Consider the following 72,089-nt stretch of genomic DNA (forward strand, 5'->3'; position numbering starts at 1 on the left):
TGGAATGTGGAATAAGTAATGTGGTCCGCGAGTGGATAATATGGAAAGACAAGAGTTCGCTATAGAAACTGTATTTGTGACTGTTTGTAAACGACTGTTTTATGTCAAGAATGCTGGAGAAGCATTTTGACCGTCTTGAGGATTAAGGTCATGAAGACTGAACTGATAAAGTTGCAACTGCTGACGGAGAGTCAATGGAGGACGTCTCGCGTAGCAAGGTCGATCGAGGTCTTGACCAGCCTCGGCTCGATTTAAATGGTGAGCTTCCGGTACGGTGGATGAGGGACCAAGGAAGCGGCCTATGAGTGAAGCGCTAGGTCACCTGCGAAGGATCCTAGAGGGTGCTGACCATACGGTGCTCGGGCTCTAGGTCACCGAAGATACCCACACGTGCGTCGTGGAAGATATTGGAATAAGGAGTAAGAGTTGTTTTCTGAAACCGGGCATGGATCTGGTTGATTGACCTTGCTGGTCCTCAACAGATGAGTCCATGGCTCTTTTATATGGATCTGTGGGTTGATCTTGCTGATCTTCCACGGAGACTCCATTCTATTATATGAATATATTGCCGGTTACTATGAGCTAGGAACCATGGAAAAGGCCCCTGAGAGAAAAAGGTGGTGAGCGTTTTGGTTGCCAATGATGCCATAAGTATACCGATGAAAGAATGACTGGAAATAAGGATTCAACCAGAGACTTTGAGGATTGTCATCAGTGACGTAATGGTTTTATTAAAGGATTGTTTTAAAGCTAGTTGATGTTAAGAAAAAGGCAATTTCATATTGGGTGTGTAAGTGGTATGACTAGTTTTATGTTTGCATGAACTTCCGGCTAGGGGGCCTTGGAACTCTTTTCCTTGGTACCCGGGACAAAACCTAACCAAATTCCAAATTGGATCCCATCATTACAGTGGTTGGGCGGTTGGCTAACCCATGGGATCGGATGGGGTTAGGCTAGACTGATGGATCCGTAAATCGAGATTTAATTTCTATTATTACGATAGATGAAGTAAATCCCGGATAGAAATTGTTCTATGGATAGGAATCAACGGCTGTGCCTCTTGATGGGGAAAAAAGCGTTGATCCCAATGATCCAAGTGCAAGTTCTTCCTTGATTTGACCAAGTACCGTTAAAGGTACAGTCAGATCAGTTTGATCAGTAATGATCTTGACTACGTTAGAGTAAAGAGTTATCCTGGTGGAATCGCCCGTGCTTTCCGGGTAAAGGAAGTTTTTCCGGTTTCGGTTTTGGACAAACCGACGGATTAGTCTCTTGTCCGGATATCCGTGGGCGAGGCCCCGAGTGTGGGACCCCTGTCCCGCGCGAGAAGTGCTACTTCCGCTGCTAGTACCCCGAATCCGTTGCTCGGTGGGAACAGGGATCTCACAACCATGCAAGAAAGCCTTCTTTACATCCATTTGATTTAAAGACCAACCCTTCGTAGCCATAGTAATAATAGCTCTCATGGTTACCACTTGCCTTGTACCTACTCACTAAACCATCAGCATTGTGCTTGACTTTATACACCCACTTACATCCAATTGCCTTATTTTCCTTAGGCAAAGGCACCAACTCCATGTTGCATTTGCATCCAATGCTGCCATCTCCTCATCCATGGCATCTTCCCATTTCTTATTTCCAATTGCCTACTCAAAGCAACTGGGATCAACCTCCTGTATTGATTTTACCATGTAATCATAATGATGGGCTATATATCCATCATATCTCAACCTGCCAACAGGGTATCTAACCCTTGTAGACCTGTGTACACCTCAATTACTGCCAGGTGTCCTCAAAATAGCCCTAGTTCTCCTTACACCAGGAGTAACCCCACAGACGGAATGACAAGCTCCTCATCAAGGCTCTGCTACTGAGAGCCACTAGAGTCAGCATCCACATATGAGTGACCTGCTATCAGATCAAGCACAAAAGGTTGATCTACCTTTTCCTTACCTTTCCATGATACATTTGTACCTGCATCATTCCTCAACTTGCCTAGCCATGGGCTAACATTGGATCCACTACTCGAGGACTCCCCAGGTCCACTCAGCACCTATGATTGTTGCTCTACATGCGGTGCAACATCAACACTTCTTACATCTTCATCTTCTGTTTCCTTCACTACTACTGGTGCATATCAGCTGCTCATCTCATCTAAGACATCTATGCTTACTCGCATCTCACGAGTGGTAGGATTATAACATCTATAACCTTTTTTCTCCATATCATAACCAATGAAGATTCATTTCTTTGCCTTTGGATCTAACTTTGTTCTCACTTAATCAAGAACATGTACATATGCAATACACCCAAACACTTTCAAGTGAGACATATGCGGTCTTATGCTGTAAACTTCTGTTCAGGAGTCATACCATGAGCAGCTGTCTGCAGTGGGTGTCCTGTTCATATTGTACACACTATTGCTTCTGCTCAAAAGTAATGTGGCATATTCTTTTCAGCCATCAAGGCGCGTGTCACTTCTACAATGTGCTTGGTTTTCCTTTCTACAACACCATTCAGTTGCGAAGTGTACTTGAACGTAAACTGCCTCTTGATTCCCTTCTTTCTCAATACATCGCTGAACTCATTGGAGAAATATTCTTCCCCACCATCTGATCTTAGGCATTTTATTTGCATGCCTTTTTCCTTCTCGACCAAGGCTTTAAATCTCTGAAAGTGAGCAAACACCTCACTTTTCTCCTTCATGAAATAAACCCACACTTTCCTCCTCCATGAAATAAAACCACACTTTCCTAGTGTGGTCATCAATGAATGTAACATAGTACCTACAACCTGCAATTGTTGCAGTCTTGGTCGGTCCCCATACATCTGAATGTATGACATCCAATGGCCTTGCACACTGACATGCTTTTCATGTGGGAAAAAGCATGTTTAGCCTGCTTACCAAGTTGGCATGCTTCACATACCTAATGCATACCGTCAACCTTAAACTTTGGCAAACCTGTAACAATATTTTGGGCCTACATAGACTTTAGTCACTGTACATTCACATGACTAATGGACTTGTGCCATATGTCAATATCTGCAATGACACCTATTCCATGTGCAAACATGGCTGCCTTTATCTTAGTCATGTTTACATCCAAAGTAAATATCCTGCCATTTTTGTTACCCTTTGCAACCAAGCGACACTTATTTTTGAAGTCTTCCACAAAACATCCTTGAGGATTTAACCTCACTTGAAGATCCTGCTCAGCCATCTATCCAATAGAAACCAAGTTCTTTGTAATATTTGGAACATGAAGTACATCAACCAAGTACTTAATTTTTCCATCCTACATAGACAATGGCACTTTACCAACATGCCGTTTGGCCTGCTTACCAAGTTGGCATGCTTCACATACCTAATGCATACCGTCAACCTTAAACTTTGGCAAACCTATAACAATATTTTGGGCCTGCATAGACTTCAGTCACTGTACATTCACATGACTAATGCACTTGTGCCATATGTCAATATCTACAATGACACCTATTCCATGTGCAAACATGACTGCCTTTGTCATGTTTATATCCAAAGTAAATATCTTGCCATTTTTATTACCCTTTACAACCAAGCAACACTTATTTTTGAAGTCTTCCACAAAACATCCTTGAGGATTTAACCTCACTTGCAGATCCTGCTCAGCCATCTATCCAATAGAAGCCAGGTTCTTTGTAATATTTGGAACATGAAGTACATCAGCCAAGTACTTAATTTTTCCATCCTACATAGACAATGGCACTTTACCAACATGCGCAATGGGATGCACAGTATCATCACCTGTTTCTACATTACCTGGTTTTTCCATTTTTTGCATATCTCTAAACAACTCAGCATGACTGGTCATGTGGTTAGAGGCACTAGAATCCGCATACCATATATCTTGAGATCCTGACACATCCCTTGTTATGGAACTAAGCATGTGCTGCATCACAAACAGCTGCTCACTTCTATCATCACCTCCGTGTTTGTTGCATAGTTGCCTTGCTGCAACTTTCCACTTTTAATGTCATTCTGCTTTTTGTAGCAGTCCTTTGCCATGTGTCCTGGTTTGTAGCAGTCCTTTGCCATGTGTCCTGGTTTGTAGCAGTCCTTTGCCATGTGTCCTGGTTTGCCACAGTAATAGCAGTCTATGCTATTTGCATTTTGATTTCTTTGCCAACCAACTCGGCCTCTTTGGCTTCCCCTGCCTCTAGGCTAGCCTTTTCCACTTGTGTACGATTGTTGTTGTGAATCATTGGACTGTTGTTGTCTAGAATTCTGATTTCCTTGTCGGTCACCACCTTCGCCTAGACCATGGCCTCTACCTGAATTAGAGTAGAAGGCATGTTCTAATGTGCTCTTTCTTTGTGTAGAAGAATCCTCACCTAAAGCCTTTTCTTCTATGATCAACATAGATATCAAGTCTCGAAAGTTGGGAATATTCTCCCTAACTCCAATGGAGGTCTTGAATGGTTTGTACTCCTTTGCCAAGACCATTCAGACAGACACTCACCAAATCATCATCCTCCACACTGATACATTGAAAGACCCAAGGGATTCAACAATGCCCTTGATCTTTAAGGCATATTCATTTATGGACATGCTTTTCTTTTCCACAGTATGCAACTCTTGCTTTAACTGCAACTTCCTTGCCTTTGTGTTAGTCTAGAACATCTGAACCAGATTCTGCCATGCAACTGCTAAAGTGTTTGCATCTTGTATGTGTCCTATCATAGTGTCTATGACACTAATTGAAAGCCAGTACATGACTTTTCTTGCACCCTGATTTCAATCCTTAAATGCCGTTATATGTGCAGGAGTGGCATTCTCCTCAGAAAACTCTAGAAGCTCCTCATTATCTCCTTCTACATAATCCCAAATTCCTTTACCCATTAGGAAATTGGTCATTCTGAACTTCAAGGCATGGAAGTTATTCTTATCGAGCTTCTTACTAACAATATGATTAATTCCGTCAGACATGTTTTCTTGCAGCAATCAAATAACCTGGAAACAAACTTCTATATGCAACCTCTAATATAGCAGTATCTCCTATAACTGCTAGCAACGTACTTCAGCACAGCCTGTGTGTCACCAAATGTGACCAGAGTACATGTACATACACCCGGTATCAAAAATATATGTGTGAACCCTGTTTGCACTTCCAAAATGCACTGCCGCACTTCAATAACCAGATTTTGAGTAGAAATAGTTCTCTAATAGAACTTCCAGAAAATTGTCAAAAATACACTGCAGTGATGAAACAGGGATTGTAACGCGCCCGAAACGTGAATCTGACCAAATAAACTATGTCCAATAGGAAGACAGCTCTGCTCCCGTGAGGACAACTCCTCAATCGGAGATGTGTAGCTCCAGAGCTACTGAGGGGTGTTGTACCTAAACCAAGAAGGGGAAAGAGATGATGGTGCTCTTACCCGTGTAGTATCGCTTCCTTCCTTGCTTGTTCTTGCCTCTTGGTTGCCTCCTTAGCTCTCACACAAACCAGGCTTTGATACCATAAAGAGAATCTGGGGGAAAGGGAGAGCTTCAAACCCTAGCAAGCAAAAACACACACAAGAGAGATATGGATAGCTAAATTTTCTTCTATCTTCTTCTTCTCTACTCAACCAACATAACATAAAGATAAGAGTACACACTATATGGGTTACTACTCAACTACTACAACATACAAGGGTCGGTCCATTGAATGAGCTGGGATATAACTATGCTAGTCTCTAGTAATCCAAAATGGCTGTCATACAGCATGTCATCCCACTGGTCACATATCACCCATAATCTCACCAACCATGCCAGTTGTGTAAATGCAAAAGCTATCACCCAGGTAGGTCATCAATGCCCGCCGTAGCACTAGTTGAGATCGATATCTCAACAACAATTTAGGGTTAGGTTTATGGCTATGGATCCCATCATTCAATGTATACTTATGGTTATGATTATGGTCATGTTTATCATTTATGATCTTAGCTTCTGTTGGTCATGCTTATGGTTCATAGTCATGGTTATAGTTATGTTTATGGTTATGGTTATAGTTTCCAATGTATGGTTATGGTCATGTTTATGGTTTATGGTTTTTGGATGGTGGTTATGGTTACGGATCCCATCGTTCCACTATATGATTATGGTTATGATTATGGTTATGATTATGGCCATGTTTATCATTTATGGCCTTTTGTTGGTCATGGTTATGGTCACAGTATGGTCATGCTTATGGTTATGGTTATGGTTATAGTCCCCAATGTATGTTTATGGTCATGCTTATGGTTTATGGTTTTTTTTGGATGGCGATGGTTATGCTTACAGATACCATCGTTCCAGTGTATGCTTATGGTTATGATTATGGTCAGGTTTATCATTTATGGTCTTTGCTTTGGTTGTTCATGCTTATGGTTCATAGTCATGGCTATGGTCATGGTTATGGTTATGGTTATGGTCACAGTATGGTCATGTTTATGGTTATGGTTATGGTTATGGTTATGGTCACAGTATGGTCATGTTTATGGTTACGGATCCCATCATTCCACTATATGATTGTGGTTATGATTATAGCCATGTTTATCATTTATGGTCTTTGGTTGGTCATGGTTATGGTCACGGTATGGTCATGTTTATGGTTATGGTTATAGTCCCCAATGTATGGTTATGGTCATGTTTATGGTTTATGGTGTTTTTTGGATGGCGATGGTTCTGCTTATTACGGATCCCATCATTCCAATGTATGCTTATGGTTATGATTACGGTCATGTTTAGTATCTATGGTCTTTGGTTGGTCATGCTTATGGTTCATAGTCATGGTTATGGTCACAGTATGGTCATGTTTATGGTTATGGTTATAGTTTCCAATGTATGGTTATGGTCATGTTTATGCTTTATGGTTTTTGGATGGCCATGCATCCTCACCTTCCACTTTTCCCATAGATTCCCTCTGCCTCATCCTCTTCCTCTAAGCCCGTGCTCCCCCCTCCCTCTGCCTCTCCAAAGCATTGTTGTCACCCTCCTGCAGAGCAGCACCCAGCCTAGAGGTGAGACAAATGATGAGCTCTGTCTGCCACGTGATTCATTGATTCTCTGAGCTGGTAGAGATGACCATCATCGCTTCCCTAGTGAGGGCTTCCGCCAAAGTCCCTAGGTGGACCCCCTAGGATCTTGGGGCTGCCTGTGGATTATAGTTTCTTCTGATGCCTTCCAACGGAAGGGACATATATTTTCAAATAGACAGTAGCTCCCATTTGGTAATGTGTTGTGTTTCATCACTCCAAAACTTATACACTAGAGAGAGGCATGATGATCTTCTCCTTTCCTTTTTTTGAGTGTGGCCCCAAAGACGGAGTGGGATTTGGAGTCGGTGGCTATCGCGCCGTAGAGCCCTCACATCTTCCACGACTTTGCATCTTGTTCACCTACCTCTAACCATTGGCTAGGATGGAGCTGGGAGGCCCAGGCCCATAAAAACCAGGACAAGGAGCTTGTGTGGAGGTGTTACTTTTTGTGTTCCTTCATATTTTAGTCCCAATACCCCTCCCCCCTTCTCACACAGTTACCTCCATTGTGATTGATGGAGTTTGGAGTATGCCTACTATCATGCTCAGATAGAGTGGTAACACATGGAGGGTAGGATCCGTGCCCACTTGGATTGCCTTCCCCCCAGTATTGGTTGTGATTATTCCCATCCAAACCCACACCCAAGACTCTTCAAAAGGAGGGAAGTTCTAATAGCTTGACTTCCCATAGAGATTGCTATGTGTATACCCTCAAGAAATATTTAGGTCACGCTTCAAAAGGAGGGAAGTTCTAATAGCTTGACTTCCCATAGAGATTGCTATGTGTATACCCTCAGGAAATATTTAGGTCACACTCCGATTATTCTATCCTATAGGACCCATGGATGTAGGAGAGGCATGTGAGCTCTAGGATTTTAGAGAGCCTTATAAAGTGACCCTAAGATATGCAGCATCAAAATAGAGCATATATGGGTGGGACTGGATTTTATTTTAGGTTCTACTACATGCACCTTGGATAGGGGCCTTGAAGAGATCAAGAGCTTTTTGTAGGAGGTAGCCCAGAGCAAATTGGAGGGTTTTTATGAGAAAGAGAGGAGTCTAAGAAGGAGGGGTCTTACTTCTCTTCACAGCGGCTTCATGAGAGTTCCCTTGATAGCCTTTGGATTGAGAGTCAACATGCTAACGCCCGTATGAAGATCAGATCCATTGAGGAGAGGAGGTGGAGTACACGTACCATGCTAGAGCTTCCTTTTGGACACCTAGGCTCGCAATAGAGTCATGGGGGACTTCTTTGAGATCTCAAGGCTCCACAAGAGGAGGAGAGATGGTATTCATAGGTTGTGTAAGATGGAGCCATTATTTCTAAACCCCCCTCCCCGGTGTGAGAGACATTGCCCCTAATTTTTTTAATCTCTCCCCATCACGGGTGCACCATTATGGGCATCCATAGGTGATGGAAACGCACATGAGAGGATTTGATGGCACACGAGAGAGGTGGTTCCCCTCTCTCTTCGGTCCTTCTTATTGACTCCCTTCATTGCAAATGGGTTGGTGCAGGCATTTTCTAGGGGAAAATTCATGGGGGCGGCAGACGGGGTGGGCTTCTAGTTTCTTTCTTTCTTTGCATGAGACTAGGACCTCATGAAAGGTGGCCTTCGAGCTGCCTTCAATGAGATTATGACTATAGGTGCCATGCTAGAGAGGCTTTCAGAGGGTTTGATACACTTGATTCCTAAGGAGGGTGGCGATTGATTGAAGATCTGATAGTGGAGACCCATCATGCTTCTTGGGACCGCCTTACAAGATCTTGGCCGACGCCATTAGGCAGAGACTTCAGCCTTTCCTCCCCGACTTGATCCATGACACTCAGATAGGTTTTGTTCATGATCAGAGCATTGTGAGATCCCCCTGTTCCCACCGAGCAACATATTCGGGGTACTAGCAGCGGAAGTAGCACTTCTCGCGCGGGACAGGGGTCCCACATTCGGGGCCTACCCCATGGATATCCGGACAAGAGACTAATCCGATGGTTGTTTCAAAACCGAACCCGAAAAAACTTCCTTTACCCGGAAAACACGGGCGATTCCACCAAGAAAAAAAACTTTTTACTCTAACGTAGTCAAGATCATTTTTGATCAAGCTGATCCAATTGCATCTTCAAGATACTTGATCAGATCAAGGAAGAAACTTGCACTTGGATCATTGGGATCAACGCTTTTTTTCCCATTCAAGAGGCACAGCCGTTGATTCCTATCCATAGAACAATTACTGTCCGGGATTTACTTTATCTATCGTAATAACAAAAGTTGAGTCTCGATTTACAGATCCATCAGTCCAGCCTAACCCCATCCAATCCCATGGGTTAGCCAACCACCCAACCACTGTAGTGATGAGATTCAATTTAGAATTTGATTTTTGTCCCGGGTACCAGGGAAAAGAGTTCCCAGGCCCCCTAGCCAGATGTTCATGCAAAAATAAAACTAGTCACACCACTCACACACCCAATATGAAATTGCCTTTTTCATAGATTCAACCAGTTTTAAAACAATCCTTTAATAAAACCATAGTATCACTGATCACCATCTTCCAAGTTATCCGGTTGATTCTTAATTTCCCATCATTCCTTCATCAGAGTATCTATGGCATCATTGGCAACTAGAACGCTCACCACCTGTCCACTCAAGGGCCGTTTCAATAGTTCCTAGCCCATAATACTCGGCAATATAATCACTTATCAAGATGGACTCTCGTTGAAGATCAGCAAGATCAAACAACAAATCCATATAAAGAGCCATGGACTCATCCTTAGAAGACCAGCAAGGTTAATCAACGAGATCCATGCCCGATTTCAGAAAACAACTCTTACTCCTTGTTCCAATATCTTCCTCGACGCATGCATGGGTATCCTGGGTGACCCAGAGCCCGAGCACCGTATGGTCAGCACCCTCTAGGATCCTTCGCAGGTGACCTAGTGCTTCACTCATAGGCCGCTTCCTTGGCCCCTCATCCACCGTACCGGAAGCTCACCATTTTAATCGCACTAAGGCTGGTCAAGACCTCGGCCGACCTTGCTACGCGAGACGTCCTCCATTGACTCTCCATCATCAGTTGCAACTTTATTAGTTAGGTCTCCACGACCTTAATCACAAGGTGGTCAAAATGCTTTCCCAGCATTCTTGACATAAAACAGTCATTTACACAGCATTTACAAACAGTCACAAAATACAGTTTCTATATTGAATTCTGTCTCTCCACATTATCCCTCCTCAATCCACATTACTTATTCCACATTCTCTTCATATGTACTCATTCTCATCCATTCATTCATATCAACGACACATTATTTCCCATACACATTCACCTTCATTACTCTTCATACACATCCATGCATACATCCATTTTCACATCCTTATTTATACATCCACATCCACATACATACATCCATACATACACATCCACATGCATACATTCACATCTACATGCATACATCCATACATACATACATCCATTTTCTCATTCCCATTCACATAACCCCATACGCCTTCTCATCTATTCTTTTTCATCACATCCATTCTCACCCTATCACAACCCATATTCATCTTATCTCATCACATACACTTCTTATCTCATCCCATACACATCTTATCACATCTTAACTCTTCTTATTACATCCTAACTTATCTCATATGCATCTTATCACATCTCATACACCCCTTATCACATCCTAACTCATCTTATCACATCCTAACTCATCTCATATACATCTTATCACATCCTAACTCATCTTATCACATCCTAACTCATCTCATATATATCTTATCCCATCACATACACTTCTTACCTCATCCCATACACATCTTAACTCATCCCATCACATACACTTCTTACCTCATCCCATCACATACACTTCTTACCTCATCCCATACACATCTTAACTCATCTTTTATGCATACCTCTATGCAAGAATTTCAATTGTGTGATAAAAGTAACACTTTTATAATAAAATAATCATTTTTTTTCTTTACAATTTTATAATAAAATATTTATCTTTTATGCATGCCTCTATGCACAAGATTCAATTATGCTAAAAGTAACACTTTTATAATAAAATATTCATCTTTTATGTATACCTCTTATGCATAAAATTCAATTATGCTAAAAGTAACACTTTTATAATAAAATATTCATCTTTTATGCATACCTCTATGCATAAAATTCAATTATGTTAAAAGTAACACTTTTATAATAATATATTTATCTTTTATACATAATATAAAAATTTAATTTTTCCATGATTACTATGAAATTCTTTCAATTAATCTAGGATGATAATTCCTAGAATATGGTAGGAAATCCTCTTTTCATGCTTTGAAATGAAATTATTTTATGTGTAAATTTTTATAAAATTTTGCCATAGCTCCGCTACTATAACTAATAAATCTCAATTATTTTAAAAGATAGGTTATCTTTAAGGGAATGATTAGAATGATCTCTAATTGGATCATTAACCCTTAATGGATTAAATCAAAATTATCATAAACTAAAAGCATAGATAAAAAAACTATTAATTTATTCTCAAGCATAGATTAATCTTGGATTAAGCAAAAGCTTTATGAAAAGCTTCATTTGGATTGAGAATGGGTCATGAGTATGACCATTTCTTAAGTGAGAGAGAGAAAAAACCATTAGAATTAAACATAAATGGAAATTTATGTAATTCTTTACTATCATTAATTAATTAACTTCAATAGCATTTCAAAAACCATACCAATTAAGCTTCTCAAGCTTGAGAGGGATTGAGAAGAGAGAAACATTGAGAAATTATAGAAAAGATCAAAATTCACCATACTTACCTTACAATTTGCTTGATTCTTTGTTCACGATAGAGGCCCCCAACCAATCAATTGGTTTAGTATGTTGATGGAGCCACCAATGGGGATTGAAGAAAGAGAGAAGTGTCCAAAACTAGTGAATTATTAAAGAATTCACAGTTCTTGGCTTAGGTGGAGTAGAGTAACAAAGCATGAGACACTATATTTTTTTCAACAAGGGAAGGCTTCTATTTATAGGAAAAATTGAGCTCCTAACCAAACAAACTAATTCTAGAATTTTCCAAGTTAGTTTGGTCACTTTTTGACCATTTTTAGGTCAGTTAAGCTAACTTTTTGGAACTAGACTTGAATGAGGAGAGAGGAGAGATGAAATATCTCAAATTTTATGAGTTTAAAACTCATTCAAGCATGTGAAATATGCACCTCCTTTAAAGAACTCCCCTTCCTTACATATGTGTCAAAATGGAATCATTATACCCAAAATATCTCATATTTTTAATATTGCTCATAGTTTTTTACTAATAAACCTTGTACATTTTCAACTCTTCATCTTATGTGAAATATGCACCTCATTTAAAGAACTCCCCTTCCTTACATATGTGTCAAAATGGAATCATTATACCCAAAATATCTCATATTTTTAATATTGCTCATAGTTTTTTACTAATAAACCTTGTACATTTTCAACTCTTCATCTTATGTGAGCATTTACTCATTTTTGGATACCCAAAATATCTCATATTTTTAATATTGCTCATAGTTTTTTTACTAATAAACCTTGTACATTTTCAACTCTTCATCTTATGTGAGCATTTACTCATTTTTGGGTATCTTCTTTTACAATTTGGATTTATCTCCTCCCTACACATGGATTGATGCTATTGGCCCATAGGAACCTTAATTGGACCATAATCCAAAAATTCTTGAAAATCTAGACCCTTAGGCTAAGGTCTTTTATACCCATTTCCAATAAATTCTAATTGCACATTGGAAAGTTCTTTTTGAATTTCTGTTTCAGGGGAACTTATTTTAATAAGATGAGATAATTTTCTATCCAAAAATATTAAAAATCAGAATATTCTCTCTCTAGAATATTTTAGGTTAAAACAGTTATAAACAAGGTCTTTATATTTTTGAAGAGGGATTGATTACAGGGGAAGATACTAGACATTCTACCCCACTTAAAAAACGCGAGATGTCCTCATCTCGCAACTTGGGATAATTTCGCAAGATGCACGAATAAAGATTAAACACCAAGAAAAGTCTCAAAGAGAGTAAGATTCAAGACAAGAACAAGATTTAAACTTTATTCATTCTTGGAACATATACAGTAAAGATAGAAGAACTCTTTACACTTCCATAAGCCCGTCCATCATATGATCACAAAAGCAGCACTCACAAGCTGCGCATGTATAAGGTAACTCACCTATGGGAGTAATTCTGTTGGTTATTGCGGCACCTATCTCAGTGGTATGAGGTGACCTAACAAAAGGACCTCTGAGAGGTAAGCCAAAAACGGGGTAAAGGCATATCTTCTCATGTGAGGAAGAAAACACGCCAGTAAGAAGACCCGCTCAAAAAACCCAAGATGTCTTGATCTCATAACGCAGTAGTATCGGGGACCCAAACCCAAAGCTTCAATAACCATGGCCAAGCGGACATTGTTTTACGAAAGTGCTGCTGACCCCAGGGTGTTACCCTAGTTATGTTTTGATAGGTCTGCCATTTGGTCTGAGCTACAGAAGTTCCCAAGTGAGGGAAAAGTGAGCGCTCATACTGTTCTATAAAATCCTTCTTCACAGACTCGCTTGCATCTTAAAGGTGAGAAATCATCATGGATAAAACTAATTCTTGTTGCCAAGCCATGAAGGAGATTAAGAAAGAAGGAGATCGATGGGAGTAAGATTACTGTGAGTGACAAGTAAAAGTTACGACTTATATAAAGGAAGGAGCTAGCGTAACTTAGAAGCCAACGGTAACTTGCCACTGAAGTTTTACCGTCTTTCCATGATTTGGGTTTGGCACAATTTTCTATAGAAGGCATTAAGAACTTTGAGATAAGGAGATAAAAGAAGCTCGTAAGCTAAGTCACTTACTTTCTTTGAATTCAGATAAGGCTCACAATATCTGGAGGATAACTTCTTAAACTCCCCAATAGATAAAGAACTTCTTTTGGGCCATACTCGAATGAAGACCAAAACCTTGGTATCCAAAACATCGATTTTTACTTCTGAACTCATTGTTCTGAATCCTTAAAATAGGTGGAACTCCTGAGAAGTATTCTAGGGAAAGGGTCTTCCTTTTTTAAACAGAATCTTTCTTTTATTTTAGAGAGGGAATAATTATAAGATCAAAAAGGGAGATTCTTACTCCTGTATACCTCGAAGGCTGGGGAGGAATCTTACATTCTACCCCACTTAAAAAAGTGTGAGATGTCCTCATCTCGCAAGGTAGAGAACAACTCTTTTTCTTAAGATCCAATTTTATTCTGGGGTTCCTTATATTCTGGTCAACCCAACAGAATACTGGGATAAATATCCCTTATATAGAACTCATAATTAAATAACAATTCATTCAGATCTTAACATTCATATCTTTAACATGATAATGGTCCATTAGACCGAAAAATTTCCTTCTGAACATTCCTCCACGGGAATTTCAGTCAAGCAAGTTCTCAATTTGTCATCCCTTAACTTGATCTACCGATCAAGTGTTGACGGTAACAATTTGACAGCACAACCCACTAATCTCATAGTGATTTGCTGAATTCATTATCATCATTCTAGTTATGAATATCATCACAAGGACTCGTCCCATTCCTCCTCATTGTGGTTTCATTATATTTCAACTAAATTTTAGAAATCATCATTTTTCAATCAGAATTTTCAATCAGAATCCAAATCAATTCATCAATTCTCAAACAGAATTAAAAATCATATCAACCACATTCGAAATCATCATTTGGATAGCATTAACACTTATAATTTCAAGTCTTAGATTTACTCGTATATACTGTCAGTAAAGAGCTAAAGTTATACTCTCGGTATATAAGGTAGTCACGGCCCTTGGAATTATAAGGTAAATACCATCATGTCTAGGCCTCAAGCAAGTCAAGGATTCTATATAATTGCGGTACTTCCATCTGAAGACCCAATTACCAAATTACGAATTTCAGTTTGAATATCAAATTGTATGAATTATATCACACAATTATAACCTTTTTGTGTTTCTTGATAAATTTTTGACATATTTGTCTTCTCAGTTGATCTTTATTAACCAAATGCTTTGATACCAACTGCGAGATCCCCTTGTTCCCACCGAGCAACAGATTCGCGGTACTAGCAGCGGAAGTAGCACTTCTCGCGCGGGATAGGAGTCCCACATTCAGGGCCTACCCCATGGATATCCGGACAAGAGACTAATCCGACGGTTGTTTCAAAACCGAACCCGAAAAAACTTCCTTTACCCGGAAAACACGGGCGATTCCACCAAGAAAAAAAACTTTTTACTCTAACGTAGTCAAGATCATTTTTGATCAAGTTGATCCAATCGCATCTTCAAGATACTTGATCAGATCAAGGAAGAAACTTGCACTTGGATCATTGGGATCAACGCTTTTTTCCCCATTCAAGAGGCACAGCCGTTGATTCCTATCCATAGAACAATTACTGTCTGGGATTTACTTTATCTATCGTAATAACAAAAGTTGAGTCTCGATTTACGGATCCATCAGTCCAGCCTAACCCCATCCAATCCCATGGGTTAGCCAACTGCCCAACCATTGTAGTGATGAGATCCAATTTAGAATTTGATTTTTGTCCCGGGTACCAGGGAAAAGAGTTCCCAGGCCCCCTAGCCGGATGTTCATGCAAAAATAAAACTAGTCACACCACTCACACACCCAATATGAAATTGCCTTTTTCATAGATTCAACCAGTTTTAAAACAATCCTTTAATAAAACCATAGTATCACTGATCACCATCTTCCAAGTTATCCGGTTGATTCTTAATTTCCCATCATTCCTTCATCAGAGTATCTATGGCATCATTGGCAACTAGAACGCTCACCACCTGTCCACTCAGGGGCCGTTTCAATAGTTCCTAGCCCATAATACTCGGCAATATAATCACTTATCAAGATGGACTCTCGTTGAAGATCAGCAAGATCAACCAACAGATCCATATAAAGAGCCATGGACTCATCCTTTTTGGACCAGCAAGGTCAATCAACCAAATCCATGCCCGGTTTCAGAAAACAACTCTTACTCCTTGTTCCAATATCTTCCTCGATGCACGCGTGGGTATCCTGGGCGACCCAGAGCCCGAGCACCGTATGGTCAGCACCCTCTAGGATCCTTCGCTCGCAGGTGACCTAGCGCTTCACTCATAGGCCGCTTCCTTGGCCCCTCATCCACCATACCGGAAGCTCACCATTTTAATCGCACCGAGGCTGGTCAAGACCTCGGCCGACCTTGCTACGCGAGACGTCCTCCATTGACTCTCCGTCAGCAGTTGCAACTTTATCAGTTAGGTCTCCACCACCTTAATCACTCACAAGATGGTCAAAATGCTTTCCCAGCATTCTTGACATAAAACAATCATTTACAAACAGCCATTACAAATAGTCACAAAATACAGTTTCTATATCAAATTCCGTCTTTCCACATTATCCCTCCTCAATCCACATTACTTATTCCACATTCCCTTCATATGTACTCATTCTCATCCATTCATTCATATCAACGACACATTATTTTCCATACACATTCACCTTCATTATTCTTCATACACATCCATGCATACATCCATTTTCACATCCTTATTTATACATCCACATCCACATACATACATCCATACATACACATCCACATGCATACATTCACATCTACATGCATACATCGATACATACATACATCCATTTTCTCATTTCCATTCACATAATCCCATACGCCTTCTCATCTATTCTTTTTCATCACATCCATTCTCACCCTATCACAACCCATATTCGTCTTATCTCATCACATACACTTCTTATCTCATCCCATACACATCTTATCACATCTTAACTCTTCTTATCACATCCTAACTTATCTCATATGCATCTTATCACATCTCATACACCCCTTATCACATCCTAACTCATCTTATCACATCCTAACTCATCTCATATACATCTTATCACATCCTAACTCATCTTATCACCTCCTAACTCAGATTCTCATATACATCTTATCACATCCTAACTCATCTCATATACATCTTATCCCATCACATACATTCTTACCTCATCCCATACACATCTTAACTCGTCTTTTATGCATACCTCTATACAAGAATTTCAACTGTGATAAAAGTAACACTTTTATAATAAAATAATCATTATTATTTTTTCTTTACAGTTTTATAATAAAATATTTATCTTCTATGCATGCCTCTATGCACAAAATTCAATTATGCTAAAAGTAACACTTTTATAATAAAATATTCATCTTTTATGTATACCTCTTATGCATAAAATTCAATTATGCTAAAAGTAACACTTTTATAATAAAATATTCATCTTTTATGCATACCTCTATGCATAAAATTCAATTATGTTAAAAGTAACACTTTTATAATAATATATTTATCTTTTATACATAATATAAAAATTTAATTTTCCCATGATTACTATGAAATTCTTTCAATTAATCTAGGATGATAATTCCTAGAATATGGTAGGAAATCCTCTTTTCATGCTTTGAAATGAAATTATTTTATGTGTAAATTTTTATAAAATTTTGCCATAGCTCCGCTACTATAACTAATAAATCTCAATTATTTTAAAAGATAGGTTATCTTTAAGGGAATGATTAGAATGATCCCTAATTGGATCATTAACCCTTAATGGATTAAATCAAAATTATCATAAACTAAAAGCATAGATAAAAAAAACTATTAATTTATTCTCAAGCATAGATTAATCTTGGATTAAGAAAAAGCTTTATGAAAAGCTTCATTTGGATTGAGAATGGGTCATGAGTATGACCATTTCTTAAGTGAGAGAGAGAAAAAACCATTAGAATTAAACATAAATAAAAATTTATGTAATTCTTTACTATCATTAATTAATTAACTTCAATAGCATTTCAAAAACCATACCAATTAAGCTTCTCAAGCTTGAGAGGGGTTGAGAAGAGAGAAACATTGAGAAATTATAGAAAAGATCAAAATTCACTATACTTACCTTACAATTTGCTTGATTCTTTCTTCACGGTAGAGGCCCCCAACCAATCAATTAGTTAAGTATGTTGATGGAGCCACCAGTGGGGATTGAAGAAAGAGAGAAGTGTCAAAAACTAGTGAATTATTAAAGAATTCACAGTTCTTGGCTTAGGTGGAGTAGAGTAACAAAGCATAAGACACTATATTTTTTTCAACAAGGGAAGGCTTCTATTTAAAGGAAAAATTGAGCTCCTAACCAAACAAACTGATTCTAGAATTTTCCAAGTTAGTTTGGTCACTTTTTGACCATTTTTAGGTCAGTTAAGCTAACTTTTTGGAACTAGACTTGAATGAGGAGAGAGGAGAGATGAAATATCTCAAATTTTATGAGTTTAAAACTCATTCAAGCATGTGAAATATGCACCTCCTTTAAAGAACTCCCCTTTCTTACATATGTGTCAAAATGGAATCATTATACCCAAAATATCTCATATTTTTAATATTGCTCATAGTTTTTTACTAATAAACCTTGTACATTTTCAACTCTTCATCTTATGTGAAATATGCACCTCATTTAAAGAACTCCCCTTCCTTACATATGTGTCAAAATGGAATCATTATACCCAAAATATCTCATATTTTTAATATTGCTCATAGTTTTTTACTAATAAACCTTGTACATTTTCAACTCTTCATCTTATGTGAGCATTTACTCATTTTTGGATACCCAAAATATCTCATATTTTTAATATTGCTCATAGTTTTTTTACTTATAAACCTTGTACATTTTCAACTCTTCATCTTATGTGAGCATTTACTCATTTTTGAGTATCTTCTTTTACAATTTGGATTTATCTCCTCCCTACACATGGATTGATGCTATTGGCCCATAGGAACCTTAATTGGACCATAATCCAAAAATTTCTGAAAATCTAGACCCTTAAGCTAAGGTCCTTTATACCCATTTCCAATAAATTCTAATTGCACATTGGAAAGTTCTTTTTGAATTTCTGTTTCAGGGAAACTTATTTTAATAAGATGAGATAATTTTCTATCCAAAAATATTAAAAATCAGAATATTCTCTCTAGAATATTTTCTCTCTCTAGGTTAAAACAGTTAGAAACAAGGTCTTTATATTTTTGAAGAGGGATTGATTACAGGGGAAGATACTAGACATCAAAAGGGGGTTGGGGGAGCAATCTTACAAGCATTTTGGACAACATATTCACCTTCTAGTAGGAGGCGACAGCTTTGGCTAGGATGTGGCAGCATGACCTCATAGTACTCCTCCTGGACTTTGAGGAAGCTTATGATATGGTTGATTGGACCTTTCTGGAGGGCACGATGAGTCGGATGGGGTTCCCTATGGATTGGATCCGTGGTGTTTGAGGACTTTACTCATCCTCCCATAGTCAAGTTCTCATTCATGGTGCCCATGGCGATAGATTCTCCCTTTCCCACTTGGTCTCGTAGGGCTATCGTTTGGCACCTTACCTTTTCCTATTCATTCGCTGAGGCCATGAGTAGTTTTCCTTGAGCCCAAGAGATGGGGCTTTAGGGATTGTATCTCCCCCTCCGTAGTCATCTCAAGAGGATCTGCTGGACTCACAATTTGTAGATGACCCAACACCTTACCTATCAGAAGATGTGGGGAATCTCCAAAGATTCATTCTGCTGAGGCGATCAATATCTCCTATTGTGCATCAGCAGCATAGATCGACTGGCACAAGTCATGTGGCTTTTGGGTAGTCTCTACACCCGCCCCGACACTTGGCACCCAGTTAAGGCTTTCTAGTGGATCCCAAGGGGCCCTCCACTTCACTATCTTGGATGTCAAGTGGGCATCGATCTCTCTCTTGAGCAACAACTCGCCCCTCTTTTTTTGAGCATTCGGAAGAAGCTTTTATACTAGAGTTCTGTAAGGCTCTCCCTAGCTGGTAGAGTGGTGATGGCGAACTAGGTCCTTTTTGCCACCATGTGGTACATTACTTGTTGTTGGGCCCTCTCCCAAGCATGTATTCGTTAGGTACAATGGTTGATCCATAACTTCTTATAGGCCCACAGTTACATAGAGAGTGATCATTCATCCACAACATAGAGGCGGTCTAGGTATCATTGACCCTGCTATTCAGAGCCCTGCCTTGCTGGGCAAGCTGATTGCTAGAGGACTCCTTCCCAGTGGTGTTAACCCTTGGAAGGACTTCCTCTTGGCTTGGATTTAGCCCACACCCCAATTCTAGGGGGCCCTTGGCCACAGAGTACTCGATGGACCTTCACAAAGACGCATGCCTATGGATTTAGCCTAGTTTTTAAATATAGATTTGCATCTAGTTTACTCTGAGCTTGGGATCACCTCATGCCGGCCCTTAGGCAGCTAACTCCAGTAGCCTTAGAGGAGCATCTTTGGTAACTGTTGATTTAGAACCCCCTGATCTATTTACCCAGTGGCTGTATGTTGGGAGCTCATGTATCATGGGGTGCGTTAAGAATAGGACTAGCCAGGTCCCTTGGAGATTGGCTTCACACATGTAGTTACCCTCCTCGGAGGTTCAGGAGAGAGGCCTAACAGGGATCTGGGGTAGAGACAGGTTCATCATCGACATCAACTCTTCTATTCCTCTCGGGAGTGGCTACTATCCCAGATTAGAACCCCCCATTCTGGCTAGGCGTGTTTACCATGCATGATATTCTATTGGCAGTCCATGGAGCGGATGAGGGCTGTGGTTTAATCACTTTTTCTATTGGTCCCCATGGCAACTTAGAGAGATCCGAGCCCCCCTTGGTTCATTGGTTGCACCTTACAAAGGGTGCAGGTGATTGGATTTCAAGCACGTGAGTGGCACATAGACCCCCCGCCAACCAAAGTGGCCCTAGGGAGAGATTCTGATGACTCGATATGGGAGAGCTGACCTCTCACGTTCCTCCAGTAAGACCCGAGAGAGTGGACTTGGCATGATCCTATTGATTGGGAGGAGACTCTGGATGCCCCCTTTTTTTGCATACACAGTGCGGCTAGGCCATAGGGCTTAGATGCCAGAGATTGATGGCACCCTGGCAGCAGTAGTACATTGGTAGTCACCAATGTAATGGTAGTCACCAGGCCTCTCCTATCATTTCCTCTCACATTTTTGGAAGAGGCTGTGGGAGATTTTTTGGCCTCGAAACATCACTCTTTGTTTGGCTGATGGGACATAGGAGGTTGGCAGCTGGCACATGATTGGCCATTGGAGGTCGACAGCAGCTTGCACGAGGTGCGGCCACCCTTAGGCTATGACATTGTCTTTGGGACTGCTTTAAGTCTCAATAGGTTTGGATGCAAATTCTCCGCATCTTCACGATGGACAGGGCCTCAACCCGGATCCTTACATGGGGCACTATCGGTTGGCCATAGAGGCTGAGGTTGTCAGGGTTTATGATGAGGAGGATGGTGGGGGGCTAGCCCTTTAGGTCTCTCAGCCTTCATATTTTGGTAGTACTACTCAGAGCCACATCTACCGACCCACAAGAGACCCAAATCATGCTAGAGATGGGAGATTTGTAGTAGCATTACAGCCTGGCACATATGGCGAGCTAGATGCAGCGAAGCCATCGAAGGTACCCACACTCCGCCTCTGTGGAGTCCATCAGGAGCATTTGGCTCGACATCATCCATACCCTCTGTGGTTGGTGGGCCTTGATCGCCATGAAACTTGGCAAGTATAGGGAAGAGGTCTCTCTAGGCGTGCTTGTAAAGTTCCATGGCCATCGAAGCTCAGATGGGTTGGGTGGTGCACTGGAATCAGACAAACCATAACCATAACCGTACATCGGTAACTATAACCGCAACCATAAACGTGACCATAACCATAAGCATACATTGGCAACTATAACCATAACCATAACCACAAAGGTGACCATAGCCATGACTATTATGAACAATAACCATGGCCATCCAGAAACCATAACTCTCTCTCTCTCACTGTTTATGCTCAAGAGTAGTATATGAATTTCTTCTCTACTAAGGTACTGCTCATTGCCCCTTTTATACAGTGACAGGCTCCCCATGGCAATTACTTTCTGCCATGGAAAAGGCCAAGTAGCAACTGCCTTACCCTAAAAAAGGCCAGATCGTCAACATCCCAAATTATGGTTACTCACTCGATATTATGGTTAGTCGAAGTATTATTACTAGTGGGTTGACCCCTCCCAAATTCAAACTCTACCCCAACCTCCTCGAACCTCTTCTCAAACCTCCACATGGTAGTTTTGTGAAATTCTTCTTTAAGATAATATATAGAGAAGCGATAAGAGATGTGGAGGTCATTTTGGTGTGTCTACGTGGTTAATCTAAGTTATTGTGTGGACGTGTCACTTTCGGTGTGTCTATATTGTGGTTAACCTAAGTGCCATCGTTATTATTATGTGGAGGTTCAAATGTCCCTTTACTCTCCACTTTGTCTAAATTGCTCAAAATTTGTATAAATCATCTTTTTTAAAAAACCTCAAATAAATTTTAAGCAGGCCAAAATGCTATGAAAAACCTCCATATGTAAGTAATACATTTACAGAACTACTACAATGTTTATATAAAAGCTCTCAACATTTTCAACATCCCCAAGTTGCATTACATGACGTTGTTTTTGGTGATTTTAAATTTTATTGAAAAGTGTGACTTCCTTATTTTGGACATTTTAACGAACAAAACAATACTCAATCTTTTCTATATATCTAAAAAGAGCATCTAAGAAGTTTTTTCAAGTTTTACAATCATATAAGAAAGTTTTATAACAATTACATAAAACTGTCCCAAGACCTGAGCTAGTTTAGTTGCTCAAGTCATTATTGTGGCTCAATTTACAAGACTAGTGGCTAGACGCCCCCCCTCTCTCTTTCCTTCTCTCTCTCTCTCTCTCTCTCTCTCTCTCTCTCACGATTACACACATACACACTATCTCTCCTCATCACTCTCTCTAGCCACATCAACCTCCCCCACCCAATGTGATGTCAAGCTCAACTAGAGCTAACACTCATCGTATGCCTGGATAACCATTCGCACCACATTCATATCACTGGCGTGTTTAGTAGTAGCTCATCTATGTATCGTGTCCACAGGACACTAGTTCACTTAGGACACTCTTATATCTACTCTTATGTTATCTTTTGTAGACATTATTTTGTGGTAAAGAAGAAGTAAGGTTTTAGCCTCCCACCTTGTGAGTGTGTCTTCTCCATTGTGTTGTGTGTGTGCTTTTGCAAGATCTCAAGCTCTCTCTCTCTCTCTCTCTCAGAGTCTCTCTCTCCCCCCCCACTCTTTTCATGGCATCAAAGCTTGTCTAAGATCTAGAACTGAGCTACAAGCAAGTTTTCATGTTTCATGGCCATTAGAGCTCAAATGGCGAGGGGGACTGGCTAGGCCCACTTACCAATTTTCATGGCCATCAGAGCTCAAATGGGTTAGGCGATGCATTGGCACACTTTCTACATATGGCCTCAAAGAGTGGTGAAGCTTAAAAAGTAGGAAAATCCAGCACACCACCCAGCCCGTTTAAGCTTTAATGACCATGAAACTTTGCAAAATGGGGAGGGGGACCTGGCTTGGCCTGCTTGCCAAGTTTTGTGGCTATTGAATCTCGGATGGGTTTGGCCGTGCGTTGGAATCATGGTTTTTTGATATGGCCTCAAAGGTGGGCAAGGGCCAAAAACTAGGGGAATCTAGCACATAACCCAACCCATCAAAGCTTTAATGGCCATGAAATTTGTAAACAATGGTAAGGTGGACCCTCTAGTCCCACTTTCCAAGCTTCATGGCATTGGAGCTTGGATGGGTTGGGCAGTGCACTGGATTTGTGCTTTTTGCAAATGGCCTCAAAGGGTGGTGAGGGCCAAAAACTAGGGAAATATAGTACATTGTCCAGCCGTTTAAGCTTTGATGGCCATGAAACTTGGCAAGTATAGGGAAATATAGTACATTGTCCAGCCGTTTAAACTTTGATGGCCATGAAACTTGGCAAGTATAGGGAAGGGGTCTCTCTTGGCATGCTTTCCAAGTTTCACGGTCATCGAAGCTCAAATGAGTTGGGCAGTGTGCTAGAATCGTGCTAACCATAACTATAACCATACATTGGCAACTATAACCATAGCCATAAATGTGACCATAACCATAAGAATACATTGGAAAAACTATAATCATCACCACAACGGTGACCATACTGTGACCACACTGACCATAGCCATGACTATGAACCATAACCATGGACATCCAAAAACTATGAACCATAACCATGGACATCCAAAAACCATAAACCATAAACACAACCATAACCATATATTAGAAACAATAACTATAACCATAAACATGACCATCCCATGACCATAACCATGACTATGAACCATAACCATGCCCAACCAAAGATCATAAATGATAAGCATGACCATAATCATAAGCATAAGCATACTCTAGAATGATGGGATCAGTAACCATAAACCTTACCCTAAATCTTGACCATGAATTACCTTTAAAAAATGAAAAACATCACTAGTATATATCAAAAAATGAAAAACATCACTAGTATATATCAAAAAATGGCTCAACATGTGGGACTAACCTAGTAGATTCTAAGTTTAGTCCTCATCATAAACAAAAAGTGTCATTAAATATACATAAACATCACTAAATATGTACAAAAGGCAACAGGATGGCTAGACATGTAGTACTAACTAAGCTAATTTGAGTTTAGCCCTTTGATGGGTAGTCAGGATCGTGTGTCTCTGGGGCCTCCACATACAAATCCACCTTAACAATAGGATCATTGTGCTGTTGCTCTCACTGACTATCTTGAACTCAATTCGCGATGGTGCTCAAAGATAACTCCGATGGAAGTGGTCCAAGAGATGGGATCTTGCTAGTGCAAATGCCGTGTAGCTGTCTTTCTGCCTTTTCCTCGTGATCTGCTATCAAGACATGTTGTCAGTGTTGTTATAGACAAGCATCGACCTCCACTCGTTCCATCCACTCTCGACTAGTTTGTTGCCAAAAGTCAATCATCTTTTAAATAATTATCTCCTTAATTAGGATCCTTAGTTATTACATTGGTAACAGAGCTTGGTGAGGAGATTTATTAACATCATATAATATTACTCAGAGGAAAAATATTTCAATTACAAAGTTTCTTTCTCGGCTATGAAGAGTTATTAAAGAAATTGAAGGCTTCCTGCTGGGACAACAATGGAGCAATTTCATGGTGAAAGTCTCTCCATAAAATTGAAAATCATTGAAGCTTCAAGAAACATGAAAGGCTTAAAGAAGCATCAAATCTAAAAGAAAAATAAGAAAGGGCTTTTCTTTCTTGTCTTGAAGAGAAAATTGAAAGGAAAAGAAACATAACATTTCTCTTTTCTTTCTTAAAGCAAAGTAAAAAGGAAAAGAAACAAAATGTTTTGTTTTTCGTTCCTTACTAGTGTCATGACACATATCTGTTAGGTCTATGACGTGCTTGTAAGCTTGTGCGCCAACACACATCCACATATTTGCTACCCGCCTCTCATTATTCTAGCTTAAACATCAAAATCCATTGTGAAAATTTTAGCTCTCTCTCTCTCTCTCTCTCTCTCTCTCTCTCTCTCACAATTTTTCTCTCTACCATTCTCACCTTGATTCTTATCTTGCCTACCATTACCACTTTTTAATCTTATACATCCTTACTACCAACTTCCATCTCTCCCTCTCTTAAAGATCCCTACCTCCTCCGCGCACCGGAATCTGGGGAGCTAGCAGCGGAAGTAGCAACCTCTTGCACATGTCCGGGCAAGGGACAAGTCTAGCGGTTCCTCCGAAACCAAGACCGAAAAAAAACTTTTCTCACCCAGGAAGCACGAGCTATTCCTCCAAGAAAATATTCTAAGGTAGTCAAGAGCCTTAACTTCCCTTTTCATTCCGACCGGACCCACACGGATCACAAGGCCGGATTAAGGGAGGAACTTGCACTTGGATCATAGAGACAAACACTTTTTTCCCCATCAAGAGGCATAGTCATTGATTCTTTTCCATAGAACAAGGATTATCCGTGATTTACTTCAACTATCGTGACTTGAAATAGAATTAAATTTTATTTTAGGAATCCATCAGTCCATCTAGTCCCATGGGTTAGCCAACCACCCAACCACTGTATTGATAGGATCCATTATGAAAATTTGGTTATGTTTTGCCCACTCTCATGCAAAAATTAAATAGACAAACCACTTACACACCCAATATGAAATTGCCTTTTCTTCAATTCAACTATTTCCAGAATAGATTTGCAATAAAACCACAGTGTTTCCTTCCTAATCCTCAGTATTCCATTTCCAAATCCGATTTCCAACTTTTCCACCTTCCAACCCTAAGATCCAATTTCAGTCATTCCTTCTTCAACGTACCTATGACATCATTGGCAACTAGAACACTCACCCCCTGCTCAAACAGGTAACAATAAGATCCATGTAGAAGAGCAACGTACCTATGGCATCATCGGCAACTAGAACACTCACCCCCTGCTCAAACAGGTAACAACAAGATCCATGTAGAAGAGCCATGAACTCATCCGTGTGAAGACCAGCAAGGCCAAGCAACCAGATCCATGCCCGTGTTCAAAAACAGCTCCAACTCATTTTTCTTTCTCGTCACACGCGTGGGTATCCTGGGTTTTGACCTAGAGCCCAAGCACCGTATGGTCAGCACCCTCTAGGCTCCTTCTCGCAGGTCACCTAGCACTTCAGTCATAGGCTGCTTCCTTGGTCCCTCATCCACCACTGTACCGGAAGCTCACCATTTTAATCAAACCGAGGCTGGTCAAGACCTCGGCCGACCTTGCCATCCGAGACATCCCTTCATTGACTCTCCATCAGCTGTTGCAACCTTTTTCACTTAGGTCCTCACGACCTTATTCAACAAGATAGTCAAAATGCTTCCCTAGCATTCTTGACATAAAAAAATCTTTAAAAACAGATTTCATATACAAATACTCCCATTATTCCATGTCATTTCTGATTACTCCACATTCTTCTACATCAATTCACATCGCATCATTCCACATCCATTCACATCGTTCCACATCCATTCACATCATTCCATATCCATTCACATAATATCACATCCATTCACATCGTCCTACATCCATTCACATCATACGGCATCCATTCACATCCGTTCACATCATTCCATATCCAATCACATTCATTCACATCATATCGCATCTATTCACATCCATTCACATCATATCTCATCCATTCACATCCATTCACATCATATCGCATCATATCGCATCCATTCACATCATTCCACATCCATTTACATCATATCGCATCCATTCACATGTATTCTCAAATTTCTCAAAATAAAATATGCTCAATATTCTTCTTTTTGAATAAAAGATTCATGGGATTTACAAAATCAATTATACCCATATTTACTCTTTTAGTATAAACACTAATCCATTTATCTAAATGAATTATTTCCATAATTCTCATAAATTGAATGATTCTATAATATTTGTGCATAACCTTCTTTATTTTTTTTTCAATTGAATAATTCACAAGTCTTCACTTTTAGCATAAAATTAATTATGCATAAATTCATTCTCTAATGATATAAATTTTTGCATAGCTTCCCTATATTTTCTAAGAAATGATCATACTCTAAATTTCACTTTTAAATAAATTAAAAAATCCATTTTTTTAAATATGCCAAAAATTTCTCTTTTAATATTCAAAGTTTTTGTATGTAGAATATCCTGGAAATTCCTCTTTTTGCATCTAAATTTTTATGCATGTAAAAATAAATATAACAAAAATTTCTCTTTTATCTATTTAAATAATTATGCACAAATACTATAAAAGTATTTTCCATAAATATGAAAAAAATAATTCTTTTAGCATAAAAATATCTATGCCTAGAATATGATGGAAATTCCTCTTTTTGCTTTATTAAGTTTATGCATAAAAATAAGATTTATCTTTTTTTTTGGAAAATTTTACCATAGCTTCGCTACAACTTATGAGAATGTTCAATTTTCTAACTTTAAATGAATATTCATAATTGAAATATGATAAGAACTCCTCTTTTAAACTAAAATTTTTTTATGCGCATACATAACATAATAATAATCATAATTTTAAGCATAATTACGATTAAAACTCTTGATTATTCATAAATATCCATTCCTCATTTCCACAAAATGTTAGCATAACCCTCTTTCAACTTAAAATGAATTAATATGATTTTCTTAATCATAAACAAGCTTAAAGAAATTAATCATCATTTTTAACTAGATTAAAATCATAAAAATACCTAATCTTTTTTCCTAGCTTGTCAAGCCTAGATTTTTGTTTAAGATAATGAGTTTATCATTAAGAACAATCCTTCTAACAAGGATCTAACCATAAAGATGATTAATCTTTCCAAAAAGAGAGATTTACTAATAAAAACACTATAATTAAGCATAAAGATTAGTATTAAACCATTTAAACATTACGAATCATTAGAAAGCTTGATTTCAAGAAAAAACCATTTAATTGAAAGCTTCCCAAGCATTAGAGAGGTTGGGAGGGAGATAATCATTTAATAAAGATAGAAAAAACCATTGGATTAAGGCTTACCTTTTATTTTGGCTTGATTCTTTAAAGAAAGAAGTGAATCCCCCAAAGCAAGCTTTGGCCACCAAGTTGGGGAGGGTAATCTCCAAGAGAGGATGAAGAATTGTGAAGCTCCAAAGCTTCCAAAAGTAGAGGCAAAATAGAGGAATAATAGAATTACACTAAAATGAAGATAATACTAGCATGTAATTACTCAAAGATGAAAATACAAAGGAATAAGGGTCTATTTATAGGTGAGAGAGGCCACTAACCAAGTCCAACTAGGATCTAGAGGCTTCTAGCTTCAATTTGATCCATTTTGGACAAGTTTTGGACCACTTTAGCTCACTTTTTGATCCAGTTTACAGGAGGAGACATAAAAATATCTCATTTTTTTGAATAAAAAATTCAAGGTAATGATGAAAAAAAGGTGCCTCCTTAATGAGCCCTTTCCCTTCTTACTAAGGTGTCAAATTTTGATTTTTTTATTAATAAACCTTAATTTTTAACTAATAAACCCAATACTTGTTCAACTCTTCATCTTATGTGAGCATTTACTCATTTTTGGAGGATTTTATTTTATTCTTTGTATTTTTGTCATCCCAAGACTTGGATTAATCCTATTGGTCCTTTGGAACCTTATGTGGACCTTAATAAAAAATTTCTGAAAATGTGGACCCTTAGGCTAAGGTCTCTTATACACATATTCAATTCATTTCTTATGCACATGAAAAATTATTTTTGAACTTCTGTTTCAGGGGAATTCATCTTAGATATTAGGAAAAACTTTGTATCCAAAAATATCTCAATTTCCTATTATCTCTCTCTAGATCATTTTCTCTCTCTAGGCCAAAAACAAGGAAAAACAATATTTTCTTGTATTCACAAATAGGGGATGATTACAGAATTTGAAGGGGAGGCTCTTACAACTTTACATCTCCAAAGCTGGAGGGAGGAGCCTTACTCTCTCTCTCTCTCTCTCTCTCTCTCTCTCTCTCTCTCTCTCTCTCTCTCTCTCTCTCTCCCCTTTCTCTCATACACACACATATGCACAAAATGTTTTTCATCTTATTTTGTAATTTACTTAACCATTTTACTCTCTACTATCCTTACCTTGACTCCTATCTTGCTTACCATTCCACTTTCTACTATCCTTACCTTGACTCCTATCTTGCTTACCATTCCACTTTCTAAACTTATGTATGCATACTACCAAACCCTACGCCCTCTCTCCCCCCCCAATGTTTCCCCTTCTCCTTTATAATTTACTTTCTTCAACATCCTAATCCATGTCTATTCAACCTGTGCCTCTCTTCTCACCCTTATCTTGTCTATTGCCATGTCTTTATCCAACTCCAACTACAACTTCTTGTTTCCATTTTGACCTCTCTCCGACCTTTGTTCTCACAAGGGTGTAGGGGCAAGGATATCCACACCTAGACCGTAATCACCTCCACAAGGAATCTTGTTACAAAACTGTTGAGAGCCAAACCTCATTCACAACACCACCTAAGCTTTGCAATATCCCATCCATCTGTTGTGTGTGTCACTCATAGATAATTGTTCTATCTGCACTTGCTTAATCTCATGCCCTTTTTTACTTTACCACATGCATACATGCACACACACTCACTCTAGTGGGGTGGATGCATGGTAAGGTGGACTCGAAACCTATGTCCTTATTAACATGGCTTTTAAACTGGTTTTAAACATTTGAAAAATTCATTTCCCTCATTATCTCCCACATTATCTCCCACATTTTGTACATTTGAGAAGCCTGAAAACCAAAAACAATTACAAGTAGCTCATGGTGCACTCATTTCGCCACCTCTCCTAGTCTCTCTCTCTCTCTCTCTCTCTCTCTCTCTCTCTCTCTCTCTCTCTCTCTCTCTCTCTCTCTCTCTCTCTCTCTTTTGCTTACCCACTCTGTCTCTTTCCATCTCCTCTGTACCCTAAACCTGCTACCACCTTGTTGTTTACCTCTCTCTCTCTCTCTCTCTCTCTCTCTCTCTCTCTCTCTCTCTCTTCTCTGCCTATTACAGGCTCCTTACTGTTGTTTCACCAACACACACACACACACATACGCATGGACCTTTCACCCATCATATATATTCCCAAGCATTTAGAGGCAGATGTAGAAGTTCAGCCTCCTGTGTAGAGGGTTGCGAGTCATGCATAAAGTTTTCTGCCAATGCAATTGAGGATTATCATGCGTAGAGGAAGCAAGAAAAATGTGCAAGGATGAAGTCTAAGGTACAAAAAAAACAGGAGCACAATGAAAGTCATGGTGCAAACGAGTAGAAGCGTCAAAAAATATGCAATGACGTTGTTAAGTACTTTAATCAGTGGACCAAGGGTCTAGATGAGAAGACCCTCTAATAGATGGCATACGAAATACACTTGAAGCAGTCAAAGTGCCTAGAAACTCTGAGGAGCTATTTCTTTAAAAGGTCTATTCCAATGATTCTTCTGCATGGCACCGGCACAAATACATCCTCTCTTAACATTGCAGAGGCTTCAAGAGGCAGTTGAACATACACAAACGTAATTTCTATGCAACACTGGCATGATACTGGGTAAAGTCTGGAAGAAGAACTTGGGGTAGCCATATCATACCAGTGTTTTGTACCGGTATGATACCGTTTGGAACATTAGCTCTATGCAACATGCATGAGATATAAGGTAAAGATCAGCTTTGCTTTAAACAACATCAGTTTTGAAACAATATGATACCGGTGTTAAACCAATAAGATACTGGTTGGTGAACCAGTTGCATTCACCTAGGAACCTATAACTACAAACCAGTTTCACACCAAATGTTAACTTGCTATGATGGTTTTGTATTGCAGATTGAACAATATTTGTGGTTTAAGGAGATGCATCCACAGGCACTAGCTCATCAACGAGCTTTTGAGAAATTAAAGCCATAATTTGTGTGCAAGCTTAAGGATCGATACACTTGTTGTTGCATAACACATGTTCAAATGTCATTCCTAAAAGATGCGTTGATCCAAATTAGAGGATCAGGGTTGCATGATTCTACTTTTGGGTTGCATGGAAAAGCATGTCAATGTAATTGTGTCATTTGTAATGTGGGTTCTCAGCCAGGCTGCACAGAAGTCCTATCAAAGCATCACAAAAGCATGGGAGTCCATCCTATGTCCCAAAGCTAAAGATACTATTTTCCATGCTTTGAAGTGTATGATGGAGAGTTGCATTATCTATGGTCTCGAAACATAGTTGTTTGTCCAGTTGAATCTACATATGTTGGTCGACTTGTCACCATGAAGATCTTTTAGGACATAAACTGTGGAGCAAGACAAAGAAGAGGAAAGAGTTAATACACAAGGAACTGAATCAAATGTTCAACAACAAGCTTGGAAATTTTATCAAACATAATTTTGTACAGGTGGCAAGCTGAGCAATACAAAGAATGCTTGTCCAATTTTCTTGAAGATGTGCTAATATTTGTAGGTGACATTCAAATAACGATTCACTTTTATATCTTTGATGATAAGAAGCATGATACCCATTTTGTGCAACATTGTTTCATGCTACACGCCTTTTTACTTTGTTTCCAGGTACACTGCCACCACAGGTTTGCAAATGACTTGGAATTTCTTTGGCTCTAGTCATGGAAAGGGAAAGTACGATGGTGTAAGAGCTGTGGTGAAGAGAGCACTAACTCATGAACGAACCACTCAAGCCTAATGGTGCTAAGCTCCAATGTGTACTTGATGTGGTAAAGTTTTTGCATGAAATGCTTCACCACTGGAGCCAAGTGCACATATGAATCACAAGCTCGGTGTGTTAGTAGAGTCTTTTGGGAGATAAAGTTGGGTGATATAGATAGAGATGAGGCATGGAATGTGAAGGCTATAACAAACACAAGATCCCTACATTTAGTCTCTACATAATCTCAGCAGCACGATCCAACAACATTGAGTATGCATTGCTTATCATGTTATTGTAGTAATTGTATGGAACACTTATGGCATAGGGGCAACAATCAGTTTCATATTCATAGTAGCTGGGACTACATTGCCCTTGAACCTTTGGTAGATGGCACTGAAGAAGACAATGTTGACATTGATGTTTACATTGAGGAGGCCACCTACAAAGGGCTGTCCTTCTTTTAGGAGACAATTTTGTGGTGACAGTTAAAAAAGGAAATCCAGAGAATGCAGACTTCTACATTCTAAAATGCACAAACGAGAAAGATCTCTCCAAGAGACCTACAAAGGACGGATGGGGGAATGCCATTGCATGAGGTTGTTTTATTGTTTGAAAGGGTTCTTCTATGCACCTAAAGACGAGCAAACCTATGAGTTGTGGGATTACAAGTTGGAGTCCTTGATAGCGACACATCTTGTACGAGCAATCAAAATTCCAATGGACCCACACCCAGTTAGCAAAAATCTATTTGTCCTATCCCCCTGAGGTACATGAAGCTATGTGTACAATAGTATGCCATTCAATTTTTAGCATACTTGTTAGATACAAAGTTGTGTAAAACAGTATGCCATCCAATTGTGTGCATACTTGACATGTTTCTATCTGTGTTCATAAAATTTAGTTCTCAGGGACTATGTATTATGTAGTTTTGATGATTCAACTCTCGTGAATATTTGATTGGATGCACGTAAACCTTGTCAGAATGAAGATTTTGATGATTTGAGGTAGTTATGTATAGAAGCTTTAATGATCCATCTGCCAAAAAAAAATTCACGTCCGTGGAGGTTTGTTTTAAAAAATGTCCTTAATGATTGTGCTTATTCCCTTTTCAACTAGATATTGTAAAAAAATGCAGAGAACACTTGCTTTGCAAATGAGAAAATTAATCCAAATCGGGGACTCCAACTAATACAACATCAACACATGGAGACACTCAAGTAGTCAATAACAATACTAGAAATGACGCACAAAGAAGAAGAAGATGACTTAAAAGAGTCTCAATACTTCGAGTCTAATTTATACATACATCCGGTTTTGTTCTGTTTATCATTGTAGTATATATTGTGTAATCATACACCATACTTTACACTTGATCTGTGTTGGGAGGAAGTGGGCTTGATGAGGAGGTGGGCTTCATCTTCTTCGGTGGTCTTCCTTCTCCTTCTTCTTCTTCTTGAACATCATCTGCTGGGAGATCTATTCTTTGCAGTTGCACCTTTAGAGGCAACAGTTCTGGAGGAACACATCGGCTCTTTCTTGTCCTCATTAGATATCTTTTTCCATAAGGAGGCAATGAGTCTGGTTTATTTATTCTTGCTGCTGCAAGAGCCTGCACTGTGTATGACAGGTAGTAGGGACATCTTAGCACTTGACACCCATGCCCCTAACCAGACACCCGCAAAGAAAACTTTTTCTCCACTAGCACCACTTTCTTAGCATTCAATGACACATCATATCCACAATAAAACCTGAAGAGTACTTTCAATGTAAATAAAGAAAATTTTGCATTGTCTTTTGAGAATTCTTTGATCTGCGCATCAAAATTGTAAGCATCATGATTCAACTCAACTTACATCAATTATAAGCAAGTGTCATAAAATGTACGCACCTTTGGAGGATGATTCAAATGTCTTATATATTCAATGAGACCAGCATACTTTTGATGACCTTTTGATTTTGAACTACTAGCACCATATGATCTTGAGCCTTTTGATCTCTTCAAGAAATCATCATCATATACAAAAACTTGTAAAGCAATGTAATACATTTAATCGACAAAATACATGTAAAATGAATACTAATAGCGTAAGAAGTTTTCGGTGCTATTACCTGTTGATTTTCATCACCTTCAAGCATTTTTTTAGTCCTCCACAAAGGGATCTTAGATTTATTGTCTTCATGTATGGTAGCTGCTATGTATTTTCCCATATCTGCCAAACCAAGACGGTCTACAATTACTGCATCCTCCTCCTCTCAGAAGTAGGCAATTGGCTTTCATATGCCCCAGCTTCATTGAACATGTCCCTTTGAGTGCATTGTTCATATGTAAGTCTCATATAGAACTCATGAACTAGTCATTGCAAGCTAAATTTCAGGAGGCCTCCATCTTGGAGAGTGAATTAGAGAAGAAGTTTGACTCCGTTATAGCCACTTCTGATTGGATTTTAAGCAAAATCCAAAATTCATAGGGCCAAGTGCTCATCAAAACCGAGTTGCAAAAAAAGGAAAAGACGATGCAAGGAGATCTAGATACTACTAGGAGTGAGCTACAGTTTGCAAAGCGCCCTCGTATTGGTATTGAAGAGCAGATGAAGGGCAGAAATCAATTTCTGCATAACATAATGTTCCTGAGACTGATGCTCTGCATGCTCAGGGGTTTAGTGCAGTTCATCCTACTCCAATTGTGCATTCTTCAGCCCCTGCTAGCCTGCTTATTAACATTTCATGGTCATATGAATTAGGTTTAGGGTTTTATGTTGTTTGTGCTTATGTACCAAAAGCTTATATTAAAATACTTGTACATTGTCTATGCAGGTGTGTGTTTTGTGGCCTGGGCTTCAACTTGGAGGCATTGGATATTGTGTTTACCCCTTGCATGCACACATACCATATGTTTTTGTGTGCATCACATCACTTCTCCAACTCCACAGTGCGTGGCTCAATCCTGCAATGAAAGCATATCCAGTGAGACTGGATGGCTGTAATGGGTTTTAGACCCCCTACAAGTATGTGTTTTCTTAAAACTGTTGTTCCTATTAGTACTACTAACTATTAGTACTACTACGAACTGCTTTCTAGAACTACTTACTATCTAGTACTTTGTTGTTCCTATTAGTACTACTACGAACTGCTTTCTAGAACTATTTAGTACTTCTTAGGTACCATTTTAGATATATTTTAGTACTCTGTTAAAACTCAAAGGTCCAATTTAATATACTAGTACTATACATGGAAATAATTTAGTACTATACTACCATTGTCTTAGGACTCTTTAGTACTAGTATGCTAGTAGTATTTGCTTTTGAATTAGCACATTAGTACTATAAAAGTTTTTACTTTTTAGTACTATGCTGCCACTCTCTTAGCAATATTTAGTACTATTTTATGTAGTATTTGGTAAAGGGTTGTACACAATGTTAATTGGTAGTTGTTAGTACTAATTAGTACTCACAAAGTAAGCACTATGTTAGTACTATTCCGTTCTATCATAGTGCTTACTTAGTATTATCTTATATTAGTACTATATGTGGTTGTTATTAGTACTATTATGTTAGAACTATGTTTTTTAGCTTGTCCTAAAGAGCTAGTTCAGTACTAAAACATTGTTGTGTTTGTACTGCTTGTTGCAAGTGCAACATCCACTTCTGAATGTGCTAAATATAAAACACCCAGAAGCATTCGCACAAAGCACCATGAGGGAGATGCCAGTATAAGTGTGCATGGGTCTGCACAAGGCTCATCTGGCAAGCTGCTTAATGTGGCGAGCTGCACAAAGCCCATCTGGTATATTGAAGCCATCATGAGGGAGAAGCCAATTCATATGGTTCCAACTGCCTTTGATGCCAGCAGCCACCTAGATGGTGGGGGAGGAGGAGAAAGGATGTTAAAGAAGCCTACACTTGGAATCCACGGAGGATGCAGGAGACTCATACAATGAAGACGAATGCAAAAGGAAAGCCCTCCACCAAAAAGATCTAAGATCTGAGCAGAATACTGAAGGCTACCCAAACGAGGATTCAAGTGATGGAGCTCCTCCCAAAAGGGGTAGTAGATTGTGAAGGTAGGCACTTTAGATAATACATTTTAATTAGCATACTGGTTTAGATAATACAGGTTTAATTGGCATGCTAGCTTACATAATGCATTTTAATTGGCATGTTGGTTTACATAATACATTTTAATTGTCAGTCGTGACTCAGGTCCCAACTGACATTGATGTTGTGGAGGGAATGTCTCGAGCATAAAGGACTTCCAGTTCTAAAAAACGAAATGCACAACAGGTGTTATATACAAAGGCAGAAAGCACATCTGTGCAAGGTATGGCATAGTTGGTTTACATATTATATTGTTGTTACAATCTTGAAGGTTGGTCTCCTTTATAGTCATAATTATTACCTGCTAGTCTCTATGTGTTGATTTTTGCTATGTCACATTTTTAGCTCTCATCTAATTGTGATGGGGCTATGTTGTGGGTGATCCAGATGATGAGAAAAAAGCTGAGGTGATCACATTGGATTCTCAAGATGCCGAGAAGCTGAACTTGGAAGAGAAAGCGAGCAGTGAAGTCGAGAAAAAGGAAATGGCTGGGGGAGAAGAAGAGAGTAAAGCTAGTGATTATGAGAGCATGCCAAAGAACGACAGTGGTGCCAAAGACCTTCAGGGTGGCACATCTAGCAAGGCCATTGCCCACCAGGAGCATGAGGAGGCTGCTACATCCACCAAGGCCAAAACTCAGGAGCATGAGGAGGCTGCTACATCCACCAAGGCCATTGCCCAAGAGAGCTAGAGGAGGCCACTGCCCAGGACCATGAGGAGGGTAGTAAATCCACCAAGGTCATTGCCCAAGAGCATGAGGAGGCTATGTCTGACATTGATGGTGACAATCTGAAACTTTCTCGCTTAGTCCTTGCGGGGTTTAAGAAGAGGAAAGCTTCTATCCTTCCTACTCGTAAAGGGTTGTGACCTTGTACACTTTCCCAAAACCAGATCCGTCTCAAAATGAGCATACTGTTGTTTTGCCTTTTTTGAGAATGCGCTGCAGTTTTTGAAATACACTTTTTGTTTCAATCTTGAGCAGAGTGCATCAATTTGTTGTGTATTTTTTTTAAGTATGTTAGTTCATTATTTTAGTACCTTGTTATTTATCTGAGTACTTCATGTTTTTGAGAAGTACCTCTTTTGTGTGTTAGGTGAATGCACAATAGCAGTTCCTCCGAAACGTCTGCTTATTTTTTATGTTAACGGAGTCATGGTCAAAAGATGGTGCCAACTAGCTCTACCCCATGTTGCAGCAAAACTTCAACTTCACATAGTGGCAAGCACGTGGTGTCTCTAGGTCTTGGATTGATTCAATTCCTTTCCGAATTGGGGCCTCGTTATGATGTAGGAACCTGGAGTAGCATGCCCCCCATAAATTCGATGCCGATTTCCAATTTGATAGAGAAAGAGCTGGCTGCCGTGGGTTCCACTTCTCGTCTCACAAGTTGAGTGTGTGCAGCAACCAAGCATATACCATCCCAAGCGAACTAAGGATATCCTATTCCTAAATCCATTCAACTCCCTTCTCAACAGGGGCATACAATTGGACCCCATGCATACCCTGCTCATTGTTGAGACGACACCCCAGATAAGGGATGTTTGCATCCAATAGCGACAACTTCTTATGTCTCAACATATGAAGGTGATGCCAAGGATGAAGAGTTGCACGAGGTGCTGTTGCCTTACTTGCAGAGGCTATATAGATTTAAGGGCACTATCCCAGAGTTCTCATATAAATTTCCTTATGAAGGACATATTTTTTTGCTGTGGGAAGGCAGCAGAATACAAACCCCCTCCATGAGCTGCTAAAGGTAATTGAGGCTGAATATGCCGACGTGGAAAACATCGAGTGTGTCATGAAGTTCATTGGAGCCGATCCATTACCAACAAGATGGCCTGTCGCTTAAGATAGAATTTGGATGTTGCCACCCGATTTGGCTATACCCATTATTGAAAAGAACCCCTATCATGCATATGAGAATTGGTTGACTGAGTAGGGTTATGTGATTGGGTCAATTTCAATGCGACAATCTGTATATAACGATACATGTTTTTTCTCTCAAAACCACCTTTTGTATGAGCTCCCTAGTAATTAAAGTTCTCTTTAACTTGTTATATTAGCCTTTGGTTTTCATCTTACAGCCTTGGGTCTTTTTTTTAACTTTTTGGATATCTCTGTAAATCATCTTTTATAATTCAAGTTATATTTTACCAAAAAAAAACTTGTTGATTAAAGACTAACACAGTATTAACATAAGACTAACACTATTGTAATGGCATAGTACTAACATGAGACTAAAATAGTACTAACACAGTTAAGCAAACTTCCTTAGCAAAGATCTAACAATAGTAACAGAGTACTAAATAAAACCACCTTTTTGTATGGAGATGAGAAAGGGAAAAGAAACTAATTGTCGGCAATTACCACAATGTGGAAATAACAAACCACTAGATTATTGCAAAAATAGTACTAAATAACAAACTTGATCATAGCGCAAATTACATAGCCAGAAAGGGCCAACTCAGTAAAATCTTAATTACAATCAGAAAGGGAATGAAATCTATTTAGCACGCTCTTTATCGGTAGAGTTGTCCTCATCCTCAACCTTCTTCCCAGCACCATCCTTCTTCATACTATCCGGAATCATCATTTTCATCATCCCCACTATATGTAAATGCCTCTTCCTCTTCGTTGTCCTCTTAAGCCCACTCCTCTTGGTTGTCCTCTTAAGCCCACTCCTCTTCTTTGTCCTTCTCATTCTCCTCTTGTTCCTCCTCTTCCTTGTTCTCCTCTTCAGCCCACTCCTCCTCTTCCTCGTTCTCCTCCTGTTCCTCCTCCTCTAACAGGTTTGAGGTCTCCTCATCCTCATCCTCGGACATTGGTGAGTAGAGGTCATTACATAATCCACTTCATCCCTTGAGGTTGTGCTATGGTGGTCCGTACAGTCGCAGGTCCCCTCATGCACTCCTTATACTTGTACTTAGGCATACTGAAGATTAATATGAAACAGTGAGGATGTAGTAGTGAGGCTATAGAGAAGGCCGTAGTTAGTGAGGCCGTTGAGAGGCAAGCAAAATAGTGAGGCTATAGAGATGAAATTGATATCCTTTATAGGAGAGAAGGCCTTCGAGAAAATGCTCACTGCCATGCATCAAACTAAACCCTAAACCCTTTTCTCTCAACTAATTAGTAGGTTCTTCCCTTAGTAAGGCATAACTGTTTTTACATTGTGGCAATTTAGCATAATAGATACCATCATGCACCAGTGCATCTCCAATGTTGAAAACATTACCCCAACCATCCTTCACTTGCTCTAAGAGGAATGTCTTGCCTTGTTTGCATAGCACAATGTAGTAATCCTCATTGTCTTTGTTCGCAGGAGACTTTAGCACTGCCAGCTGGTCTTCAACCTCCAATATATCAGCGAATTGGTCCTGCTGCTCTGAGTAGACAATGTCATCTTGGTCCACAACTACTGTATTATTTTTGTCTCTATCAGGCTCTAGCTTATGTAACTTCCATGGTTGTACATGGCTTAGATTGATGCACTTGTCCCAAGATTCATCAACACAAAAGGAACAAAAGCATGACAAACTTTGAGACAAAACTTGTGTAGGGCCTTTGCGACAACTGAATCCCAACACACAATGTGTTTTGTGAGTACCTTTGACTATTTGGCATGCATATGCATTGCTCCCAACATCTTTGATCTTCACCTCCACAAAAAGTCTCTTCTTTCCATCATCTGCCATCTTTCAAATCAACCATTGAATAACATCATGGGCATTCTATAGCTTAGCACCATTTGCATCCAACTACTCAGCTATTAGAGCACGCTTTATCACAACACCCGCACCATCATACTCTCCCTTACCATGCCCAGTACCAAAGTAGTTCCATAGCATTCGACTTTTGGTGGTTATAGTACCTGTAGTAACCAAAACAATAAAATTTTGTTAAGTGATTGTAGAACAATACTAACTTTTTACATACAGAGACTATGCTAAAATAGTATTAACACAAACTAACATAGAGTATTATAGTACTAACACACACACTAACACAGACTAGCAGAGAGTACTACCACAGAGACTAACAAAAACTAACACAAACCAACATAGAGTACTAACATAGTACTAACACAGAGTACTACCATAGCCTAACACAAAACAATACTAATTTTTTACATACAGAGACTGTGCTAAAATAGTACTAACACAAACTAACACACAGTACTAACATAGTACTAAACAGACTAGCACAGAGTACTACCACAAACTAACACAAACTAACACAAACCAACACAAAGTACTACCATAGACTAACACAAAACAATACTGATTTTTTACATACACAGACTGTGCTAAAATAGACTAACACAAACTAGCATAGAGTACTAACATAGTACTAACACAGACTAACACAGACTAGCACAAAGTACTACCACAAACTAACACAAACCAACACAAAGTACTAACATAGTACTAACATAGATTACTACCACAAACTAACACATAGTACTAACACAGAGCAACACAGACTAACATAGTACTTAGATATAGTACTAACATAGTACACAGAGTATACAAACAAACACACATAGAGTACTAACATAGTACTAACAAAGACTAACACAAACTAACACAGAGTACTAACATAGTACTAACACGGACTTGCACAGAGTACTACCACACAAACTAACACATAGTACTAACATAGTAGTAACACAGACCAACACACACCTTGCAATGAAGCAAAATGGTCGTACTGGCTTAAATTGAGATGCTGATCCATCCGATCAAATGCAGTGCCTGTAAACTTATGTCCTTAAGACAAAATACGTTGATAATGAAGCAATGTTAAACAAAAAATGTGTCAAGCTATTTATCAACTGAAATATAAAAGACGGATTGCTTCTTTAAATTTCCATCCTCCTTCCAATAGTAAATTTGTACCAGTATTGTACACTCGTCACTATACCAATGCATGGACTAGATTTCGTTCGGCACCTTGAAGGTATAATATTCGGCAAAGTCAACAACAGACATCACCACATCGTCTAGCAAATTCTTTTAATTTGATAATTCTACCAGTAACTTCGAAAGTTATGGGGGATGAACACATTCAAATGCTGCAAAAATAGTGGGATAATCTCTTTTGCAGGTGTCTCCTTGTAGACTTGTTTTATGCGTTTCCTTATTTGACCTTTTCCTATGTCCTCTGTGACATACTCATAAGTCTTCCACTTTACCAATTCTTGATTTGCTACATCAAGCTCACAAGGACAAAAAAAAAGGTTTCGGACAATTCTTACACATTTGCAATAAGCATGCAAGCTTGTGCCACTCAGCTGACTCTTCCTTTGGGCATATTGTTGACCTCCACAATTTTGACACTGAAGAATAGGTGACTGCATAGGCATTGCACTTTTCCTCCTCATTTGGCCTGGAAACCATACACAAGCAATCACATGCATCTCCATGTAATGATTTTGTATCGGTCCTCATGGAATTCACAGCAAGCCGCATTAAATAAATTCTTGTATGGTAAACACAATAGCACGTGTTTCTCTCCTTAAGTTTTCTAACAAAATAAGGCTTCAGGCTCTGAAAAGCACAAAAGCTGTTAATGGAGGGATGTTGTTCTTTGAAGTTCATGAAGAGTTCTACCTGCATAACTAGAACAAAAAATTTACAAAATCAAGAGTTTGTAAGTATGAACTCTAATACTACACCAATAGTAGTTTTAGTGGTTTTAGTGTTGATACTGCTAGTACTATTAGTACTAATAATCTGAATAATTTGGAGAAGAAGATCAAAGAGGTAATATCATGTTGAAGATAATAATGATTTAGATAGTGCCCTTGGCTCCCTTTGGCAGAAGTAGACAGCAAAACTTAGTTTAGGTTTTGAAGGGAGTTTTGATTGATGTATCTTTTCTAAGGTAAGATTTTGTCTACACTTGGATAGCAATTTAAGGAGCCAAATTTCCTTTCCTAAGAAAAAAATACTAATTAAATATACCCCGGTAAGCTCCAAGTAATGGCTGGGATGAACTCTATAGTTTTTTTGACTTATTCACGGTCTGCAGACATCCTTCTTGTTTGGAGACACCCTTGCTTGTCCAAAATTAAATGATAGAGTGAATAACCTCTTCACTTAGACAATCATTCTTGCGTTTACGACCTTCTCCCACCCATTTGAATTGTTTAGCTTATACATCAACATGATGTTTCTTCAAATTTCTTGGTTGGATACCAAGGGCTTTAGCAACTCTTCTATCACTCTATTGTTTTGTTGCCACATTGTTAGCAACCATGTGAAGTGCTTCTCTCTTTGAAGCTAGCTTATCTGTACTTTTCACGCCTTTGACCATGCTCAATGATGTCTTTATGTTCTCTACAATTGCGTCCGAAATCATCTAGTTAGGAAACATTGTCTTCTTCACAATTTCTTGTAGTTCTGGATGTCGTAAAATCCTACCAAGAATTTCTGATCGTCCTTCTGTGTCGTAAAATCCTACCAAGAAAAGGGGAGTCAGTACCAAGTGATATGAGGCTAGTAGGATGCTAAAGGAGACTCATATTGCTTGGTAGTACTAACCCCATGAGCAAAATGACGCCAGGGGTTAGTACCAAGCGAAATGGGGCCTACAGGATGTCATAAGCTGTATATTGCTTGGTACTTACCCCGTGAGCAAAAATACCAAACAAGGTTGTGAGTGCCTCATGACATGGGGCCAATAGCATGCCAACAAACCTCATATCCATTGGTACTGATCCTATAAGTAAAATGATCGCGAAGGGGTCAATACCAACAACAAGTGAAATGGGGCATGAAGGATGCCAACGAGACTCTTGTCTCTTGGTTCTGACCCCATGAGAGCAACGTTAAGGGAAGTTAATACCAAGAAATAAGGGGCCAGCGTGATGCCCACGATCCACCTATCACTTGGTAATGACCCCTTAATCCATGTTATCGCTAGGGGAGCAGTACCAAGAGAAATGGTGTGTCCAAAAACGAGACTCTAGTTGCTTTTGGTACTGACCCTCGTGAGAAAATTGACTGCAAAAGGGGGTCAGTACCAAGCGATATAGGGCATGCAAGATTCCAACAAGGCTCGTGTCACTTGGCACTGACTCTGTGAGCAACGATCTCAAGGGGAGTCAGCACTAAGCGATATGGGGCCATCATGATGCTGACCAGACTTCTATCGCTTGATACTGACTCCCCTTGAGGAAAATAATCTCAAGAGGGATCAGTATTAAGGATGCTAATAACGACACTCATGCCACTTGGTATTGACCCCGTGAGAAACATGACCCTAAGGGGGTTTGGTACTGAGCGATATGGGCCAGTAGAATGCCAATGAGCCTCCTATTGCTTGGTGCATAACCTTAATGCAACATTGCCCTAATAGTAATATTCCATTCTATCATAGTGCTTACTTAGTATTATCTTATATTAGTGTTAAGATTCTAGAAATGGGATTGGTCATGGTGAAGGACATAGATTAAGCATAAGATTAAGGTGGATTAAACCACACTAAAAACTCCATGACTAGAGAGAGAGGGAGATTGCACACTCAACACTATTCCCTTGTATTGCATATCACAATGAACCATACAATGATATAGGCTCTCAAGCCTTATCCCACTTTACACATCATCATCCATGTGGCAACTCCTTTTCCACTTCTTTTGGTCAACACTCACACACCATACAATATTACATGTGGCATTCCATCTCACCACAATATCTTGCACTTCTAGAGTGCTTTCCCACATACACACATACACACAATATCTTGCACCTCTAGGGTGCTTTCCCACATACACACAACACCGCGATTATATCTCTCAACACCCCCTCTTAATCGAGGTGTTCCACAACTCACCCATCATCCATCATCCATACAATGTAGCATTGCACAAACGCAATCGCTATCTCTCAACACTCCCCCTCAATGATACATTGGAGTGTCCATCATCCAAACCTGAGTCCGATTTGAACATAGAAGTTCACCAACCTATGCGCATGCACCTCACACGTGCATCGCTCTTGCACACATCACAACAACTACCATTTCGAGCTTCTAGGTGAGCTCGGGCAGGGCGACCCTCATACCATGGATGATTACAAAATTTTGTTTTGAGCTTTAAACTCACGACCCTCATAATCATGGGTGAAAAGATCACAAAGCATTTTGGCCATATAGCCGGGCAGCGGACCCAATGTTTGAACAACAACCACATTCTTCATGTGAACAAGGCATACACCTTGGTGGTGTGAATGCACCCTTTTATTTGATAAAGGGTTAAAATGAAAAAAAAACAAAAAGAAATTCAATTTCTTTATTGTGGCTGCGTCTGACGCCTGCGAATCTGACATGCAAGCTGCAAGCTGCAACTCGACGTCGCTACCTTCAATCCGCGTGCGAGCACAGACTCTCTCTCTGGACTCTGCCAGAGACGGGACCCACTCTGGTCATCTTCCTCCTCACGGCTGCTTCTGCACAGCGCTGGTTTCTCTTGCTTCCATGGCGACCTCCATTTTCTTCTGATGGTAACTGTGATTGCTGCCCGCATTAGCTGTTACATCAACAACAGCCAGGCTATTGCACCACTAGCTGCAATGCTCTATTTGCAGGTTCAATGGCGAACGTTGAACCCGACTGGTCTCTATTCGGCGGCTATTTTTTTCATGCTGTGCTTCTGCATTTGCTATTACTCACCTCACTGCGCCTGTGCTTGGCCTTTGTTTCTGTGTTGACTCTTGAGGATATGGATATAGCAGCTCCTCTTTTATACGCTGCAATAAGGTTGTTGTGCTGCCGTTGCTTTCTTTTTCTGTCGTTTTTGTCTTGGCCTGCTGGCAACCAAATGCATTGCCTACTAGTGCCTGGTGCTGCCTCCTTAACAATGACCATCAACGTGGCCACTACTACGAGCTTTTGATTAAGCTCCAATATGCATGCTTTGCTTGCTGCAAGCGTCTACTTCAAGGATGCTTTTACATCATGCAGCCTCTCGCAAGTGACTCATTGATGTGTTTTCATTGATGTGCTCACCATCATTGGGCACTTCCATAAGCTGTTCCCTTTTGCGTGCTCCTAAATTGCATGCCTTTCTCTGTAGCATGCCTTTCTCTGTAACATGATGTTTCTTCAAATTTCTTGGTTGGATACCAAGGGCTTTAGCAAATCTTCTATCACTCTATTGTTTTGTTGCCACATTGTTAGCAACCATGTGAAGTGCTTCTCTCTTTGAAGCTAGCTTATCTGTACTTTTCACGCCTTTGACCATGCTCAATGATGTCTTTATGTTCTCTACAATTGCGTCCGAAATCATCTAGTTAGGAAACATTGTCTTCTTCACAATTTCTTGTAGTTCTGGATGTCGTAAAATCCTACCAAGAATTTCTGATCGTCCTTCTGTGTCGTAAAATCCTACCAAGAAAAGGGGAGTCAGTACCAAGTGATATGAGGCTAGTAGGATGCTAAAGGAGACTCATATTGCTTGGTAGTACTAACCCCATGAGCAAAATGACGCCAGGGGTTAGTACCAAGCGAAATGGGGCCTACAGGATGTCATAAGCTGTATATTGCTTGGTACTTACCCCGTGAGCAAAAATACCAAACAAGGTTGTGAGTGCCTCATGACATGGGGCCAATAGCATGCCAACAAACCTCATATCCATTGGTACTGATCCTATAAGTAAAATGATCGCGAAGGGGTCAATACCAACAACAAGTGAAATGGGGCATGAAGGATGCCAACGAGACTCTTGTCTCTTGGTTCTGACCCCATGAGAGCAACGTTAAGGGAAGTTAATACCAAGAAATAAGGGGCCAGTGTGATGCCCACGATCCACCTATCACTTGGTAATGACCCCTTAATCCATGTTATCGCTAGGGGAGCAGTACCAAGAGAAATGGTGTGTCCAAAAACGAGACTCTAGTTGCTTTTGGTACTGACCCTCGTGAGAAAATTGACTGCAAAAGGGGGTCAGTACCAAGCGATATAGGGCATGCAAGATTCCAACAAGGCTCGTGTCACTTGGCACTGACTCTGTGAGCAACGATCTCAAGGGGAGTCAGCACTAAGCGATATGGGGCCATCATGATGCTGACCAGACTTCTATCGCTTGATACTGACTCCCCTTGAGGAAAATAATCTCAAGAGGGATCAGTATTAAGGATGCTAATAACGACACTCATGCCACTTGGTATTGACCCCGTGAGAAACATGACCCTAAGGGGGTTTGGTACTGAGCGATATGGGCCAGTAGAATGCCAATGAGCCTCCTATTGCTTGGTGCATAACCTTAATGCAACATTGCCCTAATAGTAATATTCCATTCTATCATAGTGCTTACTTAGTATTATCTTATATTAGTACTATATGTGGTTGTTATTAGTACTATATTAGTACTGTGTTAGAACTATGTTTTTTAGCTTGTCCTAAAAGAGCTAGTTCAGTAAAACATTGTTGTGTTTGTACTGCTTGCAAGTGCAACATCCACTTCTGAACGTGCTAAATATAAAACACCCGGAAGCATTCGCATAAAGCAGCATGAGGGAGATGCCAGTATAAGTGTGCATGGGTCTGCACAAGGCTCATCTGGCAAGCTGCTTAATGTGGAGAGCTGCACAAAGCCCATATGGTATATTGAAGCCATCGTGAGGGAGAAGCCAATTCATATGGTGCCACCTGCCTTTGATGCCAGCAGCCACCTAGATGGTGGGGAGGAGGAGAAAGGAGGTTAAAGAAGCCTACACTTGGAATCCATGGAGGATGCAGGAGACTCATACAATGAAGATGAATGCAAAAGGAAAGCCCTCCACCAAAAAGAGATTCTAAGATTTGAGCAGAATGCTGAAGGCTGCCCCAACCAGGATTCAAGTGATGGAGCTCCTCCCAGAAGGGGTAGTAGATTGTGAAGGTAGGCACTTTAGATAATACATTTTAATTGGCATACTGGTTTAGATAATACAAGTTTAATTGACATGCTGGTTTACATAATGCATTTTAATTGGCATGCTGGTTTACATAATACATTTTAATTGTGACTCAGGTCCAATGGACATTGACATTGTGGAGGGAATGTCTGGAGTGCAAGGGACTTCCATTTCTAAAAAAAGAAATGCACAACGGGTGTTATACAAAGGCAGAAAGCACATCTGCAAGGTATGGCACAGTTGGTTTATATATTATATTGTTGTTACAATCTTGAAGGTTGGTCTCCTTTATAGTCATAATTATTACCTGCTGCTAGTCTCTATGTGTTGATGTTTGCTATGTCACATTTTTAGCTCTCATCTAATTGTGATGGGGCTATGTTGTGGGTGATCCAGATGATGATAAAAAGCTGAGGTGCTCACATTGGATTCTAAAGATGCCAAGAAGCTGAACCTGGAAGAGAAAGCCAACAGTGAAGTCGAGAAAAAGGAAATGGCTGGGGGAGAAGAAGAGAGTAAAGCTAGTGATGATGAGAGCATGCCAAAGAAGGACAGTGGTGACAAAGAACTTGAGGGTGGCACATCTAGCAAGGCCATTTCTCCCAGGAGCATGAGCAGGCTATTACATCCACCAAGGCCAAAGCCCAAGAGCATGAGGAGGCTGCTACATCCACCAAGGCCATTGCCCAAGAGAGCTAGAGGAGGCCACTGCCCAGGACCATGAGGAGGGTGGTAAATCCACCAAGGTCATTGCCCAAGAGCATGAGGAGGCTATGTCTGACATTGATGGTGACAATCTGAAACTATCTCGCTTAGTCCTTGCGGAGTTTAAGAAGAGGAAAGCTTCTAGCCTTCCTACCCGTAAAGGGTTGTGACCTTGTACACTTTCCCAAAACCAAATCCGGCTCAAAATGAGCATACTATTGTTTTGCCCCTTTGTTTTGCCTTTTTTGGGAATGCGCTGCAGTTTTTGAAATACACTTTTTGTTTCAATCTTGAGCAGAGTGCATCAATTTGTTGTGTATTTTTTTTAAAAGTATCTTTAGTTCATTATTTTAGTACCTTGTTATTTATCTGAGTACTTCATGTTTTTGAGAAGTATCTCTTTTGTGTGTTAGGTGAATGCACAATAGCAGTTCCTCTGAAACGTCTGCTTATTTGTTATGTTAACAGAGTCATGGTCAAAAGATGGTGCCAACTAGCTCTACCCCATGTTGCGGCAAAACTTCAACTTCACATAGTGGGCAAGCACGTGGTGTCACTAAGTCTTGGATTGATTCAGTTCCTTTCCGAATTGGGGCCTCGTTATGATGTAGGAACCTGGAGTAGCATGCCCCCTAGAAATTCGATGCTGATTTCCAATTTGATAGAGAAAGAGCTGGCTGCTGTGGGTTTCTTGTCTCGCAAGTTGAGTGTGTGAAGCAACCAAGCATATACCATCCCAAGCGAACTAAGGATATCCTATTCCTAAAGCCATTCAACTCGCTTCTCAACAGGGGCATACAATGGGACCCCATGCATACCCTGCTCATTGACGACACGCCGGATAAGGGATGTTTGCATCCAATAGGGACAACTTCTTGTGTCTCAACATATAAAGGTGATGCCAAGGATGAAGAGTTGCTCGAGGTGCTGTTGTCTCAACTTCTTGTGTCTCAACATATAAAGGTGATGCCAAGGATGAAGAGTTGCTCGAGGTGCTGTTGCCTTACTTGCAAAGGCTATATAGATTTAAGGGCACTATCCCAGAGTTCTCATATAAATTTCCTTATGAAGGACATATTTTTGAGCTGTGGGAAAGGCAGCAGAATACAAACCCCCTCCATGAGCTGCTAAAGGTAATTGAGGCTGAATATGCCGAGGTGGAAAACATCGAGTCTGCCGTGAAGTTCATTGGAGCTAATCCATTACCAACAACAAGCTGGCTTGTCGCTTAAGATAGAATTTGGATGTTACCACCCGATTTGGCTACAGACATTATTGAAAAGAACCCCTATCATGCATATGCGAATTGGTGACTGAGTGGGGTTATGTGAGTGGGTCAATTTCAATGCGACAATCTGTATATAACGATACATGTTTTTTCTCTCAAAACCACCTTTTGTATGAGCTTCCTAGTAATTAAAGTTCTCGTTAACTTGTTATATTAGCCTTTGGTTTTCATCTTACAGCCTTGGGTCTTTTTTTGTAACTTTTTGGATATCTCTGTAAATTGTCTTTTATAATTCAAGTTATATTTTACCAAAAAAAAAACTTGTTGCTTAAAGTTCTTGTTGTTGATTAAAGACTAACACAGTACTAACATAAGACTAACACTGTAATGGCACAGTACTAACATAAGACTAACATGAAAAGATGCAGGGGGGAAGAGAGCTTGAGCTCTTGCAAGCACACACACACACTCACAAAACCCTAATAGAGAACACACAAGGTGAGAGGCTGAAAATCTTCTTCTTCTCTACTCAACACTCAACACACCATATACAAGAATAAGAGTACACACCATATGAAAGGTACTCAACCAAATACATACACGGGTTCTCTATAGTGTGACTAAATGAGCTGGCGCTATAACTATGCCAGTCTCTAGAATGGCTGTCACACAGCCTGTCATCCCACTGGCCGCGTATCTCCCATGATCTCACCAACCATGCCAGTGGTGTAAGTGTGGGGCCTATCCCCCAGGCGGGTCATCAGTGGCCACCGCCTCACTAGACGAGCTCGATATCTCAACACTCCCCCTCGAGCTCAACTCCATCTCATGTACACCAAGCGAAGCCCTGAATCTGCGGAGCTTCTCTGTACCCAATGCTTTGGTGAAGATGTCAGCTACCTGATCCTCTGTGCTGACATAAACAATTTAAGGTCTCCTGCCAAGACCTTCTCTCTGATGAAGTGGTAGTGGACCTCAATGTGCTTCGTACGAGCATGAAAGACTGGGTTCCTAGCCAACTGTATACTGCTAATGTTGTCACAGAAAATGACAACTTGTCTATCCACTGATAGACCCAAATCTGCAAGTAGCTTTCTCAACCAAGCTACCTCACATGCTGCCATAGCAGCTCCTCTGTACTCAGCCTCTGTACTCGATAGAGCAACCGTAGGCTGCTTCTTGCTGCTCCAAGTCACAGCAGCACTCCCCAAAGAAAACATGAATCCACTGGTAGATCTTCTGTCTGAGATACTACCAGCCCAATCAGCATCTGTGTACCCATGTACACATATCTCTATCCCAGTCTCATAGAATAGTCCACAGTGTAAAGTAGACTTCACATACCTCAGTATGCATCTCACTGCATCCAAATGCGGTTTCCGTGGAACCTGCATAAACTGACTCACCAACCCAACAGCATAGCTCAAATCTGGTCTGGTGATCGTCATGTAGATCAAACTTCCTACTATGCGTCTGTACATAGTAGGATCCTCCAAGATCTCTCCTGAATCTGCATTCAACTTGCCATTCTGATCCAATGGCACAGAAATAGGCTTACAGCCTGTCATACCATACTTGGACAACATGTCCAAGCCATACTGTCTCTGCAGTAATCCAATACCATGTGGTGACCTAATCACCTCAATGCCCAAGAAATATCTGAGCTCCCCCAGATCCTTCATCTCGAACTTCTATCTAAGCAAGATCTTTACATCAAAGATCTCTGCATCATGGTCCCCCGTAATGATCAAGTCATCTACATAGATGACAACAAGCACAACCCCTCTATCACCATGTCTCACATACAATGAGAAATCTGCATTGGCTACATGAAAGCCAATAGTGACAAGATATTCAGAAATCTTGTCAGACCATGCTCTTGGTGCTTGCTTTAAGCCATACAAGGCTTTCTTCAACCTGCAAACATGCTCAGGGTGACCCACATCCTCATAACCAGGTGGCTGCAACATATACACCTCTTCTTGCAAATCCCCATGCAAGAATGCATTCTTTACATCCATCTGATGTAAAGACCATTGCTTTGACGCAGCCACAGCTATCAAAACTCTCACCGTTGCCATCTTGGCAACTGGGCTGAAAGTTTCCTCATAATCAATCCCATATGTCTGCGCATATCCTTTGGCTACCAATCTAGCCTTGTACCTGTTTATGCATCCATCACTGTTATGTTTAACTTTGTACACCCACTTGCATCCAATGGCTTTCTTGCCTTCAGGCAATTGCACTAAGTCCCAAGTTTCATTTCCATATAGTGCATCCATCTCCTCATCCATAGCTTTCTCCCAACACACATTTCCAACAGCCTCATCAATGCATGTGGGCTCAACAACCTGCACAACCTTTGCCATATATGCATAGTGATGTGCCACATAACCATCATAGGTAAATCTTTGCACAGGATTTTTCACTCTCCCAGATCTTCGCAGCTTTTCATTCATGGCTTCCATAGCCTTCTTTACACCAAGTGTTCTCATTGCTGGGATCCCAAGCTCCTCATCAAGGCTCATATCTGAGCCACTAGACTCTCCATCAACATGAGAATGCCCTGCAGAAATGTCAGGCATACCAAGGGGCTCAACCACTTTCTCTTTTCCTTTACGTGATGTACTAATCACATTTGCAGGGCTGGTATTATGACGCAGCCTGCCACTCCATGGTCTATCAACAGACCCACTAGATGAGGACTCTCCTGGTCCACTCAAGGACTGTGATTGCTGACCTGCATTCTGTGCAACCACACTTCCACTCACATCAGCCCCAACAGCTTCTTTTTCAGCAGCATACCAGCTGCTCATCTCATCAAAGACAATATCCCTGCTTACCCTCAACTCACGTGTAGCAGGGTTATAACACCTGTATCCCTTTTGCTCAAGGGAATATCCAATAAACACACATTTTTCAGCTTTCGGATCCAGCTTAGTTCTCAGCTCATCTGGCACATGCACATATGCAATGCATCCAAAGACTTTCAGATGAGACAAATCTGGTTTTCTGCCAGTAAACCTCTCCTCTGGGGAGTTACATCATGTATGGCTGCAGTTGGAGTCCTGTTCATGATGTATACTGCTGTAGAAACAGCCTCAGCCCAATAGCAATGCGGCATATTCTTCTCTTCCATCAATGCTCGCGCAATCTCAGCAATGTGCCTGTTTTTCCGCTCAGCAACTCCATTTTGCTGCGGAGTGTATCTGCATGTGAACTGTCTCCGAATACCATTCTTCTTCAAAAATTCAGAGAACTCATTGGAGAAGTATTCTCCCCCTCCATCTGACCTTAGGCACTTAACATATTTCCCTGTTTGCTTTTCAACCAAAACTCTGAAATTCTGAAAGTGAGTGAACACCTCACTCTTCTCTTTCATGAAATATACCCACACTTTCCTTGTGTGGTCATCAATGAAAGTGACATAGTATCTGCAGCCTCCCATAGACACGGTCTTCGTAGGACCCCATACATCTGAATGCACAACATCTAGTGCATTTCTGCTCACATATCTGTTACGTGGAAACACATGCTTTGTTTGCTTCCCAAATTGGCATGCTTCACATATTTTCTGCATACCTTCCACTTTAAATTTTGGCAGCCCTATCACAATTCCTTTTGTCTGCATAGACTTCAATCTCTGCACATTTACATGTCCAATTCTTTTATGCCATATGTCTGTGTCTGCAACAACTCCTGAACCATTTGCAAACATCGCAGCACTCATTTCAGGCATGTCTACATCCAACGTAAACATTCTACCCACTCTGTTGCCTTTTGCAACCAACCTGCACTTGTCTTTGAAATCTTCAACATAACACCCATTAGGGTTAAACCGAACCTGCAACCCCTGCTCAATCATCTGGCCAACTGAAACCAGATTCTTTGTTATGTTCGGTACATGAAGTACATCTGCAAGGTACTTCACTTTGCCATCCTGCATAGATAATGGCACATCTCCAACGTGGGCAATTGGATGAGCAGTGTCATCCCCTGTTTCCACAAAACCTGGTCTTTCCGGGTTCTTCATCTCCTTGAACCACTCCCCATGACTCGTCATGTGGTTCGAAGCGCCTGAATCCACATACCATACATTATCTTTTTGTGCTGCATCAACATTTTCAGACATGGCATTCACAACATGCTGCATAACAAACAACCTTTCATTGTCCTCATTATTTCTGCTTGAGGATGCATAGTTGTTTTGCTGCACTTTCCCATTTTGCATGTCAGCCTGCTTCTTATAACATTCTGACTGCACATGTCCTGGCTTACCACAATAGTAGCATTCACGTGCATCATTATATTGCCTTTGCCAATTTCCACGGCCTCTTTGACTCCCCCTGCCTCTGAATTTGCCTCTTCCACCTGCGTGTTGATGTTGTTGTTGTTGATTCTGGGACTGTTGTTGCTACTGCTGGCCATAATTCTGATTACTTGTTCGGCCACCTCCTTGACCGCGTCCACGGCCTCCTCTACCTCGTCCTCTTCCTGAACTCGTGTAGAAGGCCTGTTGCTCTGAACTGTTTTTGCTTTGTGAAGATTGTTGGTCTTCACCCAAGCTCTTCTCTTCGATAATCAGCATAGACACCAAATCTGTAAAGTTGGGAATGTTTTCCCGAGTCTGAATGGACGTCTTGAACGCCTTGTATTGTGGCCCGAGACCACGTAGACAGACTTCCACCTTGTCATCATCATCTACTGACACACCAATAGATGCAAGGGATTCCACAATACCCTTTATCTTCAATGCATAGTCATTCACAGACATGCTCTTTTTCTCCACAGTATGAAGTTCATTCTTCAACTGTATCTTACGTGCCTTGGTATTTGTTTCATAAAGCTTTACCAAGGTGTCCCATGCCTCCTTGGGGGACTTGGCATCCTGAATGTGCCCAATCATGGTGTCCTGTATACTAATGGAAAGCCAATACATTACTTTCCTGGCTCCTTGGTTCCAGTCTTTAAACTCTTTCACATCTGCAGCAGTCGGTATCTCCGGTGCCTCTTCATGCTCACCTTCTATGTAGTCCCAATAGCCTTTTCCCATCAAGAAATTCGTCAACCTGAACCTCCAAGCATGGAAGTTATTCTTATCCAGCTTCTCAGCCACAATCTGTGTTATGCCATCATTAGACATCTTGCCAAACAAACAATTTTACCAGAAACTGCAATCTGGTTTTTCCTGCACAACTGCTGTATTTTCTGCACAGCGGTACTGCAGTCCACTCAAATGTCACAACCAGTGACCTCAATGTGCATACATACACCCAATGGCAACTGTTGTAAGATTCCTCCCCCAACCCCTTTTTGATGTCTAGTATATTCCCCTGTAATCAATTCCTTTTCTAAAATATAAGAGATCTTGTTTGTGGCTGTTTTAACCTAGAGAGAGAAAATATTCTAGAGAGAGAATATTCAGATTTTGAATATTTTTGGATAGAAAAATATCTCTTATAATTCAGATGAGTTCCCCTGAAACAGAAATTTAAAAAGAATTTTCCAATGTGCAATTGGAATTAATTGGAAATTGGTATAAAGAACCTTAGCCTAAGGGTCTAGATTTTCATAAATCTTTAGACTATGGTCCAATTAAGGTTCCTATGGGCCAATAGCATCAATCCATGTGTAGGGAGGAGATAAATCCAAATTGTAAAAGAAGATACCCAAAAATGAGTAAATGCTCACATAAGATGAAGAGTTGAAAATGTACAAGGTTTATTAGTAAATAAACTCATATGTAAGGAAGAGGAGTTCTTTAAAGGAGGTGCACATTTCACATAAGATGAAGAGTTGAAAATGTACAAGGTTTATTAGTAAATAAACACATATGTAAGGAAGGGGAGTTCTTTAAAGGAGGTGCATATTTCACATAAGATGAAGAGTTGAAAATGTACGAGGCTTATTAGTAAAAAAACTATGACACATATGTAAGGAAGAGGAGTTCTTTAAAGGAGGTGCATATTTCACATAAGATGAAGAGTTGAAAATGTACAAGGTTTATTAGTAAAAAACTATGAGCAATACAATTTTGACACATATGTAAGGAAGGGGAATTCTTTAAAGGAGGTGCATATTTCACATGCTTGAATGAGTTTTAAACTCAAAAATAATGTGATATTTTTATCCCTCATCTCTCTTGAACCAAACCAAATCAAAATGGAACCAAACCGAATCAAAAAGTAACCAAACTAGGTCCAAATCTAGTCCAAATTCAACCAAACTGACTTGGAATATTCTAGAATCAGTTTGCTTGGTTAGGAGCTCAAATTTTCCTATAAATAGAAGCCTCCCCTTGTTGAAAAAAATATAATGTCTTATGCATTGTTACTCTACTCCACCTAAGCCAAAATATAGTCTCTTATGCTTTGTTACTCTACCCCACCTAAGCCAAAATATATAGTCTCTTATGCTTGTTACTCTACTCCACCTAAGCCAAATTAGATAGAGTCTTATGCTTTGTTACTCTACTCCACCTAAGCTAAAATATATAGTGTCTTATGCCTTGTTACTCTACTCTACCTAAGCCAAGAACTGTGAATTCTTTAATAATTCACTAGTTTTTGACACTCCTCTCTTTCTTCAATCCCCATTGGTGACTCCATCAACATACTAAACCAATTGATTGGTTGGGGGCCTCTACCGTGAATAAAGAATCAAGCAAATCATAAGGTAAGTATATCGAATTTCGATCTTTTCTATGATTTCTCAATGATTCTCTCTTCTCAACCCCTCTCAAGCTTGAGAAGTTTAATTGGTATGGTTTTTTTAAAGGCTATTGAAGTTAATTGGTGAATAGTAGTGAAGAGTTACATAATTTAATAAATGCTATAGAAGTTAATTTCCACTTATATTTAAATTCTAATGGTTTTTATAATTTCTCTCTCTCACTCAAGAAATGGTCATACTCATGACCCATTCTCAATCCAAATGAAGCTTTTCATAAAGCTTTTCCTTAATCCAAGATTAAGCTATGCTTGAGGCCAAATTAATGGCTTTTGCTATGCTTTTAGGTTATGCACATTGATGATTCAATCCATTATGGATTGATGATCCAATTAGAGACCATTCTAATTGTTTTCTTAATGATCCAATTAGAGACCATTATGGATTGATGATCCAATTAGAGACCATTCTAATTGTTTCTTAATGATCCAATTAGAGACCATTATGGATTGATGATCCAATTAGGGACCATTCTAATTATTTCTTTAATAATGAGCTTTATCCCTTAGAAAAAAATTGAGATTTATCAGTCATAGTAGCGGAGCTATGGCAAAATTTTTATAAAAATTACGCATAAAATAAATTCATTCAAAGCATAAAAAGAGGAATTCCTACCATATTCTAGGAACTATCATCCTAGATTAATTAAAAGAATTTTATTATGCATGGAGATGTGAATGTTGCATGTAGATGTAGATGTATGGATGTGAGTGTGAATGTAGAGGTGGATGTATGCATGGGACGTGGATGTATGCATGTAGAAATAGATGTGTAGATGAGGATGTAAATGGAGACGTGGATGTATGCATGTAGAAATAGATGTGTAGATGAGGATGTAAATGGAGATGTGGATGGATGCATGTAGATGTAGAGGTATAGATGTAGATGTGAATGGAGATGTGGATGGATGCATGTAGATGTAGATGTATAGATGTAGATGTGGATGTGGAGGTAGATGGATGCATGTAGATGTAGATGTATAGATGTAGATGGGAATGGAGATATGGATGTATGCATGTAGATGTAGATGTATAGATGTAGATGTGGATGTGGAGGTGGATGGATGCATGTAGATGTAGATGTATAGATGTAGATGTGAATAGAGATGTGGATGTATGCATGTAGATGTAGATGTATAGATGTGGATGTGGATGTATACATGTAGATGTAGATGTATAGATGTAGATGTGGATGTGGAGGTAGATGGATGCATGTAGATGTAGATGTATAGATGTAGATGGGAATGGAAATATGGATGTATGCATGTAGATGTAGATGTATAGATGTAGATGTGGATGTGGAGGTGGATGGATGCATGTAGATGTAGATGTATAGATGTAGATGTGGATGTGGAGGTAGATGGATGCATGTAGATGTAGATGTATAGATGTAGATGGGAATGGAGATATGGATGTATGCATGTAGATGTAGATGTATAGATGTAGATGTGGATGTGGAGGTGGATGGATGCATGTAGATGTAGATGTATAGATGTAGATGTGAATGGAGATGTGGATGTATGCATGTAGATGTAGATGTATGGAGGTGAATGTGAATGTGGATGTGGATGTATGCATAGAGATGTAGATGTATGCATGTAGATGTGAATGTACGCATATAGATGTGGATGTATGGATGTGAATATACGATATGCGATGTGAGGGAATCTGAAGTGATGAGATAGAAATGATGTGATGGGATGAGTATACATATAAATGGAATATGGAATAAGTAATGTAGATTGATGAGGGATAATGTGGAAAAATTAAAGTTAAAATAGAAATTGTGTTGTAAACTGTTTGTAAATATTGTTTGTAAATGCTGTTTGTAAATGATTGTTTTATGTCAAGAATGCTGGGGGGAGCATTTTGACCGTCTTGTGATTAAAGTCGTGATGGTAAAGTTGCAACTGCTGACGGGGAGTCAATGAAGGACGTCTCGCGTAGCAAGGTCGGCCGAGGTCTTGACCAGCCTCGGTGCGATTAAAATGGTGAGCTTCCGGTACGGTGGATGAGGGGCCAAGGAAGCGGCCTATGCGTGAAGCGCTAGGTTACCTGCGAAGGATCCTAGAGGGTGCTGACCATACGGTGCTCGGGCTCTGGGTTGCCTAGGATACCCACGCGTGCGTCGAGGAAGATATTGGAACAGAGTTGGAGTTGTTTTCTGAAATCGAGCATGGATCTGGTTGATTGACCTTGCTGGTCTTCAATGGATGAGTCCATGGCTCCTTATATGGATCTGTTGGTTGATCTTGCTGATCTTCAACGAGAGTCCATCTTGTTAAGTGATTATATTGCCAAGTATTATGGGCTAGGAACTATCGAAACGGCTCCTGAGCGTTCTAGTTGCCAATGATGCCATAGATACTCTGATGAAGGAATGATGGGAAATTAAGAATCAATTGGATAAATTGGAAGATGGTGATCAATGATACTATGGTTTTATTAAAGGATTGTTTTAAACTGGTTGAATCTGATTGAAAAAGGGCAATTTCATATTGGGTGTGTGAGTGGTGTGACTAGTTTTATTTTGCATGAACATCCGGCTAGGGGGCCTTGGAACTCTTTTCCTTGGTACCCGGGACAAAACCTAACCAAATTTTTAATTGGATCCCATCACTACAGTGGTTGGGCGGTTGGCTAACCCATGGGATCGGATGGGGTTAGGCTGGACTGATGGATCCGTAAATCGAGACTCAAACTTTTGTTTTTACGATAGAAAAAAAATAAATCCCGGATAGTAACTGTTCTATGGATAGGAATCAACGGCTGTGCCTCTTGAATGGGGAAAAAAGCGATGATCCCAATGATCCAAGTGCAAGTTTCTTCCTTGAACTGACTAAGTACCTTATAGATGTAACTGGATCATCTCGATCAGAAATGATCTTGACTACGTTAGAGTAAAAAGTTATCCTGGTGGAATCGCCCGTGCTTTCCGGTAAAGGAAGTTTTTCCGGGTTCGGTTTTGGAACAACCGACGGACTAGTCTCTTATCCGGATATCCGTGGGCGAGGCCCCGAGTGTGGGACCCCTGTCCCGCGCGAGAAGCGCTACTTCCGCTGCCAGTACCCCGAATCCGTTGCTCGGTGGGAACAGGGATCTTACAGTTGGTATCAGAGCATTTGGTTAATAAAGATCACCTGAGAAGACAAATATGTCAAAAATTTATCAAGAAACACAAAAAGGTTATAATTGTGTGATATAATTCATACAATTTGATATTCAAACTGAAACTCGTAATTTGGTAATTGGGTCTTCAGATGGAAGTACCGCAATTATATAGAATCCCCGACTTGCTTGAGGCCTAGACATGATAGTATTTACCTTATAATTCCAAGGGCCGTGACTACCCGTATATACCGAGAGTATACTGCAGCTCTTTACTGACAGTATATACGAGTAAATCTAAGACTTGAAATTATAAGCGTTAATGCTATCCAGATGATGATTTTGCATGTGATTGATATGATTTTTAATTCTGTTTGAGAATGGATGAATTGATTTGGATTCTGATTGAAAATGCTGATTGAAAATGCTGATTGAAAAATGTTGATTTTTAAAAAATTAGTTGAAATATAATGAAACCACAATGAGGGGGAATGGGACGAATCCCTGTAATGATATTCATAACTAGAATGATGATAATGAATTCAGCAAATCACTATGAGGTTAATGGGTGTGCTGTTAGATTGCTACTGTTAATATTTGACCGGTAGATCAAGTTAAGGGATGTCAAATTGAGAACTTGCTTGACTGAAATTTCCGTGGAGGAATGTTTCGAAGGAAACTTTTCGGTCTAATGGACCATTATCATGTTAAAGATATGAATGATATGATCTGAATGAATTGTTATTTAATAATGAGTTCTATATAAGGGATATTTATCCCAGTGTTCTGTTGGGTTGACCAGAATATAAGGAACCCCAGAATAAATTGGATCTTAAGAAAAAGAGTTGTCCTCTACTTGGCGAGATGAGGACATCTCGCATTTTTTTTAAGTGGGGTAGAATGTAAGATTCCTCTCCAGCCTTCGAGGTATATAGGAGTAAGAATCTTCCTTTCGGATCTTATAATTATTCCCTCTCTAAAATAAAAGAAAGTTTCTGTTTAAAAAAAGGAATACCCTTTTCCTAAAATACTTCTCAGGAGTCACGCCTATTTTAAGGATTTAGAACAATGAGTTTAGAAGTGAGAATCGGTGTTTTGGATACCAAGGTTTTGATTTTCATTCGAGTATGGCCCAAAAGAAGTTCTTTATCTCTTGGGGAGTATAAGAAGTTATCCCCCAGATATTGTGACCTTTATATCTGAATTCAATGAAAGTAGGTGACTTAGCCTACAAGCTTCTTTTATCTCCTCATCTCAAAATTCTTAATGCCTTCTATAGAAAAATGTGTCAAACACAAATTATGGAAAGACGATAAAACTTCAGTGGCAAGTTACCGTTGGCTTCTAGGTTACGCTAGCTCCTTCCTCTATATAAGTCGTAACTTTTACTTGTCGCTCACAGTAATCTTACTCCCATCAATCTCCTTTCTTTCTTAATCTCCTTCATGGCTTGGCAACAGGAATTAGTTTTATCCCTGATGATTTCTCACCTTCAAGACGCAAGAGAGTCTGTGAAGAAAGACTTATATAGAACAGTATGAGCGCTCACTTTTTCCTCACCTAGGAACTTCTGTAGCACAGACCAAATGGCGGACCTATCAAAACATAACTAGGGTAACACCCTGGGGTCAGCAGCACTTTCGTAACAATGTCCGCTTGGCCATGGTTATTGAAGCTTTGGGTTTGGGTCCTCGATACTACTGCGTCATGAGATCAAGGCATCTTGGGTTTTCTGAGCGGGTCTTCTTACTGGCGTGTTTTCTTCCTCATGAGAAGATATGCCTTTATCCCGTTTTTAGCTTGCCTCTCAGAGGTCCTTTTGTTAGATCACCTCATACCACTGAGATAGGTGCGGCAATAACCAGCAGAATCATTCCCATAGATGAGTTACCCTATACTTGTGTAACTTGTGAGGACTGCTTTTGTGACCATATGATGGACGGGCTTATGGAAGTGTAAAGAGTTCTTCTATCTTTACTGTATAAGTCCCGTGAATGAATAAAGTTTAAATCTTGTTCTTATTTTGAATCTTGCTCTCTTTAAGACTTTTCTTGGTGGTTAATCGTGATTAAAATTTTTCTCTAAGTCTCATATTCGTGCATCTTGCGAAATTATTCCAAGTTGCGAGATGAGGACATCTCGCGTTTTTTAAGTGGGGTAGAATGTAAGATTCCTCCCCCAACCCCTTTTTGATGTCTAGTATATTCCCCTGTAATCAATTCCTTTTCTAAAATATAAGAGATCTTGTTTGTGGCTGTTTTAACCTAGAGAGAGAAAATATTCTAGAGAGAGAATATTCAGATTTTGAATATTTTTGGATAGAAAAATATCTCTTATAATTCAGATGAGTTCCCCTGAAACAGAAATTTAAAAAGAATTTTCCAATGTGCAATTGGAATTAATTGGAAATTGGTATAAAGAACCTTAGCCTAAGGGTCTAGATTTTCATAAATCTTTAGACTATGGTCCAATTAAGGTTCCTATGGGCCAATAGCATCAATCCATGTGTAGGGAGGAGATAAATCCAAATTGTAAAAGAAGATACCCAAAAATGAGTAAATGCTCACATAAGATGAAGAGTTGAAAATGTACAAGGTTTATTAGTAAATAAACTCATATGTAAGGAAGAGGAGTTCTTTAAAGGAGGTGCACATTTCACATAAGATGAAGAGTTGAAAATGTACAAGGTTTATTAGTAAATAAACACATATGTAAGGAAGGGGAGTTCTTTAAAGGAGGTGCATATTTCACATAAGATGAAGAGTTGAAAATGTACGAGGCTTATTAGTAAAAAAACTATGACACATATGTAAGGAAGAGGAGTTCTTTAAAGGAGGTGCATATTTCACATAAGATGAAGAGTTGAAAATGTACAAGGTTTATTAGTAAAAAACTATGAGCAATACAATTTTGACACATATGTAAGGAAGGGGAATTCTTTAAAGGAGGTGCATATTTCACATGCTTGAATGAGTTTTAAACTCAAAAATAATGTGATATTTTTATCCCTCATCTCTCTTGAACCAAACCAAATCAAAATGGAACCAAACCGAATCAAAAAGTAACCAAACTAGGTCCAAATCTAGTCCAAATTCAACCAAACTGACTTGGAATATTCTAGAATCAGTTTGCTTGGTTAGGAGCTCAAATTTTCCTATAAATAGAAGCCTCCCCTTGTTGAAAAAAATATAATGTCTTATGCATTGTTACTCTACTCCACCTAAGCCAAAATATAGTCTCTTATGCTTTGTTACTCTACCCCACCTAAGCCAAAATATATAGTCTCTTATGCTTGTTACTCTACTCCACCTAAGCCAAATTAGATAGAGTCTTATGCTTTGTTACTCTACTCCACCTAAGCTAAAATATATAGTGTCTTATGCCTTGTTACTCTACTCTACCTAAGCCAAGAACTGTGAATTCTTTAATAATTCACTAGTTTTTGACACTCCTCTCTTTCTTCAATCCCCATTGGTGACTCCATCAACATACTAAACCAATTGATTGGTTGGGGGCCTCTACCGTGAATAAAGAATCAAGCAAATCATAAGGTAAGTATATCGAATTTCGATCTTTTCTATGATTTCTCAATGATTCTCTCTTCTCAACCCCTCTCAAGCTTGAGAAGTTTAATTGGTATGGTTTTTTTAAAGGCTATTGAAGTTAATTGGTGAATAGTAGTGAAGAGTTACATAATTTAATAAATGCTATAGAAGTTAATTTCCACTTATATTTAAATTCTAATGGTTTTTATAATTTCTCTCTCTCACTCAAGAAATGGTCATACTCATGACCCATTCTCAATCCAAATGAAGCTTTTCATAAAGCTTTTCCTTAATCCAAGATTAAGCTATGCTTGAGGCCAAATTAATGGCTTTTGCTATGCTTTTAGGTTATGCACATTGATGATTCAATCCATTATGGATTGATGATCCAATTAGAGACCATTCTAATTGTTTTCTTAATGATCCAATTAGAGACCATTATGGATTGATGATCCAATTAGAGACCATTCTAATTGTTTCTTAATGATCCAATTAGAGACCATTATGGATTGATGATCCAATTAGGGACCATTCTAATTATTTCTTTAATAATGAGCTTTATCCCTTAGAAAAAAATTGAGATTTATCAGTCATAGTAGCGGAGCTATGGCAAAATTTTTATAAAAATTACGCATAAAATAAATTCATTCAAAGCATAAAAAGAGGAATTCCTACCATATTCTAGGAACTATCATCCTAGATTAATTAAAAGAATTTTATTATGCATGGAGATGTGAATGTTGCATGTAGATGTAGATGTATGGATGTGAGTGTGAATGTAGAGGTGGATGTATGCATGGGACGTGGATGTATGCATGTAGAAATAGATGTGTAGATGAGGATGTAAATGGAGACGTGGATGTATGCATGTAGAAATAGATGTGTAGATGAGGATGTAAATGGAGATGTGGATGGATGCATGTAGATGTAGAGGTATAGATGTAGATGTGAATGGAGATGTGGATGGATGCATGTAGATGTAGATGTATAGATGTAGATGTGGATGTGGAGGTAGATGGATGCATGTAGATGTAGATGTATAGATGTAGATGGGAATGGAGATATGGATGTATGCATGTAGATGTAGATGTATAGATGTAGATGTGGATGTGGAGGTGGATGGATGCATGTAGATGTAGATGTATAGATGTAGATGTGAATAGAGATGTGGATGTATGCATGTAGATGTAGATGTATAGATGTGGATGTGGATGTATACATGTAGATGTAGATGTATAGATGTAGATGTGGATGTGGAGGTAGATGGATGCATGTAGATGTAGATGTATAGATGTAGATGGGAATGGAAATATGGATGTATGCATGTAGATGTAGATGTATAGATGTAGATGTGGATGTGGAGGTGGATGGATGCATGTAGATGTAGATGTATAGATGTAGATGTGGATGTGGAGGTAGATGGATGCATGTAGATGTAGATGTATAGATGTAGATGGGAATGGAGATATGGATGTATGCATGTAGATGTAGATGTATAGATGTAGATGTGGATGTGGAGGTGGATGGATGCATGTAGATGTAGATGTATAGATGTAGATGTGAATGGAGATGTGGATGTATGCATGTAGATGTAGATGTATGGAGGTGAATGTGAATGTGGATGTGGATGTATGCATAGAGATGTAGATGTATGCATGTAGATGTGAATGTACGCATATAGATGTGGATGTATGGATGTGAATATACGATATGCGATGTGAGGGAATCTGAAGTGATGAGATAGAAATGATGTGATGGGATGAGTATACATATAAATGGAATATGGAATAAGTAATGTAGATTGATGAGGGATAATGTGGAAAAATTAAAGTTAAAATAGAAATTGTGTTGTAAACTGTTTGTAAATATTGTTTGTAAATGCTGTTTGTAAATGATTGTTTTATGTCAAGAATGCTGGGGGGAGCATTTTGACCGTCTTGTGATTAAAGTCGTGATGGTAAAGTTGCAACTGCTGACGGGGAGTCAATGAAGGACGTCTCGCGTAGCAAGGTCGGCCGAGGTCTTGACCAGCCTCGGTGCGATTAAAATGGTGAGCTTCCGGTACGGTGGATGAGGGGCCAAGGAAGCGGCCTATGCGTGAAGCGCTAGGTTACCTGCGAAGGATCCTAGAGGGTGCTGACCATACGGTGCTCGGGCTCTGGGTTGCCTAGGATACCCACGCGTGCGTCGAGGAAGATATTGGAACAGAGTTGGAGTTGTTTTCTGAAATCGAGCATGGATCTGGTTGATTGACCTTGCTGGTCTTCAATGGATGAGTCCATGGCTCCTTATATGGATCTGTTGGTTGATCTTGCTGATCTTCAACGAGAGTCCATCTTGTTAAGTGATTATATTGCCAAGTATTATGGGCTAGGAACTATCGAAACGGCTCCTGAGCGTTCTAGTTGCCAATGATGCCATAGATACTCTGATGAAGGAATGATGGGAAATTAAGAATCAATTGGATAAATTGGAAGATGGTGATCAATGATACTATGGTTTTATTAAAGGATTGTTTTAAACTGGTTGAATCTGATTGAAAAAGGGCAATTTCATATTGGGTGTGTGAGTGGTGTGACTAGTTTTATTTTGCATGAACATCCGGCTAGGGGGCCTTGGAACTCTTTTCCTTGGTACCCGGGACAAAACCTAACCAAATTTTTAATTGGATCCCATCACTACAGTGGTTGGGCGGTTGGCTAACCCATGGGATCGGATGGGGTTAGGCTGGACTGATGGATCCGTAAATCGAGACTCAAACTTTTGTTTTTACGATAGAAAAAAAATAAATCCCGGATAGTAACTGTTCTATGGATAGGAATCAACGGCTGTGCCTCTTGAATGGGGAAAAAAGCGATGATCCCAATGATCCAAGTGCAAGTTTCTTCCTTGAACTGACTAAGTACCTTATAGATGTAACTGGATCATCTCGATCAGAAATGATCTTGACTACGTTAGAGTAAAAAGTTATCCTGGTGGAATCGCCCGTGCTTTCCGGTAAAGGAAGTTTTTCCGGGTTCGGTTTTGGAACAACCGACGGACTAGTCTCTTATCCGGATATCCGTGGGCGAGGCCCCGAGTGTGGGACCCCTGTCCCGCGCGAGAAGCGCTACTTCCGCTGCCAGTACCCCGAATCCGTTGCTCGGTGGGAACAGGGATCTTACAACTGTAGACCTCTTTGCAGCACCCACAGTGTCTGCACGGTCAATCTGTCTTCCTGCAGTTCTTAAAACAGAGTTCTGCAGAGAATCGATGACTTACCCGCAGTGCTCGAAATCGCCTGCTTTCTGAAAAACGGAGGTCCAGACGTGCCCGAAACGCATTTTCGGCCCGAAAAGTTTAGTCCATAGGACTGTATAGTTGCCCTATAGCTTCACTCCTGCGAAGAAAGCTCCTCAATCGGAGATCGTTTGCCGGTGCCTCCCGTAGAGCTCCCGACAAGGGTGTAGTCACCAACACAAATAGGGAAGAGTAGTTGAAGCTCTTACCCTCGTACCGCTTCCTGTGGTTCTCTTGCTTGCAGCTCAGCCCTTAGCACGAACCAGGCTCTGATACCATGAAAAGATGCAGGGGGGAAGAGAGCTTGAGCTCTTGCAAGCACACACACACACTCACAAAACCCTAATAGAGAACACACAAGGTGAGAGGCTGAAAATCTTCTTCTTCTCTACTCAACACTCAACACACCATATACAAGAATAAGAGTGAACACCATATGAAAGGTACTCAACCAAATACATACACGGGTTCTCTATAGTGTGAACTCGACTAAATGAGCTGGCGCTATAACTATGCCAGTCTCTAGAATGGCTGTCACACAGCCTGTCATCCCACTGGCCGCATATCTCCCATGATCTCACCAACCATGCCAGTGGTGTAAGTGTGGGGCCTATCCCCCAGGCGGGTCATCAGTGGCCACCGCCTCACTAGACGAGCTCGATATCTCAACATAACACTGTAATGGCACAGTACTAACATGAGACTAAAATAGTACTAACATGAGACTAAAATAATACTAACACAGTTAAGCAAACTTCCTTAGCAAAGATCTGAGTAACAGAGTACTAAATAAAACCACCATTTTGTATGGAGATGAGAAAGGGAAAAGAAACTAATTGTCGGCAATTACCACAATGTGGAAATAACAAACCACTAGATTATTGCAAAAATAGTACTAAATAACAAACTTGATCATAGGGCAAATTACATAGCCAAAAAGGGCCAGCTCAGTAAAATCTTAATTACAATCAGAAATAGTACTAAATAACAAACTTGATCATAGCGCAAATTACATAGCCAAAAAGGGCCAGCTCAGTAAAATCTTAATTACAATCAGGAAGGGAATGAAATCTATTTAGCACGCTCTTCATCGTCGATAGAGTTGTCCTCGTCCTCAACCTTCTTCCCAGCACCATCCTTCTTCATAGCACCATCCGAAATCATCATTTTCATCATCCCCAATATATGTAAATGCCTCTTCCTCTTTGTTGTCCTCTTAAGCCCACTCCTCTTCTTTGTCCTTCTCGTTCTCCTCTTGTTCCTCCTCTTCCTCGTTCTCCTCTTCAGCCCACTCCTCCTCTTCCTCGTTCTCCTCCTGTTCCTTCTCCTCTAACAGGTTTGAGGTCTCCTCATCCTCATCCTCGGACATTGGTGAGTAGAGGTCGTCACATAATCCACTTCATCCCTTGAGGTTGTGCTATGGTGGTCCACTTCATCCCTTGAGGTTGTGCTATGGTCGGAAGGAGTGCAGGTCTCCTCATGCACTCCTTATACTTGTACTTAGGCATACTGAAGATTAATTTGAAACAGTGAGGATGTAGTAGTGAGGCTATAGAGAAGGCTATAGTTAGTGAGGCTATAGAGAGGCAAGAAAAATAGTGAGGCTATAGAGATGAAATTGATATCCTTTATAGGAGAGAAGGCCTTTGAGAAAATGCTCACTGCCATGCGTCAAACTAAACCCTAAACCTTTTTCTCTCAACTAATAGTCGAGGACTCCGAGTATCTTCCCGGCAGGATATATTAAGGGACATGTTCAATGAAGCTAGGGCATATGAAAGCCAATTGCCTTCCGAGGAGGAGGATGCAGTAATTGCAGACCATCTTGGTTTGGCAGATATGGGAAAATACATAGCAACTACCATACATGAAGACAATAAATCTACGATCCCTTTGTGGACTAGAAAAATGCTTAAAGGTGATGAAAATCAACAGGTAACAGCACCGAAAACTTCTTACACTATTAGTATTCATTTTACATGTATTTTGTCGATTAAATGTATTACATTGCTCATAGGTTTTTGTATATGATGATGATTTCCTAAAGAGATCAAAAGTCTCAAGATCATCTGGTGCTAGTAGTTCAAAATCAAAAGGTCATCAAAAGTATGCTGGTCTCGTTGAATATATAAGACATTTGAATCATCCAAAGGTGCGTACATTTTATGACACTTGCTTATAATTGATAGTAAGTTGACTTGAATCATGATGCTTACAATTTTGATGCGCAGATCATTATATTTCATAAAGAATTCTCAAAAGACAATGCAAAATTTTCTTTATTTACATTGAAAGTACTCTTCAGGTTTTATTGTGGATATGATGTGTCATTGAATGCTAAGAAAGTGGTGCTAGTGGTTGGAGAAACATTTTTCTTTGCGGGTGTCTGGTTAGGGGCATGGGTGTCAAGTGCTAAGATGTCCCTACTACCTGTCATACACAGCACAGACTCTTGCAATAGGAATAAATGAACAAGATTCATTGCCTCCTTATGGAAAAATATATCTAATGAGGACAAGAAAGAGCTAGTGTGTTCCTCCAGAATCGCTACCTCTAAAGGTGCAATTGCAAAGAATATATCTCCCAACAGATGATGTTCAAGAAGAAGAAGAAGAAGGAGAAGGAAGACCACCGAAGAAGATGAAGCCCACCTCCTCATCAAGCCCACTTCCTCCCAACACAGATCAACTGTAAAGTATGGTGTATGATTACACAATATATACTACAATGATAAACAGAACAAAATCGGATGTATGTATAAATTAGACTCGAAGTATTGAGACTCTTTTAAGTCGTCTTCTTCTTCTTTGTGCGTCATTTCTAGTGTTGTTATTGACTACTTGAGTATCTCCATGTGTTGATGTTGTATTAGTTGGAGTCCCCGATTTGGATTAATTTTCTCATTTGCAAAGCAAGTGTTCTCTGCATTTTTTTACAATACATTAGGGGAAGGTTGAGGTCTATAGGGGCCCTTTAAGATGCCATGTGATTAAAAGGTTATTAAGGAAAAGGGCCAATCATGTGATGCCATGTATACAAAAATGTTGGGTGATTAAACGTGGTCAAAAGATTCTCTAGAAGATGCCTTTTTGTACTTTTCATTCCCAAAAAGTGGGGGGGAAGTTTTTGAAATTTTGGACATCCATAACTTCTACATATGAGCTCAAAATTTGTCGGAGATTAGAGATCCAGAATCTACTCTGAGCTCTTTCCATAGATATGTCACATGATATGGTTTTGCCCACTCAATTTTAAATTCAATTTTGGCAGGAAACTTTGAAATTCAAACTTCTAGCCATTTGAAGAATAAGAAGGTATCTAAAGTCAAAGAAACTTAACATTTTAACAAAAAGTCATTAAAATCATAACATGGCAGCTTAAAGGGCCCCTATAGACCTCTACCTTCCCCTAATGTCTAGTTGAAAAGGGAATTAGCATGATTAGTAAGGACATTTTTTAAAACAAACCCCCACGGGTGTGTGAATTATTTTTTGGCAGATAGATCATTAAAGCTTCTATACATAACTACCTCAAATCATCAAAATCTTCATTCATATTTACTCTTTTTGGATAATAAAAGATAAAACTTATTTCACCAATTTTTAGAAAAATTTTCCATAACCTTCTTTGTATGGCTGACCATTTTTCAAATTTTCCTAGCTAAAAACTTCTGTTTCAAGGGAATTCATCTTAGATATTAGGAAAAACTTTGTTTCCAAAATAATCTCTATTTCTTATTATCTCTCTCTAGAACATTTTCTCTCTCTAGGCCAAAAACAAGGGAAAACAATATTTTCTTGTATTCAAAAATAGGGGATGATTACAGAAACTGAAGGGGAGGTTCTTACAACTTTACATCTCCAAAGCTGGAGGGAGGAACCTTACACACACTCTCTCTCTTTGTCTCCTCCCCCTTTCTCTCATACACACACATACGCACAAAATGTTTTTCATCTTATTTTGTAATTTACTTAACCATTTTACTCTCTAATATCCTTACCTTGACTCCTATCTTGCTTACCATTCCAGTTTCTAGACTTATGTATGCATACTACCAAACCCTACCCCCTCTCTCCCCCCTAATGTTTCCCCTTCTCCTTTATAATTTACTTTCTTCAACATCCTAATCCATGTCTACTCAACCTATGCCTCTCTTCTCACCCTTATCTTGTCTATTTCCATGTCTTTATCCAACTCCAACCACAACTTCTTGTTTCCATCTCAACCTCTCTCTGACCACCCTGCTTGTTCACAAGGGTGCAGGGGAAAGGATATCCACACCTAGACTGTAATCACCTCCACGAGGAATCTTGTTACAAGAGCTAAACCTCATTAACAACACCACCTAAGCTTTGCAATATCCCATCCATCTGTTGTGTGTGTCACTCATAGAGAATTGTTCTATCTACTCACCTCAAACCTACACTTGCTTAATCTCACGCCCTTTTTTGCTTTACCACATGCATACATGCACACACACTCACTCTAGCGGGGTGGATGCATGATAAGGTGGACTCAAAACCTATGTCCTCGACATGGCTTTTGAACTGGTTTTTATACATTTGAAAAAATCATTTTCCCTCATTATCTCCCACATTTTGTACATTTGAGAAGCCGGAAAACAAAAAACAATTATTTTATAAGTAGCTCATGGTGCACTCAGTTTGCCACCTCTCCCACGTCTCTCTCTCTCTCTCTCTCTCTCTCTCTCTCTCTCTCTCTCTCTCTCTCTCTCTCTCTCTCTCTCTCTCTCTCTCTCTTTCCATCTCCTCTGTACCCTAAACCTGCTGCTGCCACCTTGTTGTTTACCTCTCTCTCTTTCTCTCTCTCTCTCCCTCTGCCTATTTTGCAGGCTCCTTACTATTGTTTCACCAACATACACACACATACGCATGGACTTTTAACCCATCATAGATTCCTAAGCATTTAGAGGCAGATGTAGAAGTTCAACCCCTATGTAGAGGGTTGCGAGTCATGCATAAAGTTTTTTGCCAATGCAATCGAGGATTATCATGCACAAAGAAAGCAAGAAAAATGTGCAAGGATGAAGTCTAAGGTAAAAGAAAAATAGGAGCACAATGAAAGTCATGGTGCACAAAAGGAGCAGAAGCATCAAAAAATATGCAATGACGTTGTTCAGTACTTTAATCAGTGGACCAAGGGTCTAGATGAGAAGAACAAGTTTAATATATTAGCTCAAGCTCCCCAACATCACTCCATGAAGGAAATTTCCAGCAATTTTCCATTATGGAACTAGACAACTATAATAGATGGCATACGAAATACACTTGAAGTAGTCAAAGTGCCTAGAAACTCTGAGGAGCTATTTATTAAAAGGTCTATTCCAATGATTCTTATGAATGGCGCCGGCACAAATACATCCTCTCTTAACATTGCAGAGGCTTCAGGGCACTTGAACATACATAGACGTAATTTCTATGTAGCTAGAGAGCGTTTGCAAACCTCTACTAATGGTATTTTGCCATTATCTTCATGCCATCGGTAAGCAGGCATAATCACTGAGATGAGGTGAAAGAGATTGATTTCAATTTTTGGTTAAGCCATACTCATGTTTCACCCAACAAAAATGATGTATGTCACAAGCACCTTCTCAATAAATCTCAAGTAGCAGCAACAACCCATGCTCTTCCCAACACTTGTGCTGATTTGGTGTGCTTTTATGTTGAAATATGCAAGTGAATGGGTGTGTGCGAGAACAAGCCCTTAGGTAGAGATTGTAAAAGGGAGTCCGTAATTGAGTGGGTGTAGCAGCAGTGAAAGATGAGAGGAATCTACTAGATGAGACAATCAAGGGTAGCATGAGTGAATATAGGGGTGTGGAAAGATTCTAGGAAAAGGTACCCCCCCAGAGATGTAGGGGAGGTGGCACAAATCAAGGAGAAATCAGTCGTGGTGGGGAGTGGGTGCTTGGCACCTTGTGGATGTAAAATCTATAAATTGAGGCATTGGCCTAATGAGAATTTGCTGGTTTTTGAGTATCCATGCCTACATTATGCTATTAGATTAATTTTACACTAATCTTACTTTAATAACTCATTACTTGCTAATCATATTGATTCTTGCATTTGATCCACCATAGCCCTTCACATTGTTGCAAATTCAACTTTTTATACATTGCATATTCCTTTAGTAGTATAGATTCAAATACTAGATTAGATGTTTCCAACCGGTATACA

This window comes from Cibotium barometz, chromosome 46, assembly GCF_041138505.1.
Source record: "Cibotium barometz isolate CiBa-2024 chromosome 46, ASM4113850v1, whole genome shotgun sequence".
Taxonomy (NCBI): domain Eukaryota; kingdom Viridiplantae; phylum Streptophyta; class Polypodiopsida; order Cyatheales; family Cibotiaceae; genus Cibotium; species Cibotium barometz.